General features: G+C 47.0%; 2 protein-coding genes and 1 long non-coding RNA gene across 3 annotated transcripts; 2 read left to right on the forward strand and 1 right to left on the reverse strand.

Moving 5' to 3' along the window:
• Positions 1-4375: 4375 nt before the first annotated feature.
• LOC135816880 (uncharacterized) lies at positions 4376-5029 on the forward strand. The gene has a single exon (XM_065329980.1). It carries the CDS (start codon positions 4376-4378, stop codon positions 5027-5029), a length of 654 nt encoding a protein of 217 aa, XP_065186052.1.
• Positions 5030-24953: 19924 nt separating this feature from the next.
• On the forward strand, positions 24954-27693 carry LOC135817959 (uncharacterized). The gene is made up of 3 exons (XR_010553601.1): positions 24954-25657; positions 25841-26389; positions 26761-27693. It is a non-coding gene; the product is annotated as an uncharacterized LOC135817959 (long non-coding RNA).
• LOC135817958 (uncharacterized) lies at positions 26027-31617 on the reverse strand. The gene is made up of 6 exons (XM_065331262.1): positions 31483-31617; positions 30928-31218; positions 29816-30780; positions 28074-28132; positions 27485-27541; positions 26027-26530 (listed from the first exon to the last, which is right to left on the reverse strand). Exons 1-4 carry the CDS (start codon positions 31598-31600, stop codon positions 28112-28114), a joined length of 1395 nt encoding a protein of 464 aa, XP_065187334.1. The 5' UTR covers positions 31601-31617; the 3' UTR covers positions 26027-26530; positions 27485-27541; positions 28074-28111.
• Between the last annotated feature and the right edge of the window lie 40472 nt (positions 31618-72089).

Here is a 72089-nt window from a genome sequence, read left to right on the forward strand (position 1 = left end):
TCCTTGGCCACTTCCAACTCACTGTCGACCTGGCCGCCAGATGTCTCCGGGATTCCACTACTCAACTTGCCGTTGTCGGATCCGCCTCGGATGTCAGCACCTCCGCTACCAACCTGCTGGACACTGATAGCCCTAGTGAGTATTCTGCCCTGCTGAATAAGTTTCCTGACCTTGTCCGACCGACCACTGGTGACTCGCCTGTCAAGCACAATGTGACACACCGCATAGTCACAGATGGCCACCCCGTCCACGCTAAGCCTCGCCGTCTGGCACCCGACCGCCTTGCTGTCGCTAAGTGTGAGTTCCAACACATGTTAGATTTAGGCATTATTCGTCCCTCCTCTAGTGCATGGTCATCCCCTCTGCATATGGTGCCAAAGAAATCCGGTGACTGGCGACCCTGTGGTGATTACCGAGCCTTGAATGACTGCACGATCCCCGACCGCTATCCCATCCCGCATATTCAAGACTTCACGTCCCACCTGCATGACAAGATCATATTCTCTAAGATTGACCTCGTCCGTGCATACCACCACATTCCTGTGCACCCTGACGACATCCCGAAAACTGCCATCACCACCCCCTTTGGACTGTTTGAGTTTGTCCGCATGCCCTTTGGCCTTCGCAACGCAGCCCAGACATTCCAAGGCTTCATTGACCAGGTAGTTTCAGACCTTCCCTTCTGCTTTGCATATCTGGATGACTTGCTCATTGCTAGCGCCTCACCCGCTGAACATATGGCCCACCTTCGCTGCATATTCTCCCGCCTTGCTTCACATGGCATCTTGATCAACGTCCGGAAGTCGCAGTTCGGCCAGGATGAGCTTGACTTCCTGGGACATCACGTGACTGCCTCAGGTATCCGACCTCTCGACGCTCGCATGACCGCCATTCGTGAATTCCCACAGCCAGCTAGTGTTCGTAAGCTCCGTGAGTTCATCGGCTTCGTCACATTCTATCACCGATTTCAGCCCCATCTTGCTGCTCAGCTCGCACCTCTGCACGCTATGCTTGAGAAACGCCACCGCACCAAAGGCGCGCTCGTCTGGTCCGACTCGGCCATCGCTGCTTTCAATGATGTCAAGGCTGCGTTCACTGATTCCATCACACTTCACCATCCTCGCCCGGATGCCGCCTACAGCTTGATGGTCGACACTTCAGACATTGCTGTTGGTGCCGTCCTCCAACAAGAGCTAGATGATGAGTGTTATCCTGTTGCCTTCTTTTCACGCAAGTTAAAGCCTGCTGAGACACGCTACAGCACCTTCTGTCGCGAGCTCCTCGCCATTTACCTAGCCATAAAGCATTTCCGACACTTCCTGGAAGGGCGTGTCTTCCATGTGTGCACCGATCACAAGCCTCTGACACATGCCATCCACAGCCGTTCACAGACCCACAGCCCGCGTCAACAGCGCCATTTGTCGTACATTGCTGAGTTCACGACAGATATTCGTCATGTCAAGGGTTCTCAGAATGCTGCCGCTGATGCACTGTCACGATGCCACCTACCCGATGAGCCCGTCTCTGCCATCACTGCCATTGACACAGCTTCCTTTGCCGTCGCTCAACAAGATGATCCAGACTTGCCCAGTCCTGGTAAGGATCCATCCACTTCGCTATGCTGGCAATCTATAGCTCTGCCCATGACTGATCACTCGCTCATCTGTGACACCTCTACTGCGTCTGCCCGCCCGTATGTACCTGCCAAGCTGCGCCGTGCTGTTTTCAATTCGCTTCACGGCCTCTCCCACCCTGGTACCCGCGCTACCAGGCACCTGATTACAGCTCGCTACGTCTGGCCCGCGATGAACAAGGATATTAGTGAGTGGTGTCGTACCTGCCACGCTTGTCAGCAGTCTAAAGTTCAGCGCCGCACCACATCTCCCGTGAGTGCATTCAAGCAACCTGATGCCCGTTTCTCCCATGTCCATGTCGACATCGTAGGCCCGCTTCCATCTTCTAGTGAGTCTCGCTACCTCTTGACGATGGTAGATCGCTTTACTCGCTGGCCCGAAACAGTACCTATACCAGTGTGTGCTCCAGCGCCGGGTGAGCCGGGTAATCCACCCGGTTGGGCGGCGCTTGGACCCGGTTGAAAATATAGTACCGGGTCACCTGTGACCCGGTTGGTACTTTACACTTTCGAACTTTGAAAGAACTGACCACATGGCTTGTATGAGTCAGATACTTCTTCTTCTTTCGAAATTTTCTAATTCCTGCCCTCTCTTTTCTAAATGCGGCTTATCCATTCGCCTTTTTATCATTGGACCTAGTTCCCGTTTATTGTCCGAATTAAAATAAACCAACCAACCAGTTAAAGCATGTGCCTCGGCTGGTGAGACAGCGCCAGGTACATGTGTACCCGGCTAAGACCCGGTTGAAATGGTTGCGCCAGGTACACGTGTAATAGGTGCCGAGTGGTAGGCGCGGTGAAATCAACAATAATTACTTTTATTCTACTTTCAGGTACACACCTGAGATATAATCGTTCGTGAAAGAAGAAGCGGCAAAATAACTGACTTTCTCTCCGGTGCTCACCTAGAGGCTGAATCCTTATTCTTCGAGTTAGCTTTCATTGCTATCCAATCTAATCTAATCTTCTCTTCATCAAAACAGAAATGCGCAGCCGCTTATATGCAGCAGACGCCGTACGCTTACATACGGAGATACACTAAATATACATAAGGCAAAGCTCCGTATTAGTTCCGTACTGCTTCCGTATTGGTCGGGCAGGGATACTACACCCTCCCTTCCTACAGATAATCACGCCCTCGTGATTTTCAAAAAATTAGTGAGGAGTTACGAACAACAGCGTCAACCGGAAGATGGCAAATTATATCGGAAATGATAACGTTTAGAGTAGACAGAAGAAATGAACTGATAACAAATCATAAAATAGAAGTAAAAGCACACCAGGTTCACACGATCTCACGGGGTCAAAAGGGAAAGAACTGTCCTCCAAATAGGACCTGAAACCACAGCACTCTTGCTGCACGCTGGCACAACCCGCCAGGAACATCGCAGTTCAAAAAACCGAACTGAATACACTATAACTATAAGGGGCGTTGTCACACACATTGTCCCACGTTAGCTGGGTAAACCGTGGCTCACCATGATCAGACGCCTACCAAACTAAACTGGATTCACACACTCGCATAAAGGAAGACTGAAGAGAAAAGGGAGACTGAAGGAAGACAGGAAAGAAAATGCCATACCTGGAATCAGCGTTAGTAACCACGGCGGCGGCTGGAGCTATGGCGAAGGGCGAGCCAGGTTTTATCTTCATCTTGGTTGAGCCGGTGACTCAGAGCGGCTAGCTCGGCGTCAGACAAATAACCTCCCTCCTCGTCTTGAATCGTGGTCTTCACGTTGTCGATTGCATCGCTTTGCGCGACGTAAAGAGTGATTGTCTAGCCAGGAAGAGTGTTGACGAAAATCTGCATCCCACCACGGAGGCGAAGTACCAAGTGAAGAGTGGGCTCCTGCTTCCGACTGCGTGCCGGCGAAAATCAAACGCTGCTGGTCTTGGGGACTACCCTCCTTGTCTTGGGCAGCAGACTGCCTGTTGTCGTCCTCATCAGCTTCGCCATCACCACCGGTAGTATACATGTAGGTTGCGGGTCGCTTGGAATCGCCATCGGAGTCTCCAGTGGACGCCATGCGGAGGGAAGGGTGATCCACGCTAGCATCCTGACTGTGCTGCAAGCTAATAAGCAGGGTCAAGCCCAGGAAAGCAAGAAACATGATTCTCATCATGATTCGTCGCAGGGAGCTGCAGCGGGTTGAGCCATGGGGGTCTGGGGTCGAATCACGTTGTTTTATTTAAAACTACACCGCTGCCACCAATGTTATAGGTAGCCGAGGAAGGCGCGGTGAAATCAACAAGAATTACTTTTATTCTACTTTCAGGTACACACCTGAGATATAATTGTTAGTGAGAGAAGAAGCGGCAAAATAACTGACTTTCTCTCCGGTGCACACCTGGAGGTTGAATAGCTCGTTATTATCAAAATCTCATCTTCGAGTTAGCTTTCATTGCTATCCAATCTAATCTAATCTTCTCTTCATCAAAACAGAAATGCGCAGCCGCTTATATGCAGCAGACGCCGTACGCTTACATACGGAGATACACTAAATATACATAAGGCAAAGCTCCGTATTAGTTCCGTACTGCTTCCGTATTGGTCGGGCAGGGATACTACACACGTGTACCCGGCTGTCCTACAATCCTAGAGCAGACACTGCTATACCCGACATTACAGCCGAAACCGTCGCTCGCCAGTTTGTTGCTACCTGGGTCGCCCGATTTGGTGTTCCCACTGTGCTCACAACCGGCCGAGGTGCCCAGTTTGAGTCATCCCTGTGGTCATCGCTCATGTCACTACTTGGCACATCTCGCATTCGTACAACGGCTTACCACCCTGCTGCCAACGGCATGGTAGAGACAACTGAAAGCTGCACTCCGAGCTTCCGACAATCCCCAACGCTGGACGGAACATCTGCCACTATACTAGTCCTGCTCGGCATTCGCTCCTCCCTGAAGGCTGACCTCAACTGCTCAGTTGCAGAAATGGTCTACGGTTGCCACCTCCGCCTGCCAAGTGATTTCCTCACTGACGAGCCTGAGCCATTTCCGGATCCGACGTCCTATGTCAGCCGCCTCAAACAAGCCATGTCCGAGCTCCGCCCTACACAACCCCGCAAGCCACCCACCCAGCATCCGTTCATCCCAGCTGACCTCTCGACATGCTCTCATGTCTACATTCGCACAGATGCAACACGAACGCCCCTCCAACGTCCTTACACTGGTCCACACCGAGTCCTGGAACGTCATGATAAGTACTTCCGCCTCGACCTCAACGGCCGCTCCGACACAGTATCCATCGACCGACTCAAACCAGCATTCCATGACAACCAGTCTGTCGACCATTGCCATCCAACCAAGCCGACGCCATCGCTCGCATTCGACGAGCCTCCGCCGCGCCAAACACGAGCTGGTCGTCAAGTCAGATTTCCCGCCTATTTCTGACACTCTCTCGCTTATCCCATTTGCTTGCTCACTTTATCGCGCTAGTTATCGCTCATTACTCATTCACTAGGAGGGGAGCTCTGTAGCGTCTCTGACGTTCTCGCATCATGATATCCTCATTTGTTTGCATGTACACGTCATATTTTCCTCATCATCACAAACACTGATTCACCATACTCTCGCACACATTGTAATACCTACTACACGTACTTCGCTACCATAATAATTACGTAATGTTTGGCTAGCATAGTTCCAATACACATTACGACATCTTTTGATGTTAAGCACTCCTCGCCTACAACGATATTGTAGAAAAGTATTTTTTACTCATCTCTTGTAAGCTCTGTTTGCATCCAAACACTTCTTCCAAACAGCACACGTCAGATATCTAACAAAACAACAAACTTCATTGCACAGTCTTCTATCACAATCTCTTTCCTATATAAACCTCCTTTCTCTTCACTTTCTTCATGACATTTAGTGTTCGCCAGTCTTGTAAAGATCTTGGAAACTAACACTCGTTGCACTGTATCTAGACTACTAAAAGAGTATATTGTAAAGCTGGACAAATCGACATTCGTCCAGCATTTAATTTAGTCCCAAAGCTCCTTGGACGAAAAAGACGAAATTAAATTCCAGACGAATATTTCTGCTTAGGGGTCGTCCGTAATTATCGAAAAATTAAAAAATCCGTCCTCGTGCAAAATTGTCTCTGACCCACCCACCCACCCCCCATTTTTTCCCATTAATTTTTTGATTTTTACCGATGCCCAGCTCGAAAATAAGAGCTCCTGACCCCATGTTCACTGATTCAGTGATTGCACCTACATGTACATGTATATGTAAATGACGTATGTATGTCAAGTACTAGTAGCTAAGTAAAGTGAGTAGGCCATGCAAGTCCTACAACCACAAAAAAAAGTCATGTACCGGTATATCATACTGGTGTTTGCGATCCTACACTACAGTGCAAACGAGTGTATGAGTCACTGACGAAAATAAATAATAAAAGGTACGAAAAATCAAAAAATTAAATTCCGCCAGCGCTCTTGACCACCCACCCCCTTTCTTCCTGAGGACGGATTTTTTAATTTTTCGAAAAATACGGACGACCCCTTATACAGTAGCTTCACGTTATTATCTTGCGTTTGAAAGCCCTATTTGAATATTGCCGGCAGCTTTATGTGGCCAGCTGTGTTTGATGGTACGGTATGGGAGACGGTGTCGTATTACCCTCGATCGTACCTGTCCCGTACCTATCCCCTACCGTAACGTGCCATCAAAGACGGCTGGCCACAATGCATATTATAGCAATAAAAACTGCTTTATGGCAGTTTTCTAAAAAAAGTTATTGTGTTCTAGTCCATGGACCTCGTCTAAAAAGTAAGAAATTAACGAAATGTGATAGCCGAAAATTAAAATTTCACACAAAACCTCACAATAATCACGACACTTGAAGATCTAATAGTACGGCTTTCAACACTTGTTTATTCCGACACTTGTACTTATACAAGTACATGTACTGCGCCAACATGCTTGCATATGAAAGAGGACCACGAGGGGAAAAGGTCGTCTCGCATCCTGTGTGTGATTATTGTGAGGTTTTGTGTGAAATTTTAATTTTCGGCTATCATATTTCGTTAATTTCTTACTTTTTAGACGAGGTCCATGGACTAGAACACAATAACTTTTTTTAGAAAACTGCCATAAAGCAGTTTTTATTGCTATAATTTCTTTTGTTTTTTTGGCTAAAGAATATAATTATGTAACCAATGGAATGCCCTAATGATGGCCTACATGTAGCGCCTCTGCATGTTATTATTATTATTTTATTTATTTTACTAGGGTGTTTCCCACAGACCTATGTTCTTCTTACGGGAGCCCCTATGTGTATTATATCAAATTCAATACTGTATCATACGCATTGATGTGCAAGCCTTTTCTTACAGAAAATGGAACTAGTCTTGCATACATGTATTCATGTTCTTCTGCAGGGGAATCATATGGGTCGTGGCGGTGAAACTTTTTTTAAACGCAAGTCATTCTGTGGATGTTGCAGAATTTCATGACTGTCATAAAATTGTCTTGTCTTTCAGAAAATTCAGATGTCCACACCCTAAATCACATTTACTTGAGAATTGTAACCAGGTGTGTGCCGCAGATGTTTTTGTTGATTCTGTGTTTATAATAATTATTGTAGTCATGGGTTGTCGTGATAAGGTCATCCGGCATCATATTGTAGTGAAATCGTAATCCTGTTGATGTCGATAAAACTTTTGGAAGCAGTTCAGTGACTTCAAAGTGTCCACGATTGTCTAAAACAAGACAGCAAAGTAGGAACAATAAACATGCATTAAAATGTAAACAAATACATCGCTGAGTCCAACACCTCGTTCCAACAACTACACTGATCCTGAGGATATAAGGGGCAAGGATATATGGTTTTAGGTACTGAGAGATAAACAAGGCACTCCATAATAGTAAAATGTTACACGACTTCGGGGGAGTATGAATGATATCCAGTCAAACCTCTTTAGGACGAACATCAAGGGACCGATGGCATTTGCTCTGTGAGTTTGTGTTAACCCTATTTTATAACGGGTGAATACAATTATTTCTCCAATAGAGACACGAATAGATTTCTTCAACAGCGAAAGATTCTAAGCCAGACCAAACCATTGACTCGTCTTTTATGAAACAAATGAGTCACTGAACCTTTCTTTAGCAACATGACGGCAACTGAAACAACAACAGAGGAAATACGATACATGTATAGCACATTCTTGCAGGTACTACAAACAGATTGCAGATCGTAATTCTTGCTCTACCAGCACACAACTTTATTTGGGGCAGTGCAATCTCGGCGCTACTCACAAATCAAACAGCCCAGACTCGAGTAAACAAATCCAATCGTACGAGATTTTCACGAGACGAGACTGCACCCATTGGCTTGTTTCGTATGAAGCAAACAAGTCACTGAATGCATGAACTTCTCCATAATGGAGATTTTCCCTGATATGCGAATTTATTTTGCATACTAGTACTCGGCCAATGCGTCTTTGAACCTTTCCCTCCAGATTGGGAACTGCCAACGCGTTACGATGCTATGCCACTGCAAAATTCAGATTCTACCCTATGATCGGAGCACGGAATGCCGGAAGCAATCATGACCAGTGCCTTACCGTCAAGAAGGTGAACTCGCGTTCTTCGCACACTGTTGGCAAGGGCAAAGAGATACGAATGGATCTATTAAATCCGAATAAAATCAGCACACGTTTCCGTAAATGAAAGGGTGAGCATAAGCAAATGAATCGAAGGAAGCTGGTCAACCCAGAGATCACCTGTCATTGAGTATTCCGTAAAAGGAGGCCTCGACAGCAGAAAAGCTAAATTTAGAAAAGAGATCCTGTCAGCTTTTCCATTATTAATTTTATTGTATTCCACCTAAAATCAGCACACTTTTCGTAAATCAAAGAGTCAACACAAGCAAATGAATCAAAGGGAACTGATCAACTCACCTGTCATTAAATATTCCGTGAAAAGAGGTCTCAGCAGAGCCGAAGCCAAATAAGCCAGGACACGAAATATCCGAAACAGCTCATGCAAGAAGCAGTTCCAAAGAAGGAAGTTCCTCGCGCATGCACATCCGAAAACGGACTGCACTGCATGCAACACAATGTCTGCCGTGCACGTGCACAGCACGCGGCTACCACGCGTTAGTAGATCTAATATTAATACCGAGCACCTTACGTAGAAACTTACGTAGCCTAAGTGAAGTACCGAGCACCTTACGTAGAAACTTACGTAGCATAGCGGTGTCGTTTTTCTTGCCATGTGAACATAGAAAAGCTGAAAGGATCGCTTTTCTAAATTCAAATCAGGGAGTAGTACAATACCATATGGTACTACTCCCTGATTCAAATAGGGCTTTCAAATGCAAGATCACAATGTGAAACAACTTGGAAGAATTAGTATGTATGCGAAGTGTATCGGGGGATGCATGCAGGGCGCGCGATAGTGCGGGTTCGAATCCCAGGTTAAAGGGGAACTACACCCAAAAATCAAAACTTCATGGTCCGTAGAGTTTTGGACGCTGAGTCGAATGGTGAAGGTCCCACTTCGATCCGACCAAGCGTTCTTGAGATATATATCAGTTTTCAATTGTCCTTTTCGGGTCCGTGCCGTGACGTCACAAACCCGTGACGTCATTGAGACTTGGTGATCCTTTGGCCAGATCCAGAAACACTGGGATTTCGCATCTTCTTTCTGTTTGTCCATGGAAGGAGAGGGTATTTGTGTCATCATGGCTTCTGGCTGTGTTGTTGGCTACTATAATCTTACTGGTAACCCCCCTGGGATGAACCTGCACCAATTTCTGAAGGATTGTGCTTGGCACAGGCCGAGCAGTGCACCATAGCAGCTATCAAGCGACATAATTATTTGCTTGACAATTTAGGGACTACAATGTAAATCCTTCGCGTGTGTTCCAGCCATTTGGCAGAGGAGGATTTTCAGGAGGAATATTATGCACTCATCCGATGCGGACGCTGGTGGATGAAACTGTGGTGCGTCCTTTTTCGCACGCCACACTGTGAAGTGTCAGTCGAAAAGCGGAGGTGAGTGCAATATTTCAAAAACACTAGCTACTGTATGTAGTCTTTCTTTTCCAAAGCATTTGTAGAATTGTTTTGGACTACATCACTACGAAATGTGAGGCTTTCCGAAACCGGCCTGATGAGGTGGACGGCAGTAGATCTCCTGTTTCCCTAGGCTATTCTGCGTGCGATCGATGAACCTGTCTGCGATTGCTGTTCTTGATTTTACAGGAAGAAGATCAAGAGCGGCTGTACCATCGGTCGCAGTGACTCACTGTTGAGCTACGACCACTGCCACCGCTCCAAGGTTGTAGGAAGGACTGTTTGCAGCGCCAGCGCCTCTAGCTGGCATGTTTTTTTCCTGTATGAACACACAGTATGTACTGCTGATAAGCTACATCACGCAATAACCCGCAGTTCAAGGAGAGAATATAGTCCACATACCAGCAACGGTGTACACCTATTCGGGAACTCGTTGGGTTTTCTCAGTATGGATGCAGATGAGAGCCAGACATTATTATTATTGTGTGTATGCGTGCAAGCGCGTGAGTGTGTGTGTGCGCGCGCACGCGCGTGAGTGTGCGCGCACGAGCGTGTGTGCGTGCAAGCGCCCGTGCGTGAGTGTGCGCGCACGTGAGTGTGTTTGCGCACGCACGTGAGAGACAGACATTATTATTATTGTGTGTGTGGGTGCACGCGTGAGTGTGTGTGTGTGTGTGTGCGCGCGCACGCGCGTGACACTGAGTGTGTGTGCGCGCGCATGCGCGTGAGTGTGTGTGTGTGCGCGCACTTGCGTGAGTGTGTGTGTGTGTGCTTTTGTGTAATGTAATATAACATTCCAAAGATATTCACGTCATCTATTCTGTGTTCTCCTTTATGTCATTCTCTCCCCCTTGCGGGAGGGACATGGAATGACAAGAAGTAGATGCATTGCCGTTAGTGATCCTAAGGGATGTGTGGGTATGCAACCAAGTGCATGAGTGCGCGCATGTGTGCGTGCACGAGCATGTGCACAGGCACTTGTATGCTTATGCACTCGTGTGCGCACGCGCTTGTGAAATTGCGTGTCTGCGTGCGTGAGCATGTGTGACTACTATACTATGTGCCCACCACGGTGAGCACATGTGCGTGCGTGTGTGTGGGGCGCAGGCGGATATGTGCACACATTTTAGAATGATAATCAAGGACAGAGCTGTTCCGGTAATGCAGTCATGAGACACCACAGTAGGGCAAAACGCACTCAATATGCTACTGTGCTGCTGCTGCTGCTGCTAGAGTGCACAGCGTAATTGTTGGTACACAGCTACGTGAAATACAAGAGAACGTCTCAACATTCTGTAAAGACTAAGTGATAATGCAAACGGTGAGAATGTATTTCGCCACAATACGAATTGAGGTGCAGTCCACTTATGTGAGATAAAGCACAAGTGAACCGATACACATTGCACGACTTGCACGGAGATAATGCTAGCCATGTTACGCAGCAAACTCCATGTACAGGAGTACGAGTGAGGAGACTATTGATCTGATCTGAGTACTGTGCGAATACAAAATTTCACACAATTTACGATATGAAGAGAACGATTCGATTTGTGAGCATTACGTAGGACTATACTGTGAAAACACTTACGGATTGTCAGGCTTGTCTGAGCTGCTTTGGCTGCCGCTTCATTTCGAAATAGCCCAGCCAACCGGTTGCCAGATGTTGCTGATGGAGAGCGACTTCTCCAATTGCAGTAATTTCTGCTTCATCCACATTTACAGCCCGAATGGAAGCCACCGCTTGCGCTGCCATATCCTTTCCTGAAAATTTCGGCTCATGCCCGAAGCCAAACATTTTCAGCTCAGGCTCTGAGCTTTCAAGCTCGTCTGATACGTCGGAATCGCTCATGGTGAGGACGTCTTTGTCAGAACTATTCCTTTCACATACCAAAATACCTGTACTTCTGAGCTTGGCCCAGGCAAGCGAGTCTCAATGACGTAGAAGGGCGTGTGGGAGGGGGTGTGTCGCGGCCGCATGACGTCATGGCGCGTCCCCCGAAAGTACAATTTAAACTGAAGATATCTCAGGAACGCTTGGTCGGATCGAAGTGGGACCTTCACCATTCGACTCAGCGTCCAAAACTCTACGGACCATGAAGTTTTGATTTTTGGGTGTAGTTCCCCTTTAACCGGTACGCGGTTATGTCTTAAAAAAAAGGATTTTTTTTAAAGAATTTATAACATCCCCATGCTTTTTTTTGTCTAGGTCATCAAGGCAAAAAAGCATAGCGTAGGGCCGGCCCCGAGCTTTCAAGCTCTCTTGTTATGAAGAGCCAAGCACAACTGCAGATCTACGTGTTGCAGCTGCTACACAGTCACTGGGCCGGCCTGAGTTGTAAAAGCGACGACTCCTGTACCAGGTGTACTGGCATGTAGCTCCCTGATTCAGACTATTTTGAGACTAATGTCTTTCACTTCAGGCGTGTAATAATAATGTCGTCCGTAGTACAGTGCAGCGGTTGTGGATCGTCCGCGACCACTCTAAAGTTTGTTTCATGTTTGCACGCACTGTGTGTGCGGTGCCTGCAGAACAGCTTGGGATTTGATGGCTGTATAAAGTGTCCGCGGTGTTTGTCCGCTACGCCATTGCGTGTTGGCCTGGATCCATTGCGATCGCTACCGAATGTCGTTCAAGCAAGGGATACGATGACTGGAGCGGCTGCAGACCCGGGTCCGGTCATTCAAACCTGTGACGAATGCTGGGATGGAAAGCCAGCTACAGTGGGTTGTGAAAACTGCAACGTCAAACTGTGTGAGCAGCACGCTGCTGTTCATCCTTTGTCGAAACTCGGCAAAGGACACACAGTGAAGTCGCTATCTGCATCCTCCACACAGTCAACAAGCAGTGGCAGCAGCAGTGGCACAGTGGTCCAGCATAGATGTGCTCTACACACGAATGAAGTGCTGAAACAGTTTTGCTTGGATTGCAATCAGCTATTGTGTACACAGTGCATACATACTGGAGCACACAGACATGATGAACACAAGGTGATGGATATTGCCAGTGCTGCACAAAACACTCGTGACACACTTTCCACTAAGCTGAACAGTTGTACATCCGAATGTGATGGTGTTGTCAGCAGTGCCATAGAGACCGTGGAGAAGAGCATTCGAATGGTACACAGTCAAACAGAGTGCGCTTCAGAGAAGGTTTCTGGTTTCTTCAAGTCACTGGTGGAGGCTGTGAAGAAACGGGAGGACTCTCTTCTAACGGAGCTAGATCAGCTGAGATTGAAAAAACTGGAACCTCTGGAGAAACAACTACATCAACTTCAGGAGTGTGTGGCAAAAGGAGAGAGTGCTGCCACAATCCTGCACTCTTTTGAGGATGATGCGGAGCTACTCCGTGTGTGGTCCTGGGTGGATGCGTCTGTCACAAAGGCCATGAAAACTGCTGAGGACGAGAAAGAGCCATGTAGCACCAGCGGTATTGTGTTCGGCACGACGGAGACCACATCCCTACTCAATGACATCAGCAAGACGGGAGAAGTGCTGGATGTTGCTGATGGTACACTGAAGTGCCCCGCCCAAGGCAGTGTCAATGAACATTTGAGCATCTCTATCGAGCTACCAGAAAGTGAATACTCAAGCACCGTGGAGCAAGAACAACTGGACGACATTGGACTGGAGATATCAATATCCAGTCCAGATGAGGACACAACCAACGTGTGCACTCAGCTTACACCTGCTTCTGAACGTATACAGGCTGAATATATTCCGTTGCAAACTGGCCGCTACAACATCTCAGCCAAGATTGGTTGTGTCCATCTGAAAGGTAGTCCACAGAAGCTGGTGGTGTCGGCAACTCCGAAGTTTGATGGAGATTGGTGTGGCAGTCAGTTGAATATCACCAATGATGGTCACTCACTGAATATGACCGGTGCCGGTGGTGGTTATAGATCGGCATGTACCACACCTATGGTCACTGATACTGGTAGCAGTACACTGAAGGTGATGATTGACAAGACCGCCATTGGTAGCATCTTCCTCTCAGCCTGTTCATCCAGTAATCCAAGCCTGGAACACTGCCAACAGGACAAGGCACAATGTTTTGGTTGGAAAGGCTTTGCTGTTAATAACTGCCACAACGGCAGAGCCCTTGGTCAACGCTGGCAAACTGGTGACATAATTCATCTAACAGTTGATCATGATCGTCACACTCTCACTGGTAGACACGAGAGAACGGGTGCCACAGAAACCATCCCGAACGTCACAGGTAACCTGTACTGGATTGTGTCACTCTGCCACGAGGGTGATGAAATCACTCTAGTGTAGGACATCAAGTGGTGAACACTTTGGATTGCCGAGGATATAATTTCGATCAGATAACGTCTTGACTTCTTAGATTTGTACTTCCCCAGTGACTTGATTTGTTATGTAATACATCAAAGAGTGCACTCCAGTACACTAACAGGTGCATGTATAGGGTAATACCCCCCCCCCCCCGTATAGGGTAGTACCCCCCCCCCCCACCCACTGTTCATGAATTATAACTATCCTGGGCGGTAATTTTCTGACCAGTTCTCATCAGTGTACTGCTGCTGCCTGGATATTTATCTATCTCTTTGAATTCAAGGTGACATGAGGCATGTGGTGTGGCAATTGTACATCTGATGTTACATGTACTACTATGATCTGACGTGCCTGGAACTTCTCACTGTTCATACCAAGTGCATGTCCACTAGGGGTGACAAGTTAGTCTGATTTGAATTCTTTTTACTTCGCACGTGTAGTATGGTTTGTAGAAAGTAGTTGGCTGGACACAAAACTAGTTTTGTTTGTTGTTCACTTTTTTGTTCCATGCTTGACCCTCGATTTTACTTTTTCAATCTTCGTGCATTTTCTGAATCATGTTAGCCCTTTTCTGCTCACTGTGTGAAGTATTCTGTGTGGCGGGAGACTTGCCTTGCTGTGGTATTACAATTTGATTTTGCCTTGCACCTCACTATGCCTACGTGATGATTGTGTTGACTTCAAAACATGATACCGTACAGTGTGTTTACTGCGGGTCAATTCATTGCACGTTGGTACATGAGTTGTGGGTCAATTCATTGCACGTTGGTACATGAGTTGTGGGTCAATTCATTGCACGTTGGTACATGAGTTGTGGGTCAATTCATTGCACGTTGGTACATGAGTTGTGGGTCAATTCATTGCACGTTGGTACATGAGTTGTGGGTCAATTCATTGCACGTTGGTACATGAGTTGTGGGTCAATTCATTGCACGTTGGTACATGAGTTGTGGGTCAATTCATTGCACGTTGGTACATGAGTTGTGGGTCAATTCATTGCACGTTGGTACATGAGTTGTGGGTCAATTCATTGCACGTTGGTACATGAGTTGTGGGTCAATTCATTGCACGTTGGTACATGAGTTGTGGGTCAATTCATTGCACGTTGGTACATGAGTTGTGGGTCAATTCATTGCACGTTGGTACATGAGTTGTGGGTCAATTCATTGCACGTTGGTACATGAGTTGTGGGTCAATTCATTGCACGTTGGTACATGAGTTGTGGGTCAATTCATTGCACGTTGGTACATGAGTTGTATGTTTTTGGCCATTTTGCTCTGTTTCCGGCTCGTTGCCATTGTACATACTGGTGAAGGGGAAACTCACTTACTACGTAACTTGATACTGCAAGATTTTTTGTTCGTGTGTGTGTGTGTGTTTGTGTGTGTGTGTGTGTGTGTGTGTGTGTGTGTGTGTGTGTGTGTGTGTGTGTGTAAGTGTGTGTGTGTGTGTGTGTGTGTGTGTGTGTGTGTGTGTGTGTGTGTGTGTGTGTGTGAGACCAGCTCCTTGAAAAAGGCAATGGAGCCTACGGCCAAGGGCTTGTTCACCTTGATCAATTTAAAGTGCTGAAACTGTTTTGCTTGGATAGCAATCAGCGTACACAGTGCATGCATACTGGAGCACACAGACATGATGAACACAAGGTGATGGATATTGCCAGTGCTGCACAAAACACTCGTGACACACTTTCCACTAAGCTGAGCAGTTGTACATCAGAATGTGATGGTGTTGTCAGCAGTGCCATAGAGACCGTGGAGAAGAACATTGGAATTGTACACAGTCAAACAGAGCATGCTTCAGAGAAGGTTTCTGGTTTCTTCAAGCCACTGATGGAGGCTGTAACGCAACGGGAGGAGGCTCCTCTAACCGATCTGGATAATCTGAGGTTGAAGAAACTGGAACCTCTGGAGAAGCAACTACACCGACTGCAGGAGTGTGTGTCAAAAGGAGAGAGTGCTGCCAATATCTTGCACTCCTTTGAGGACAATGTTGAGCTTCTCCGTGTGTGGTCCTGCGTGGATGCATCTATCGCGAAGATAATGAAAACTGCTGCGGACAAAGAAGAACCATGTGTCACCAGTGGCATTGTGTTTGGCAAGACGGACACCACATCCATACTTAATGACATCAGGAAGACGGGAGCAGTGCTGGATGTTGCTGATGGTACACTGAAGTACCCCGACCAAGCCAGCGTCAATGACCATTAAGAGCATCTCTATAGAGCTACCAGAAAGTGTTGTCTCCAGCACTGTGGAGCAAGAACAACTGGATAACATCAGATTTGAGATATTGATGTCTGGTCTGGATGAGAACACAACCAACGTGCTTACGCAGCTTCCACCTGCTTCTGGAGGGTTACAGACTGAACGTATTCCGTTGCAAACTGGCCGTTTCAGCGTTTCAGCCAAGATTGGTTGTTTCCATCTGAAGGGTAGCCCACACAAGCTGGAGGTGTCGCCGGCACCTTCGACGAAGTTCGATGGAAATCGCTGTGGCAGCAGGATGAATATCACCAATGATGGCCGCTCACTGACTGGTACTGGTCAACGTTCCTGGTCATCGGCATGTACCACACCTATGGTGACTGATACTGGTAGCAGTACACTGAAGGTGAGGATTGACAAGACTCGCGATGGTAACATCTTTCTATCTGGTTGGTCATCCGGTACTAGTAGTCCAGACCTGAACTATTTCCGGCAGGACCAGGCACAGTGTTTTGGTTGGTACGGCTATACTGCACATAACTACCACACCGGAATTACCCTTGGTCAACCGTGGCTAACTGGTGACATCATTCATCTAACTGTCAATCATGATCGTCACACTCTCACTGGTAGACACGAGAGAACGGGTGCCATGGAAACCATCCGGAGCGTCACAGGTAGCCTGTATTGGATTGTGACACTCCACAATAGTGGTGATGAAATCACTCTGGTCTAGGTCAGTACTTCAGATTGCCTTGGTTTTTTTATAGTCAGGTGGTGTGTTGACTTCTTAACAGTTAGATGTGTGTTTTACCAGTGATTTGATCTGTTATGTAATACATGAAAGAGTGCGGCTCTTCAGTACACTAACAGGTACATGTACTCACTATAGGGTAGTACTCCCCCCCCCCCCCCCTCCCCCCATCCCTCTCCCCCTGTTTACGCACCTCTCCGTCCTGGGTGCATATTTCCAGGCAAGTTTTAATGCATGTATTTGTGTCCGATTCTCTTTGAATTCAAGGTGACATGAGGCATGTGGTGTGGCAATTGTACATCTGATGTTACATGTACTGCTGTGATGTGACCTGAATGCAACTTCTCACTGTTCGTACCAAGCTAGCGCATGTCCAGTAGGGGCGACAAGTAAGTCTGATTTGAATTCTTTTTACTTCGCACGTGTAGTATGGTTTGTAGAAAGTAGTTGGGTGGGCAAAAACTAGTTTTGTTTGTTGTTGATTTATTGTTCCATGCGTTGCGCTCGTTTTTACTTCTACATGCTTCATACATGTTTGATTCATGATAGCTGTGTTCTCCTCTTGGTTGGGTGTATTTGTGTGAGACTTGCCTTGCTGTGGAATTCTCTTTTCATTACAACTTGACTTTTCCTTCAAGATGACTATGCCTCGGCGATAATTGAGTAGATGTTAAAGCATGATACCATACAGTTTGTCCATTGGTTGAATATTCCCGAACATGTAGTCAGTTCGTTGCATGTTGGTACATGAGTTTTATGCTTTTGGTCACTGTTTTCTGGTTACAGTTCCGTTGCATTGTACATACCGGTAATCGTGAAACTCACACACTGCTTACTTTGATTCTGTAAGATGTTCGTGTTTGTACGTGTATGTATGTGTGCATGTGCGTGGATGTGTGCACGAACATGTGTGTGTGTCTGTGTGTGTGCGTGTGTGTGTCGGTGTGCATGTGTGTGTGTCGGTGTGCATATGTGTGTGTGTGTGTGTGTGTGTGTCGGTGTGCATGTGTGTCTGTGCGAGAAAAGGCCACTTGAAAGTGCTGTGTGGTGTAGACCAGGCTGAATAGTGGTGATCAATTCTTCAGCCTTGCAAGCAGTTGAATAGTGCAATCCCAGCACAAGTTGCTATGGCTTCTGCTGTAGCCTGTAGCATCGCCCCGGCGATGAGCGTCAAAGGTCAGAATGTGTGCGTGTGCGTGCGTGTGTGTTTGTGTGTGTGTCCCATATGTTGCAGTGGTATGTGCAGTCGATCATGGTCGATTCTCAATCTAGAGGTTGTGGGTTCGATTCCCGACGATTATGGCTGCATACGTCTTTCTTCTAATTTCTATTCCCAAGAAATGCTTCATAGCATGCATATAGCGCATACCGGTATGCGCCCTTGACCCACACGGAACATCTCATGACTCTTGTCGCCTTTCAAGCTCTGAAGCAGTGAAGGCACAGGGAGCGCCCTTCTATTGGGCTCTCGCCATGATGCCTCCACTTCAAGCGGGCAATACTTCCCCTCGTGAAAGGACATTTCCCGCAGAATCACCATCGCTAGTCTTCCAGCAATTATCCCCCGGTTCGCTTACGCTTCAACTACAGTCCATTCAAAAAAAGATGATATCCTAGCTTTTGGCCATAAACGGGTCAAATTTTGAGTTTTCGTCTCCTTTTGTTGGCAATCCCACATGGAATGCTCTTTCAATTGTGTTTTTGAAGTCTATTTCTCCAAAAGGCAAGCCATAACAAGAATAGGATTTCGGCCAGGTTTTGCCCCCAAAGCACTGAATTGGGTAAAAAGTTAAAACCATGAAAATCCAGGCCGTTCACTCGACTTGCATAACTAAACAGTACATTTGCGGTTCGAACCCCAGTTGAGGTGCCTTTTTGGACCCTTTTTCAAGTTTCGAATCGCGCGGCACTGCACAGTGTACCACAAAATCGCCAAACACGGGAGCTCTCCAGAGCGTGCGCTCAACCTTTTCTGAATGGACTGTAGATCAAGATCAGCTCCGAGTCAATTCTAGACGCCCCGGCATGGTCGATCTTCACCATGTTCACGCAAGCCTAAAATGAGGCTCAACGAAAATGGACACCAGCGTTAGCGCCACAAAAAACTGTTTATAGTGCAAGCAAATAATTACTTCACTCACCTTACCACAAACAACAACAACCAATTTTTTTGTTCACTTTTTTCCGGACTGACCTGATGTACATGTACATGACTGTATACAGAGCCTCAGACTGGTTGCCATGAATTTTTGTATTGTTATGGAAACAGAAAGCAATACTGGTTAGCTAGCTATCCACTGCCACGAGTTCTGACTCGCGGCCCGCTCAACGCCTCAACGGCACAAGACAGTCCGAGTCAAGTCAAGGTTTTGACAAGTCAAGTGATAATATTATAGCAATAAAAACTGCTTTATGGCAGTTTTCTAAAAAAAGTTATTGTGTTCTAGTCCATGGACCCCGTCTAAAAAGAAAGAAATTAACGAAATGTGATAGCTGAAAATTAAAATTTCACACAAAACCTCACAATTATAGCAATAAAAACTGCTTTATGGCAGTTTTCTAAAAAAAGTTATTGTGTTCTAGTCCATGGACCCCGTCTAAAAAGTAAGAAATTAACGAAATGTGATAGCAGAAAATTAAAATTTCACACAAAACCTCACAATATTCACACACAGAATGAAAAGCTACATGTAGAAGACCTTTTCCCCTCGTGATCCTCTTTCCTATGCATGCATGACATGCATGTTGCCAATTGTTGGTGCAGTACAAGTTTAGGGTTGAAAGCAGCATTTCAAGTGCTGTGATTATTGTGAGGTTTTGTGTGAAATTTTAATTTTCGGCTATCACATTTCGTTAATTTCTTACTTTTTAGACGGGGTCCATGGACTAGAACACAATAACTTTTTTTAGAAAACTGCCATAAAGCAGTTTTTATTGCTATAATTGTGAGGTTTTGTGTGAAATTTTAATTTTCAGCTACTGTAAATATACAAATTTTCGGCAGCTATTTAATTTCGGCTATATTCGGCACCGACCCAAAATGCCTAAATTAAAACGCCGATGAAATTTTTCACAGCATCTGTCGCACTATACTATGCCCTCTACCCCACGCCGAAAATAAATCGCCGCCGAAATGTCAAAAATCGTGAAGTGCCGAAATTTTGCAGCGCCGAAATTTTGTATATTTACAGTATCACATTTCGTTAATTTCTTTCTTTTTAGACGGGGTCCATGGACTAGAACACAATAACTTTTTTTAGAAAACTGCCATAAAGCAGTTTTTATTGCTATAATTTCTTTTGTTTTTTCTGTCACCAATCAATGGAATCAAGAGTCCATAAACAAGAGTATGCAACTGTGATCTCTTTTCTATGGGCCAGATGCGCGGCGCGCTGCCTTCATTACATCATTCAGCTGCAGTCCGCGCACTGCGGAAAATCAAACACTACGCTTTCCCTCTGGTTTGAAATGAATTTTCGTACGGAACTGGAGTTCACGCGCCAAAATTTAGAGATCGCGTAGGTACTGGAATGAATCGAGCAAAAACGGATGGGCTCGCACGAGAAATTGTGGGTTTGAGTGCATGCTTTCAGAGCGTGATGGAGGCAAGTCACGTAATGAAGGCAGCGCGCCGCGCACTGGCCCATAACCACAGTTGCATACTCTTGTTTATGCACTCTTGATGGAATGCCCTATATCATGTTAATTATAGCAATAAAAACTGCTTTATGACAGTTTTCTAAAAAAAGTTATTGTGTTCTAGTCCATGGACCCCGTCTAAAAAGTAAGAAATTAACGAAATGTGATAGCTGAAAATTAAAATTTCACACAAAACCTCACAATAATCACAACACTTGAAATGCTGCTTTCAACACTAAACTTGTACTGCACCAACAATTGGCAACATGGCATGCATGCATAGGAAAGAGGATCACGAGAGGAAAAGGTCTTCTACATATGGCTTTTCATTCTGTGTGTGATTATTGTGAGGTTTTGTGTGAAATTTTAATTTTCAGCTATCACATTTCGTTAATTTCTTACTTTTTAGACGGGGTCCATGGACTAGAACACAATAACTTTTTTTAGAAAACTGTCATAAAGCAGTTTTTATTGCTATAATTTCTTTTGTTTTTTCTGTCACCAACCAATGGAATGCCCTATACTATATCAATATGTAAATGATGGCGTTCACATCATGTCAATACCGGTATTATACGCATTGATGTGCAAGCCTTTTCTTGCAGAAAATGGCACAAGCATGTTCTTCTGCGGGGAAACATGTGAGCAGTGGTGGACCGTGGTGATACTTTTTTTTTATACGGAGGTCATTCTGTGCGTGTTGCTGTAGCAGAATTTCATTTCATAAAATTGTCTTGCCTTTCAGATATTTCAGATTTCCCCACCCTCTATCAGATTTATTTGAGAAATGTAACCAGGTGCGTGTCGCAGATGTTTTTGTTGATTCTGTGTTTATAATGGTATATAATCATGGGTTATCGTGATAAGGTCATCCTGCATCATATTGCACTGAAATCGTAACCCTGTTGATGTCGATACAACTTTTGGAAGTAGTTCAATGACTTCAAACTGTTAGTCCACGATTTTCTAAAACAACACAGCAAAGGAGGAACAATAAACATGTATTAAAATTAGTGGTGAAACGAATATTCGAATATTCGAACATTCGTTCGGTTTGTCACATTCGAATATTCGTTACGTCACATTCGAGTATTCGTTACGTCACTTCGAATGCAGTGCATGTACGTACATGCACGCCGAACACGGTACAGTGCAGTGCGTACAGCCTGCCTGTGACTTTGTACTGCATGTTTGCACATGTATGTCCATACTGGACTGCCAATGTTGTACATAACAGGTATGAACTTCAAAGTACCCTTACGTGGCAGTACATTTTACGTGGCACTACCGTTTGTCATACCTAATAATAAATTAGTATTGACAATATTCATCAAATGACTGAGAGGAGGGCATGTGATGTCATCTGTGTTACCAAAAGAATATTCGTTCATTCGTTCGTTAAGCTGAAGAATATTCGACTAGTAGGTTTTGACATTCGTTTTAAAATGTAAACAAATACATTGCCGAGTCCGACACCTCGTTCCAACAACTACACTGATCCTGAGGATAAAAGGGGCTAGGCTATGGTTGGAGGTACTGAGAGATAAACAAGGCACTCCGTAATAATAAAATCTTACACATCTTTTGGTGAGTATGAATGATATCCAGTCGAACCTCTTTAGGACGAACACCAAGGGACCGATGGTATTTATTCTGTGAGTTTGTCCTATTTTATAACCAGTGAATACAATTATTTCTCCATACCAATAGATTTCTTCTACAGCGAAAGATTCTAAGCCACACCAACTCATTGACTCGGCTCGTATGAAACAAATGCGTACAAACTTTCGTTCCACGTCATGAAGTGCGAAACTTCGCACGAACTTTCGCAACTTTGGACGCGAAACTTGCAGGGAACTCGAAATGAACAGTCGTACACACTTTCGTGAGATCGGGTCATGGCGTACGTGCATGCACTTGGCCCGCGCAAACTACGAAAATGTACAGAACGCAAAGTTCGTGCAAAAATTCGTACACACTTTCGCAAGGACTGTCGCGAAACTTCGTTCGAATTTTCGTTTTGCAGAACCTCTCTACTGAACGTTTCTTTAGCAACATGACGGCAACTGAAACAGCAACAGAGAAAGTACGATACATGTACAGCACATTCTTGCAGGTACTACAAACAGATTGCAGATCGTAATTCTTGCTTTGGCGGCACGAAACTTCATTTGGGGCAGTGCAATCTCGGCGGAACTCACAAATAATAAATCAAACGGCCCAGACTCGAGTAAACAAATCCAATCATACAAGTACGAGATCTTCACGAGACGAGACTGCACCCTTTGACTTGTTTCGTATGAAGCAAACAAGTTTACTGAACCTCTCCACAATGGAGATTTTCCCTGATCTGCGAATTTATTTTGCAAACTCGGTCAATGTGTCCTTGAACCTTTCCCTCCAGATTGGGAACTGCCAACGATAGTATGCCACTGACCAGTGCCTTACTGGTAACGTACCAATGTACAATGAATATGAGTATTTCGACAACACATCTAACATATGCCTTACCGTCAAGAAGGTGAACTTGCGTTCTTCGCACACTGTAGACAAGGGCAAAGAGATAAAAATGGATCTAAATCCGAATAAAATCAGCACACGTTTCCGTAAATGAAAGGGTGAGCATAAGCAAATCATTTAATGAATCGAAGGAAACCGGTCAACTCAGAGATCACCTGTAATCGAGAATTCCGTAAAAGGAGGCCTCGGCAGCGGAAAAGCTAAATTAAATTTAGAAAAGAGATCCTGTCAGCTTTCCCATTATTTATTGCATTCCGCCCAAAATGAGCACACTTTTCGTAAATGAAAGAGTCAACACACGCAAAAGAATCAAAGGGAACTGGTCAACTCACCTGTCATTGAGTAATATTCCGCGAAAGGAGGTCTCAGCAGCGCCGAAACGAAATAAGCCAGGCCAGGAGACCAAATATCCGAAACAGCTCATACAAGAAGCAGTTCCAAAGGAGGAAGTTCCTCGCGCATGCACATCCGAACACGGACTGCACTGCAACACCGTGCACAGCACGCGGCTACCACCCGTTGGTAGATCTAATACCGAGCACCTTACGTAGAGACTTACGTAGCCTAAGTGAAATACCGAGCACCTTACGTAGAAACTTACGTAGCATAGCGGTGTCGTTTTTCTTGCCATGTGAACCAGGGAGTCGTCAAATACCCCCTTTGTATTTGACGACTCCCTGATGTGAACACAATAATAGAAAAGCTGACAGGATCGCTTTTCTAAATGATGGCTTTCACATCACATGATATCAAGAGGTTTATGTACTCTTGATCATATCAATACCGTATTATACCAAGAGTACATAATGGGGGTTATGTACTCTTGATTATACGCATTGATGTACAAGCCTTTTCTTGCAGAAAATGGCACTAGCATAATGCATGTTCTTCTGCGGGGAAACATGTGAGTAGTCAGGTTGTGATACTTTTTTTATACGGAGGTCATTCTGTGCATGTTGCTGTTGCAGAATTTCATGACTCTGCTATAAATTTGTCTTGCCTTTCAGATATTTCAGATTTCCCCACCCTCGATCAGATTCATTTAAGAAATGTAGCCATGCGCCAGGTGCGTGTCGCAGATGTTTTTGTTGATTCTGTGTTTATAATGGTTTATAATCATGGGTTATCGTGATAAGGTCATCCAGCATCATATTGCACTGAAATCGTATTCCTGTTGATGTCGATACAACTCTTGGAAGTAGTTCAATGACTTCAAACCGTTAGTCCACGATTTTCTAAAACACAGCAAAGGAGGAACAATAAACATGTATTAAAATGTAAACAAATACATTGCTGAGTCCGACACCTCGTTCTAACAACTACACTGATCCTGAGGATAAAAGGGTCAAGGCTATGGTTGGAGGTACTGATACTGAGAGATAAACAAGGCACTCCATGATAATAAAATCTTACACATCTTTTGGGGAGTATGAATGATATCCAGTCTAACCTCTTTAGGACGAACACCAAGGGACCGATGGTATTTATTCTGTGAGTTTGTCTTAACCTATTTTATAACCAGTGAATACAATTATTTCTCCAATAGACATACGAATAGATTTCTTCTACAGCGAAAGATTCTAAGCCACACCGACTCATTGACTCGTCTTGTATGAAACAAAAGAGTCACTAGAGAGGTTCTGCAAAACGAAAATGCGTACAAACTTTCGCTCTACATCATGAAGTGCGAAACTTCGCAACTTTGGACGCGAAACTTGCAGGGAACGCGAAATGAACTGTTGTAGGAAATTTCGTGAGATCGGGTCATGGCGTACGTGCACTTGGCCCGCGCAAACTACGAAAATGTGCAGAACGCAAAGTTCGTGCAAAAATTCGTACACACTTTTGCAAGGACTGTCGCGAAACTTCGTTCGAATCAGGGAGTCGTAAAATACCGGGAGGCGACACGCCACACATTTCACCATCCGAGGATTGCCGCACTCGACCCGCGAAATTTGAAGCGTGATTGAAACGTCGTCGTCATCTTCTTTTTCTCAATTGTTTTTGCTATATGCTTCGAGGCTATTCTGGATCTCCAGAGCGAAAGCTGGTTGTTTCTGATACGTACCACGCATTACCTTAGGTTGAGCCGTGGCTTTTAATTTTTTTTGGAAGTTCACTGCTCTGGAGACGACGGAATGTCAAGGTAAGTTATTCACGAAATGTACTCAAATTTGAATTGAGTCAATGCGAATGACACCCTGTTTTCGGACTAGTTCTCCACTAAACACACCATGCCCATGGCCCCTTCATGTTGTCCAAGTTCCATTCTAGGTTTGTGTGAAGTTTCGAGATGAAGTTCGACGATGTACTCACCTTTCCATGGAAGGGAAAAAAAAGTAGCATATCAAACAGAATCCATGCAGTATTTGATGCCACTATCCTCATTCTTCTGCATTCAAAGTGTTTCACATCTATATGGCCCATGAACTGCAAACAATATTTGTCATTTCTTAACTGTTCATAGCTGTTCATAACTGTTCTGAACACATTGCCTTCAGGAAACGTAAGGCCGAGTCGCCTCACCGACTGAGCAAAGTTCTCTGCGACGAAAGTCACACTATCGGCGAATGCACTCAAGGTGAATACCCGTCAATATCCTGTATACTGCTTGTACCGCTTATCACAGTAGCATACACACAAGCACACATACATACACACACACACACACACACACACACACATGCTCGTGCACACACAAGCGCAAAATTCACATATCACTGGTTCAGTTGTTTTTATCTGTGTCGTATTTTGTCTTATACAGAGCTTCCGAGCCACGCCGAGTCACCTGACCAACTGAAGAAGGTTCTGTGCGACGAAAGTCACACTATCGGCGAATGCACTCAAGGTGAATACCCTGTGGACTGCTTATACCACTTATCACAGAAGCACACACACACACACACACACACACACACACACACACACACACAAGCGCAAAATTCACATATCACTGGTTCAGTTGTTTTTATCTGTGTCGTATTTTGTCTTATACAGAGCTTCCGAGCCACGCCGAGTCACCTGACCAACTGAAGAAGGTTCTGTGCGACGAAAGTCACACTATCGGCGAATGCACTCAAGGTGAATACCCTGTGGACTGCTTATACCACTTATCACAGAAGCACACACACACACACACACACACACACACACACACACACACACACACACACACATACACATATCACTGGTTCAGTTGTTTTTATCTGTCTTCTTTTGTCTTATACAGAGCTTCCGACCCAGACCAAGTCACATGACCGACTGAGCAAAGTTCTGTGCAACGAAAGTCACACTATCGGCGAATGCACTCAAGGTGAATACCCGTCAATATCCTGTATACTGCTTGTACCGCTTATCACAGTATCATACACACACAGTATGCGCACGTGCACTGCAGAGCATGTAGTTGAGTTATTAATACTCAGTCAGAACATCAAGAGAATCCATGAAATGCCTGCAGAAAAACAAACAAACAAGGGAAAGCAATTTATTGGAACGCTATGAGAACCACCCCACACCCCATGTTATTGCACATAGCCAGTCGTATCTGCCCGTAGTAATGGTCAGACTTGTGCAAAGGCTACAGGGTTTGATGCACCCTGTGCAAATTCGAACAGGTGAATGCCATAACAAAAATAATCGTATCACCAATGTTCACTTTGTGTTGTATTTTGTCTTATACAGAGCTTACAACCCACGAGGAGAGAGCGGAGAAATGCTCGGCCCCTGGCAATGACTCGAACGCAACAACTGGGGCACCACTGTCTTGGCGTGGTTCAGTACCACCCTCAGTCCGCGAAATCCTGGTCTACGCGGTCCTGGTCTACAGTGATAGTCAGGAACCGTATAGAGCTCGGCTTCCGTCCAGCAAGCTCTACTCCTCTGCTGTGATGGTCGCCAACCAGTTCCTCCAGTCGAGGGAACAAATTAGTGCCATTCAGCTATCGAATTATTTCAACCGAATCAAGAAGCCTGGGAACTACGGAAAATATCTTGGACGCCTGCGGACAACACGCTTCCGCACCATCATATCGTCCGTCGTGGAATCGTGCAACACGCAGTTTCGGAAGGCAGACAGCAAGTCTCTAGATGGCGGCGAGGTGTTGGAGGTGAGGAAAGTCGTTGAGGGTGCTATCAGCCAGTGGGCCTCACCACCCACACCCCCCACACCCTCCACATCACCTACACCTGCTGCCATGGACTTCAATGGCATTGCGGCGCGCATCAACAGCATGGCACGCTGGAAGGCAATTGAAGACGATGACCTAAAGGCACACTATTTTAGCCCAAGGCCTGGCTGTCCCCAGCTAACTGTACTGGTGAAGAGAGACTTCACATTCCAAGTGTTGATGCAAAGTAAGATCGTTGACATGACCAGCATATGTAAGCCTCCGGAAAAGCTTCTCACCTGTGAAGATATAGAGACCGTCGTGTTAGCCATCGAGAGAGCCGATAATTGCCAGGGCTGCAGATACGACAAATACAAAGATTGGATTGAAAACCGGCTCGATGGTGGAACGTTCAAGAATTCGTCTGGTGCGGTAGTTGGAAAACTCGAAACATGTGAACCAACACCATGCATACGAACAGTAGCATGTCCTATACTCGTACCTGCTGGTACTAGTTCTGTTTGCGCTGCTTGTAAAGCTTTGGATGGTACCCTGAGAAGAGGCTTGTCCAGATTTAAAACCCGAGGCACTGAAACAAGCCCACATACCGCCTTCATCCATCTACCCCAAGCCAAGCTTGTTGACATGCTACGTGAGAGGCGGGACAAGACTAGCCTCGTGACCAGACGATTGGAGCGCCTTGTTGCCTCCAGAGAGAGAATGGAGATTACAAAGCACAATGAGGAGTATGCATCCATATTTCGCCAACTAGAACCAGCCATGAATGCAGTGCGTGAGCGTGTTGAGAACCCAACTTGCAAGTGGGCAACTTGCAGAGAAACCTTTTCAACTATAGATGACCTGCAAGTTCATATCCATTTTACTCACCTGAATATCGAGGAGACCTCAACACAACGCCAGCCCCTCTACAAATGCCGCTGGGAATCCTGCAAACACACCGAATTCAAAAACAGGCAGGAATTCAAGTCTCACATCACAAGGCACACTGGACGACAGGAGGATTCGTTCTTTGCCATTCTTCTAGCTGACCAGGCAAAAGCATTATCAACATCACCCGAGCAGATGCGTTGGCATCCAGCTGTACTACGGTGGTGCCTTCAGCAACATTCCCGGTCGCAAAGAACTTATGAAGTACTGAGGAACAGCGGGTTTCTGCGTCTGCCAAGTGGGCGAACACTATTGCGTTATTGCAATTACACACAGCCAGAAACAGGCTGGAAGCCAGCAAAGATGGCAGAAATGCGTCAACTATATGAGAAATTTATCGAAAGTAAACGTGGCAAGGGTGATCGAAGTTTCATCGGCGGCCTCTACTTCGACGAAATAAAAATCAAGGAGGGACTCGTCTGGGACTGTGGCACTAATGATCTAATCGGCTTTGTGGACAGCGAGGAACCAGTTGTTGACAGCAATGATAAACTGGTCGCAACACATATTATGCAGTTCCACTTCAAGTCCCTTTTCTCTAATTTTAATTTCCCCTGTGCATACTTCAATACGAACTCACCCACCTCCAGTTCCATAAACGACATGTTCTGGACTGGCGTGGAGCAGCTCCACAGTTATGGATTCCGGGTACAAGTGTGTTGCTGCGACGGTGCGGCCAGCAATAGAAAGTTCATGATGGACAACCAGGCACTTAATAGTGAAAACCCTGGCTCCACCCTCAACCCGTACGGAAACTGGCCACTCTTTTTCCTGTCAGACCCGACCCACCTCATTAAAAAGATGAGGAACAATTTCTCAAAGAGCGGATACGAGTCATGGTGCACACGCCTCCTAACCATTAACAACAAGCCTATACTGTGGAGCCACATTAAGCAGGTACTCAAGCGGGATCAGGCGAGAATGGTCCAATGCACACCCTTGAGGGAGCAACATGTTCAACTGACGTCCTTTTCTAGGATGAGTAGCCGGCTGGCGTACGACGTATTTAACAAAAGAGTGGAAGAGGACATGCAGGACAACCAGCAACAAGACACAATCTCTACCAGGGAGTTCATGCGTAATGTTAGGGCACTGGGTGAGGTGTTTTCGTCCCATGAGAAGGTTTCGAACCCACGGGACAGTATTCCCCGCGCACTGTCGGCGACAATGCAGTGGTTTGACCAATGGCATACACAAACGGAAAAGGTGCCAAAAGCATTCATCTCACACCAGGTCTACACGGATATGAAAATAACGGCTGGTGGATTTGCAGGACTGGTACAGTTCATAACATGTGACCCCAGAGTGAAACACCTTAACTTGTACATACTTCCCCATCGATTGACACAAGACTTTGTTGAAAACTACTTCAGCCTACAGCGTAGCACAGGCGGTGCAAACCAGAATATGACAGCCAGGGCATACGGCTATCAAGCTAATGCTATTGCTCAAACCCATGTCATACCCAGCAACCTCGGGCGAGCTGCTCTTGATCTGCCCTTGACTATGAGGAATACCAGCAACGCCCCAAGTGCGAGCAAATAGTGCACCAACCATCGTTTCATATCAAATCGCAGGCGGCCATGGTGTAAGTTGCAGTGCATGTAGTGTGAGGACACGAGTTGTGCAAACTGCGTCAAAGCTGTACTGTAATACAAATGACACAAGTGTAGGTAACTCACCCCAGGATGATGCAGAAGCTTCGTCACTTGAGTGATCTTCTCGGCTTTGTTAAATCGGGATCCTGATGTCCCTCCGAGATACTTCATGAGGGTTGACAACTGCAGAACTGTGAGGTTTTCCAATAATGATTCTGGCTTTGATTCTGTTCGGAGGATTGTAGCAGCAGCTTCCACATCGTTCATCCGCAGTTTCTGCCGCACGATGCCTTCAGCTGGTGGGGCCTGAGGAGACGCTTCTTTTTTCTTTTCATGCTGCCTCAAACCTGTGCGCAATGCAATCGACTGGTTAGCCGGCGATAGTCCATACTGCTTCAAAAGCTGCTTCTGCTTGCTCTTCATGAAGTACCGGATAACAAGTTTCAGGAAGTCATAACTGCGATTCTTATCTTGGACTATATCATTAAACAGTTGGCGGATGAGGAGATTTGCTTCCAGGTGCTCTTGCATTGCACTCACGGCGTGTTGCTTGTGTGTGTTGAGCATGCTGGGGAACTGGGAATGGGTTATTAAATTAAGCTGGTGAAACAAGGAGCATGCAGCAGGCACAAGTACAAACGTATGCTTCTGCTCTTCATGCTGTGTTGCAGCTATGGGTGCTGCATAGCCATGGTCACTGAGCGGTTGGTCATTTCTGGGCAACGCTTGATGCTCAGATGTTTGGAGAATGGCTCCAAAATTCTCCAAACAAGGCTGAAGGCTTGTCACGGCATCCTTGCCAAATAAAGGTATAAGCTGCAGCAAGTTGTCGTTGCGACACCTTGCTCCTTCCAGCTCACGCCGCACGGCCACCAAGCACCAACCACCATGGTACTTTTCAGCAAGGTGAGACAAATTGTCAATCACCGGTTCGGGGATGGCTTCAGCAGCTTTGGATGGTGCTATTGACGCTTTCCTGATAGCAGCGGCAGCCGTGGCATGCAGGTAGCTTATCAGATTCGCTAGCACTGCAGATGTAACTTCCAAATCTGAAGAAGAGAAAAGAAAAAGACAACATATAAGGACTGGTGGTTGCAGAGACTGTACTAGTATTCAAAAGCCAGCGTTTGCATACCTAGTCTGCATACCTAGTCAGAAGCCAATTTTTTTCCAACATGCATGCAAAACGCACTGACCTTCACAATTGATTTTCACTTCGGGAATAGCTGTTGCGATGACGGACAGCATTTGTTGCCATGCTTGAGAAATATCAGCACCCTTGCATGCCTTCAGCTGGCACACTTCCTGGCGTAGCAGATTTGCAGTACCTGATGCCTTCTGTAACCGTGTCGTAATAACATGCAGGAATGACTCCGTCGCCTCAGTAACACTCGCCTGTCTGATTGTCAGCAGTTTGCAAATTCCATGGATCACTGCACCTTCCATAGGCCTGTACACCATGATGGCACTACCACTCTTACATCGATCTGCACATAGACAAAGTATGGTTTGAGGATGGAGGTTTACATCATCTACGGTGATGATACATACTAGGTACACACGTAAATTTTCAGGACTTCAATAAATATCCTGTCACAGTGAACAGACAATGCATCGTGGGCAGACTAGGATGAAAAGGATGGTGTCGACCACCTAATTTATCGGGTCAGTTCGGGCACTTAGGTATGCTACAGATTATACATTCGTGTCCACAAGGAAGAGACAAAAACATGTAAACGAAAGAATCTCACCTGTAGCCCACAGCTGAACATCCCCACAACTCAGGTCACCAAGTGAATACGTGGCGTCATCTTCATCTTCCACGGTGGACTCATCACTTTGGCAGTCATCTCTGTCAAGCTCCATCATCCTTTACTTCGAAGGCCAAGGCAGAAAGTATTATTACTTAGAAAAACAAAACGAACTGCTGACACTGGATTCGTTGTGTGCAGGATAATTTTATTGAGTTTTCAAATTTTTTGGACCAAACAGCGAACGCGTCCTTTTGCATGACCTGCGCCGCTTTGACCTCATGGGAAGTCCCTCGCCATGCAGCGCGTGAGGTCTCAGCACTCGTGCCCGAGCTGAGGCAATCATCCGACGCGGTTGTGCATCTCGTGTCGCCTCCCGGTATTTTACGACTCCCTGGTTCGAATTTTCGTTTTGCAGAACTTAGCAACATGACGGCAACTGAAATAGCAACAGAGAAAGTACGATACATGTACTGCACATTCTTGCAGGTACTACAGGTACTACCAAGAGTACGGGGGGTTATGTACTCTTGGTACTACAAACAGATTGCAGATCGTAATTCTTGCTTTGGCGGCACGAAACTTTATTTGGGGCAGTGCAATCTCGGCAGTACTAGTACTCACTCAAACAGCCCAGACTCGAGTAAACAAAAGCAATCATACAAGTACGAGATTTTCACGAGACGACACTGCACCCATTGGCTTGTTTCGTATGAAGCAAACAAGTTACTGAACCTCTCCACAATGGAGATTTTCCCTGATATGCGAATTTATTTGGCAAACTCGGTCAATGAGTCCTTGAACCTTTCCCTCCAGATTGGGAACTGCCAACGATAGTATGCCACTGACCAGTGCCTTACTTGTAACGTACTAATGTGCAATGAATATGAGTATTTTGACAACACATCTAACATAAGCCTTACCGTCGAGAAGGGGAACTCGCGTTCTTCGCACACTGTAGGCAAGGGCAAAGAGATAAAAATGGATCTAAATCCGAATAAAATCAGCACACGTTTCCGTAAATGAAAGGGTGAGCATAAGCAAATGAATCGAAGGAAACTGGTCAACTCAGAGATCACCTGTCATTGAGTATGCCGTAAAAGGAGGCCTCGGCAGCGGAAAAGCTAAATTTAGAAAGGAGATCCTGTCAGCTTTTCCATTATTTATTGCATTCCGCCCAAAATCAGCACACTTTTCGTAAATGAAAGAGTCAACACAAGCAAATGAATCAAAGGGAACTGGTCAACTCACCTGTCATTGAGTAATATTCCGCGAAAGGAGGTCTCAGCAGCACCGAAACGAAATAAGCCAGGCCAGGAGACGAAATATCCGAAGCAGCTCATGCAAGAAGCAGTTCCAAAGAAGGAAGTTCCTCGTGCACAGGTGCATGCACATCCGAAAAGGCAACAACAAAAAGTCTGCAATGCACACGCATGCGGCCATCCAGCCGCGCGATGGTAGGAGCCATGGAGTAGCTCCGGCCTCCCTGCAGGACCAGGTACCGAGCATCTTACGTAGAAACTTACGTAGCCACGTAGACAACGTGTCTGAATAGCGGTGTCGTTAGGTAGCGCCATGTGAACACAATAATAGAAAAGCTGACAGGATCGCTTTTCTAAATAAGCCTTACCGTCAAGAAGGTGAACTCGCGTTCTTCGCACACTGTAGACAAGGGCAAAGAGATAAAAATGGATCTAAATCCGAATAAAATCAGCACACGTTTCCGTAAATGAAAGGGTGAGCATAAGCAAATGAATCGAAGGAAACCGGTCAACTCAGAGATCACCTGTCATCGAGTATTCCGTAAAAGGAGGCCTCGGCAGCGGAAAAGCTAAATTTAGAAAAGAGATCCTGTCAGCTTTTCCATTATTTATTGCATTCCGCCCAAAATCAGCACACTTTTCATAAATGAAAGAGTCAACACAAGCAAATGAATCAAAGGGAACTGGTCAACTCACCTGTCATTGAGTAATATTCCGCGAAAGGAGGTCTCAGCAGCGCCGAAACGAAATAAGCCAGGCCAGGAGACGAAATATCCGAAACAGCTCATACAAGAAGCAGTTTGGCAAAGGAGAAAGTTCCTCGCGCATGCACATCCAAACACGAACTGCACTGCAACACAATAGAGAGAGAAGCGATCCTGTCAGCTTTTCTATTATTGTGTTCACATGGCAGAAAAAACGACATCGCTATGCTACGTAAGTTTCTACGTAAGGTGCTCGGTATTTCACTTAGGCTACGTAAGTCTCTACGTAAGGTGCTCGGTATTAGATCTACCAACGGGTGGTAGCCGTGTGCTGTGCACGTGCACGGCAGACATTGTGCATGCAGTCCGCGGATCCGTGTTCGGATGTGCATGCGCGAGGAACTAATTTACTTCCTTCTTTGGATCTGCTTCTTGCATGAGCTGTTTCGGATATTTCGTCTCATGGCCTGGCTTATTTCGTTTCGGCGCTGCTGAGACCTCCTTTCGCGGAATATTACTCAATGACAGGTGAGTTGACCAGTTGCCTTTGATTCATTTGCTTGTGTTGACAAGTGTGCTGATTTTGGGGCGGAATGCAATAAATAATGGAAAAGTTGACAGGATCTCTTTTCTAAATTTTGCTTTTCTGCTGCCGAGCTGCGAGGCCTCCTTTTACGGAATACTCGATGACAGGTGATCTCTAAGTTGACCGGTTTCCTTCAATTCATTTGCTTATGTTCACCCTTTCATTTACGGAAACGTGTGCTGATTTTATTCGGATTTAGATCCATTTTTATCTCTTTGCCCTTGTCTACAGTGTGCGAAGAACGCGAGTTCACCTTCTTGACGGTAAGGCTTATGTTAGATGTGTTGTCGAAATACAACTGTACTCATATTCATTGTACATTGGTACGTTACAAGTAAGGCACTGGTCAGTGGCATACTATCGTTGGCAGTTCCCAATCTGGAGGGAAAGGTTCAAGTACCAATTGACCGAGTTTGCAAAATAAATTCGCATATCAGGGGAAATCTCCATTGTGGAGAGGTTCAGTAACTTGTTTGTTTCATACGAAACAATCCAATGGGTGCAGTCTCGTGAAAATCTCGTACTTGTATGATTGGATTTGTTTACTCGAGTCTGGGCTGTTTGATTTGTGAGTACCGCCGAGATTGCACTGCCCCAAATAAAGTTTCGTGCCGCCAAAGCAAGAATTACGATCTGCAATCTGTTTGTAGTACCTGTTGTGTAAGAATGTGGAGTACATGTATCGTACTTTCTCTGTTGCTGTTTCAGTTGCCGTCATGTTGCTAAAGAAAGTTTCAGTAGAGAGGTTCTACAAAACTAAAATTCGAACGAAGTTTCGCGACAGTCCTTGCGAAAGTGTGTGCGAATTTTTGCACGAACTTTGCGTTCTGCACATTTTCGTAGTTTGCGCGGGCCAAGTGCACGTACGCCATGACCCGATCTCACGAAATTTCCTACGACAGTTCATTTCGCGTTCCCTGCAAGTTTCGCGTCCAAAGGTGCGAAGTTTCGCACTTCATGATGTAGAGCGAAAGTTAGTAGACCCGGGTGCTCGAATGAGACACAGGGTACCAAAACAGAAAAACCCTGAAATTGTACCTAAACTTGTTCCGATTTCGTTTAGTTTTTACAAATACCATTAACATACGGCCCGCTAACGGTATGCCAAATTTCAGAGCTGCCCTGTAAACGCTTTTTGAAATACTCGCGACCCACTTTTTGCTGGGTCCTTGATTCGAGGATATGGGTCTCCTGTACGGTGCTGCCAAAGACCTGCTGAATCTGCGGCTCCACTGACCATCTTGCTCTCAAAAATGAAGTAGTAAGTTACTACTCCCTGCCCTCAACTGCCACACCAAGCGTAGACGATGGTAGACCCGTGTGCTTGAATCGGAGACGATCTGACGAGTTCGCTGTTTCTGATTCGAGCACCCAATTTTCCAATAAAAAATCCGAAGGAAATACGACAATTTTACTGCGTACTGTAGCTTGTGTTGTAGCGCACCCAGGTTCTGAATTCCTGCTGGGTGGGTCAAGCCAGACTCTCTTCCCTGTTCCATCGCCTCTCCAAAAGTATATTCTGACATTGTTGAGATTTACAGATGAGAAATTTCACACCTGTCAAATCGTTTCTGATTCGAGCACCCGGGTCTACGCATTTTCGTTTTGCAGAATCTCTCTAGTGACTCAATTGTTTCATACGAGACGAGTCAATGAGTCGGTGTGGCTTAGAATCTTTCGCTGTAGAAGAAATCTATTCGTATGTCTATTGGAGAAATAATTGTATTCACTGGGTAGACAAACTCACAGAATAAAATTAATACCATCGGTCCCTTGGTGTTCGTCCTAAAGAGGTTAGACTGGATATCATTCATACTCACCAAAAGATGTGTAAGATTATAATTATTATTGTGGAATGCCTTGTTTATCTCTCAGTACCTCCAACCATAGCCTTGCCCCTTTTATCCTCGTGATCAGTGTAGTTGTTGGAACGAGGTTTTGGACTCAGCAATGTATTCGTTTACATTTTAATTCATGTTTATTGTTCCTTCTTTGCTGTGTTGTTTTAGAAAATCGTGGACTAACAGTTTGAAGTCATTGAACTACTTCCAAAAGTTGTATCGGCATAAACAGGATTACCATTTCAGTGCAATATGATGCAGGATGACCTTATCACGATAAGCCATGATTATAAACCATTATAAACACAGAATCAACAAAAACATCTGCGACACGCACCTGGCTACATTTCTCAAATATATCTGATCGAGGGTGGGGAAATCTGAAATATCTGAAAGGCAAGACAATTTTATGACAGAGTCATGAAATTCTGCAACAGCAAGTTGCAACATGCACAGAATGACCTCCGTATAAAAAAAGTATCACCACCACCAGACCACGACAAACATTATTATTATTATTATTTAAATTTTGATTAGGGCAATCCCCACAGGCCTAAGGCCTTGTTACAGGGTACCCTATGTGATCACGTACAGATTTGCGGAATAGTGAAAGCGAGGAGCAAGAGCGAATGTCAGCTGTTTCCCCGCCGAAGAACATGCATTATGGTAGTGCCATTTTCTGCAAGAAAAGGCTTGCACATCATGCGTATAATACGGTATTGATGTGAAGGCCATCATTTACATATTGCTATAGGGCATTCCATTGATTGGTGACAGAAAAAAACAAAAGAAATTATAGCAATAAAAAGTGCTTTATGGCAGTTTTCTAAAAAAAGTTATTGTGTTCTAGTCCATGGACCCCGTCTAAAAAGTAAGAAATTAACGAAATGTGATAGCCGAAAATTAAAATTTCACACAAAACCTCACAATAATCACACACAGAATGAAAAGCTACATGTACCGTAGAAGACCTTTTCTCCTCGTGATCCTCTTTCCTATGCATGCATGTTGCCAATTGTTGGTGCAGTACAAGTTTAGTGTTGAAAGCAGCATTTCAAGTGTCGTGATTATTGTGAGGTTTTGTGTGAAATTTTAATTTTCGGCTATCACATTTCGTTAATTTCTTACTTTTTAGACGGGGTCCATGGACTAGAACACAATAACTTTTTTTAGAAAACTGCCATAAAGCAGTTTTTATTGCTATAATAATATCTGCAGTGCACGTGCACAGCACGCGGCTACCACCCGTTGGTAGATCTAATACCGAGCACCTTACGTAGAGACTTACGTAGCCTAAGTGAAATACCGAGCACCTTACGTAGAAACTTACGTAGCATAGCGGTGTCGTTTTTCTTGCCATGTGAACACAATCAGGGAGTCGTAAAATACCCGGTATTTACGACTCCCTGAACACAATAATAGGGAGGTTCCGGAGTACGATTTTTCGTGCCAAAATCCGTGGAGGCTCTACGGATTTTTTATACGTCGTTTTCGAGCAGTGAAAAGTTCCGGGGTACGGAACTTATGGGTGCGTTTGGTTGGTACGATCTAGAACAGGATCGAACAGCTGGTGCACATGGAGCAGCCTCATGCCAACCAAACGCTACTCCAGAAACAGAGCACATTTTTGTGGAAAAATGTGCCAAACTTGGTGCATTCTTCCAAATGTGTATGGATCACCATGGTCACTTTGTACGGTACGACGAGTCCAACCCAAAAGCGTATGCACGTGATCATTTGGGAACAAAATCGATGTTCCCGCCAGGTTTCACTGTGAAAAAGTGAAACTGCTCGGTCTGCTCCGGCCTCGAGGCCGGAGCAAGCAGAACATGTTCTGGCCGACCCAGAACAGGTGCAGTCCCAACCAAACGCGCTGTTCTGGTGAATCCTGTTCTAGTTCGTACCAACCAAACGCGCCCTATGTGTTTGCCGTCATTGCCTAGGTTACGATCGCAAACACGTCACATTCCCGCGCTATGCCTTTTTATTTTGAAAATTTGTACTGAAATCAAAACTTCCCGCGAAAAATCGATGTTTCTCGTACCAAATTTGTACGCGAAAAATCTTTCTGCACCCGATGACGCAAAATCTCCATACGAAGCATGGTTCGTATGAAAGCCAGTCTACACGGATTCTCGTGCCGAAAAATCGTATGGAGCACGCCTGGAAAAAATCCGTAGCGCCCATACGGATTTTGGCACGGAAAATCGTACCCCGGAACCTCTCTATTAGAAAAGCTGACAGGATCGCTTTTCTAAATTAATAACTAATTATTCACACTTGCCACGTGATCGTTGCCACGGTTTGAGCCAATCAGAGCGCTCACAGGCAGGGCATGAACCTCTGATCATGCCCTGCCATTCAGGCCCTTGGGCTTGAAAGTTGAATGGCACCGTAGGAGAACATGAATGATCACGTGATGGGTATACTCGCACGTGGAAAGACTTACCTGATCGAGGTGGAACAACTCAAGAGAGAAAGAAAAAGCCTGATATCCGGTCGATGTCTGATACATGCTGTGGCATTCAGGCCCTTGACCAATCAGCACGTCCCGAGATCGTGTGGAGGTGAAAACTTTTCAAATTTGAGTGCGGATGAAGATTTTCTCGCTCTGCGGTTTTCTTAGCTTATGTCCCAAGTATGTCTAGCAGTACCTCCAGGAGTTGCTGTATCAACCTTAGTAAGGATCTTGCGTCAGAGGACCATGCCTTCTTCGTCAAGCTGCTTCTCGGAGCAGGGGTTCGGAGCACGGACATCCGAGTTATTGATATTCAGGGCAGGAGAGGTACGTGTAAAGTAACTCTTGCCTCGACAGCTGCCCGTGACACGTTGCTCTCCCGCCGACTGTCGGCCCAAGGGAAGACCTTGGAATTGTTGCCAGGGGATGGCACTGCTGAAACGGTGCATGTGTTTGGAGTTCCGGAGGACATGGCGCTGTCGGCCATTGCGTCTTCACTGAGTCGTTTTGGGACCCTCTTGGGGCCCGCGAAAAACGAGAAAAAGACGGTTGAGGGCTGCACCTTCAGTACAGGTATCGTATACTATACACCATGGTACCCACAATCGCTGTCCCCAGCTCCATCACCGTAGGCCGGTACAAACTGCGAGTTTGGCACAAAGGGCAGACCCCCACGTGCTGGAAATGTAGCACCCCCGGCCACGTGGCGAGGGATTGCAGGGCGATCTCGCAGCAAGGCACCAAGCCCAGTCCGGGAGCTGCAACGTCAACAAGCGAGCTTGGACCACCCCAAGAACCACTTGGGCAGGGGCAGGAAAACCAAGAAGTGGCAGCGCTACCAACACCAGCAAAACAGCAACAAGAAGGCAGTGTGAACAAGGAGGCACAGGATCATGTCCCTGATGCACCACAACCTTGGACGTACGCCAGTGCGTTGGGAGTTCACACTCCCTGCACGAGTGCTCGAACCGAGGCGACTGCCCCCACATCTTCATCCACACCCGCGTTCCCGATGAGTAGAGGCAAAGCTGGTCACCCATCACCCCATGACCAAGGCTTCAAGCTGGCTCGTGGGAAACACACGTTCCCAGCGCGTGTTATTACTCCTGCTACAAAGCAGGGAGTCCAGGTGACTGAGAGTGAGGAGAGCAAAGCCATTCGTCAACTCGTCACAAGGCTTCGGATGAGTATGCCACAGCGAAAGCTCGGGAGCAGGCGAAGGGACAGCTTGTAAGTTGTTAGAGGTTGCGCGCCTTGCATTGTTTGTCTCATTGGCTTAACTTTATTCCGCATTTGTCTGTATCTATCTGCATCAACATTTTAGCCCCTACTATGACTCTCCCTCTCAATCCTCATGCACCACCTTTTATACCCCATGCATCTACGCCGACTCAGTCTGGCATAAAAATAGCCACGCTCAATGCATGTAGCTTAAGATACAAACTGCCAGAGATTGCCAGCCTCATCCGCACGCGTCAGTACGACATCTTGGGTCTATCAGAGACATGGCTAGATTCCGAGATTACAGACGGAGAGCTCAGTATTGACGGGTACAATCTGATTCGAAAAGACCGCACTCAACGCTTGGGTGGCGGAGTCTGCTTCTACTACCGTCAAGATCTCCCAGTTCAATCCCGCCCAGATCTGCATTCTGAATCTACAGAGACAGTCTGGGTAGAAATAAACGGAAAACCAGGTCGGCACCTGGTTGGTTGCGTGTACCGGCCACCGGGGGAGCCAGTGTCTTACTGGGCAGATTTGGAAGCAGATATTGTACGAGCAGCTGTGCAGTCTTCTTCCGTGACCCTAGTTGGAGACTTTAATGTAAATATGGACCCAGCCCATCCGGCACCCCAGCACAAACACCTCACCGACCTCTGTGCTGCGTTTGGCCTCCAGAACATCGTCATGCAGCCGACCCGTGAAACTCCACAGTGCCCTGAAGGCACGATGATCGATCTCATATTGACCAACCCGGCGCTAGTGTCCCTAGCAACGGTTGTGTCCACTGATATTAGTGACCACAGCGCTGTGGAAGCCTTTATTCAGCTTGCCGTTGACGTTCCACCCGCGTCATCCACGACGTCGCGGCTGACCAGGAATATACGTGGCGTTGATATTAACTCTTTTCGGCAAGATATCCTTGAGGCTTCTCTACATGATTTCTCGGATCACAATGATGTAAATCACATGTGGAAAGAGTGGCACACTAAGTTCCTGTACGTTTTGGACAAGCATGCCCCGCTGCACAACTCTAAGCCTTCCCGGAGGGCGATACCTCCCTGGTCTGACAGAGAGCTGCACCAGCTCGAACAGCGTAAACGGCGGCTGCACAGCCGTTGGCGGAAGGATAGGACAAACGGCACACTGTATGCAGAGTTTAAACAAGCACGTAGCACTGCTTGGAACGCGTATCGGCGCAAGCGAAACGAGTACTTCTCCCGTCAGTGCGAAGAAAATGTGGCCAACCCTAGGAAGTCTTGGGCCATTCTAAATGCAGTCACTGGGCGTTCACGTCGCCGCCAAGATCCTAGTTGTAGCATCAGCGAGGTGGCCGACACGTTCCACTCCATTGTCACCGATCCCAACCGTCCTGAACAACTCTGTACCCCGCACGGTCCCGCTGGACCCGTCTCCTTGACCGAACTTGATCCTGTGACTCCTGCTGACGTCCGACGTCTCCTTGAGAAGTTGGATGCGCGGAAAGCCACAGGTAGTGACGGCATACCGGGCTCTCTGCTACAGCAGTGTGCTGACTTGCTTTCATATTCTCTTGCTGTGCTGTTCTGCACCTCGCTGAGGACTGGAACCATTCCACCCGCATTTAAATTGGCGTCTGTCGTGCCACTGTACAAGGCCGGTGACCCATCAGTCCCCACCAACTATAGACCTGTATCCCTTCTCCCAATAGTGTCCAAGTTGCTGGAGAGGGTAGTGCAACACCAGTTAGTTCGTCATTTGGACTTGACCCAGGCATTACCCGAAACACAATTTGCCTTCCGCAAGAAATGTTCCACGGAAGACGCCCTCTGTGTGCTGACTGATAATCTGCAGAAGGCGAGAGAAAGTGGCAAGACCACAGGGCTGTGCCTATTAGACATGTCGAAGGCTTTTGATAAAGTGCACCACGACAAGTTAATTCAAGACCTCCTTGCGGTTGGAATTTCTGGAAAAGCCCTTAGTTGGTTCGTCGACTACTTGTCCGGCCGCAAGCAGCAGATCCTCATCTCGCCTTCAACCAGCCCTGCTCTGGCTTGCACCTGCGGAGTACCCCAAGGCTCTGTTCTCGGCCCTGTCCTCTTCAGTATATACACACGCGATGTCCCTTTGGTTTCCTCGCCTGTGCCAAGTGTACAATTTGCAGATGACATAGCCCTGTACGACTCCCAGGCCTCAGCGGCGGAAGCGTCCAGAACCCTCACCACAGCGGCAACTGCTCTGGCCGGTTGGCTGAAGTCCCGAGGCCTCATCTTGAACGCCACCAAGAGCCAGGTTCTGACTATCTCTCCCCAGCAGCATGTGCAGGAAGTAACAGTCAAAAGCGGCGACTGTCTCCTCCCCTCAGCGTCTTCTGCGCGCTACCTCGGCGTTCACCTTGACAATCGCCTAGATTGGGACACCCATGTAAACTATGTGGTCACCAAGGTTGCCAAGAAAATTGGCACCTTGTGGCGGGCACGCCGAAGCCTATCAAGACGCTCTCGTCAGGTGCATGTGAAGGCGGTCATAATGCCCGACCTGCTTTATGCCAATTATGGCTCCTGCTGTTTCTCAGCCGCAATGCGAGAGGGTCAACTGAAACGACTGCAAACCACGCAAAACAGAGCCATCCGCTGTATCGATGGCAACCCGCCCCGGACAGCCATGCAGCCGCTGCTCACTGCTCACTCCCTGTACCGTGTCAGCGAGCTCTACAGGCAGAAAATATTGATCACCATCTGGCGGTGCATCCACGCCCGCACCAGCCCTGTGCTCGCCCAGCTTCTGACCCCGGCACAAGGCACCCCTACCCGCCATCAGCAGTCAAATGGCCTACTAAGCCAGGCAAACCGTAGCCGCCGCGGTCAGCGGAGATTTTCTGTTGCTGGTGCTCTGCTGTGGAACGCTCTCCCTGGTGAGGTCCGCACCCGGCTACCTGAGTTTAAGCATGCATGTGTACCATACGTCTGTAGGGAGTAGTTCGAGTTGCTGCTGATCGGTCTGCTCTCCCTCCCCGTGCAGTTCAGTGACCCGCACGTAGTATCACAGATACATCGTATTCTCTCTCTCCCCCCGTTTACCCGCAGTTATTAGTATCCTATTCTCTTACTATGTGCTTCCATAGCTTTTACTATGTTCTTCCATAGCCACTTCTAGGCTAAGCCTTCGCCGTCATTTTATTGGGTCCTCATCCCGTTTGAATGTGCGAAGTGAAATAAAAACCAACCAACCAACCAAACTGAACACGCCGGCATGAAGGTATAAAAGGAAGAAACCTCTAGGGGTGTTGGTCGGGGACGTGGAGGATTCAGCTTGTGAGTTTCAGGTTGGTACGCTCGAGGGCTTTGTTGATTCAGGCCCGAGAGCGGCCCAAGCCAAGGCCGAAGGCCGCGGGCCGCTCGAGGGCCTGAATCAACAAAGCCCGAGAGCGTACCAACCTGAAACTGCACCTTGCTTGAGATGAAACTTCACCTTGCTTGAGATGAAACTTCACCTTGCTTGAGTTGAAACTTCACCTTGCTTGACATGAAACTTCAGAACGAAACTTCAGCCGGAGCGCACGGAGGTGGAACTTCAGCTTGTGAGTTTCTGCCTATGTTGTGCAACGAGTGCCATGAAGCCTAAGAGAACTTGGGCGGGCAGGCACTCGGTGTTTCTAGTTGATGTATTTCAAGTTCGATTTATGCAGATTAGTGCAGTACAGTGGCTTTGTTTGCGCTGCTAGCATGCTGCGGGTGCGTTGTAGGTGCACTTGCACATGCACGTTCTGCTGAGGAGCGCGTTCTGCTGAGGAGCGCGTTCTGCTGAGGAGCGCGTTCTGGCTTTCACTTGTGCTGTCGTGCGTGGGTGGCAGTGTGAAACACAATCAGACATGGATGTCAGGGCAGGTATCGTTGATTCCGGCCCTCGAGCGGCCCGCGGCCTTCGGCCTTGGGCCGCTCTGGCGCTCTCGGGCCTGAATCAACGATACTGCCCTGACATCCATGTCTGATTCTATACTTATGAAGAGCCAAGCACAACTGCAGATCTACGTGTTGCAGCTGCTACACAGTCACTGGGCCAAGGGCCGGAGTTGTAAAAGCCACGACTCCTGTACCAGGTGTACGGGCTGTAGCTCCCTGATTCAGACTATTCGGAGATTGATGTCTTTCACTTCAGGCGTGTAATAATAATGTCGTCCGTAGTACAGTGCAGCGGTTGTGGATCGTCCGCGACCACTCTAAAGTTTGTTTCGTGTTTGCACGCACTGTGTGTGCCGTGCCTGCAGAACAGCTTGGGATTTGATGGCTGCATAAAGTGTCCACAATGTTTGGTCGGCACGCAATTGCATTTCGGCCTGGATCCATTGCGATCGCTACCGAATGTCGTTCAAGCAAGCGATACGATGACTGGAGCGGCTGCAGACCCGGGTCCGGTCATTCAAACCTGTGACGAATGCTGGGATGGAAAGCCAGCTACAGTGGGTTGTGAAAACTGCAACGTCAAACTCTGTGACCAGCATGCTGCTGTTCATCCTTTGTCGAAACTCGGCAAAGGACACACAGTGAAGTCGCTGTCTGCATCCTCCACACAGTCAACAAGCAGTGGCAGCAGCAGTGGCAGAGTGGTCCAGCATAGATGTGCTCTACACACGAATGAAGTGCTGAAACAGTTTTGCTTGGATTGCAATCAGCTATTGTGTACACAGTGCATACATACTGGAGCACGCAGACATGATGAACACAAGGTGATGGATATTGCCAGTGCTGCACAAAACACTCGTGACACACTTTCCACTAAGCTGAACAGTTGTACATCAGAATGGGATGGTGTTGTCAGCAGTGCCATAGAGACCGTTGAGAAGAACATTCGAATGGTACACAGTCAAACAGAGTGTGCTTCAGAGAAGGTTTCTGATTTCTTCAAGCCATTGATGGAGGCTGTGAAGAAACGTGAGGACTCTCTTCTAACGGAACTAGATCAGCTGAGATTGAAGAAACTGGAACCTCTGGAGAAGCAACTACATCAACTGCAGGAGTGTGTGGCAAAAGGAGAGAGTGCTGCCACAATCCTGCACTCTTTTGAGGATGATGTGGAGCTACTCCGTGTGTGGTCCTGGGTGGATGCGTCTATCACAAAGGCCATGAAAACTGCTGAGGACGAGAAAGAGCCATGTAGCACCAGCGGTATTGTGTTCGGCACCACGGAGACCACATCACTACTCAATGACATCAGCAAGACGGGAGCAGTGCTGGATGTTGCTGATGGTACATTGAAGTGCCCCGCCCAAGGCAGTGTCAATGAACATTTGAGCATCTCTATCGAGCTACCAGAAAGTGATTACTCAAGCACCGTGGAGCAAGAACAACTGGACGACATTGGACTGGAGGTATCAATATCCAGTCCGGATGACGACACAACCAACGTGTGCATTCAGCTTACACCTGCTTCTGAACGTGTACAGGCTGAACATATTCCGTTGCAAACTGGCCGCTACAAAATCTCTGCCAAGATTGGTTGTGTCCATCTGAAAGGTAGTCCACAGAAGCTGGTGGTGTCGTCGACTCCGAAGTTTGATGGAAATCGATGTGGCAGCTGGATGAATATCACCGATGATGGTCACTCACTGAGTAAGACCGGTGATGGTTGGTCATCAGCATGTACAACACCTATAGTCACTGATGCAGGTAGCAGTACACTGAAGGTGAGGATTACCAAGACCACCAATGCTATTATCTTCCTCTCTGCCTGTTCATCCAGTGATCCAAACCTGGAAGGTTGGCAACAGGACAACGCACAGTGTTTTGGTTGGAAAGGCTCTGCTGTTAATATCTGCCACAACGGCAGAGCCCTTGGTCAACGCTGGCAAACTGGTGACATCATTCAACTCACAGTTGATCATGATCGTCACACTCTCACTGGTAGACACGAGAGAACGGGTGCCACAGAAACCATCCCGAACGTCACAGGTAACCTGTACTGGATTGTCGCACTCTACCACAGAGGTGATGAAATCACTCTGGTGTAGGACATCAAGTGGTGAACACTTTGGATTGCCGAGGATATAATTTTGATCCGGTAGCGTCTTGACTTCTTAGATTTGTGTTTTCCCTGTAATTTGATCTGTTATGTAATACATCAAAGAGTGCACTCCAGTACACTAATAAGTAATAGGTACCAGTATAGGGTAGTACCCCCCCCCCCCCCCCGTATAGGGTAATCCCCCCCGTCCACCCATTGTACATATTTATTTATTTATTTATGACAGCATCTCATAGCACAGTGAGAACACCGGCCAATGCAAAGAGACAGGGTGTTAGCCAACCACGGCAAGGAAGGGAGTGCATACTTGTATTTGCATAGGGTAATACCCCCCCCCCCCAACCCCCTCCACCCACTGATCATTAATTATAACTAACCTGGGCGGTAATTGTCTGACCAGTTTTTATCAGTGTACTGCTGCTGCCTGGATATTTATCAATCTCTTTGAAGTCAAGGTGACATGAGGCATGTGGTGTGGCAATTGTACATCAAATGTTACATGTACTACTGTGATCAGACCCGCCTGGAACTTCCCATTGTTCATACCAAGTGCATGTCCAGTAGGGGTGGCAAGTTAGTCTGATTTGAATTCTTTTTACTTTGCGTGTAGTATGGTTTGTAGAAAGTAGTTGGCTGGACACGAAACTAGTTTTGTTTGTTGTTGATTTTTTTACTGCACCCTCGATTTTAGTTTATCAGTCTTTGTACATTTTTAGATTCATGTTAGCCGTGTTCTCCTCATCGTGTGAAGTTTTCTGTTTGGCGGGAGACTTGCCTTGCTGTGGTATTACAATTTGATTTTGCCTTGCAGCTCACTATGCCTGCGTGATGATTGTGTTGACTTCAAAACATGATACCGTACAGTGTGTTTACTGCGGGTCAATTCATTGCACGTTGGTACATGAGTTGTGGGTCAATTCATTGCACGTTGGTACATGAGTTGTGGGTCAATTCATTGCACGTTGGTACATGAGTTGTGGGTCAATTCATTGCACGTTGGTACATGAGTTGTGGGTCAATTCATTGCACGTTGGTACATGAGTTGTGGGTCAATTCATTGCACGTTGGTACATGAGTTGTGGGTCAATTCATTGCACGTTGGTACATGAGTTGTGGGTCAATTCATTGCACGTTGGTACATGAGTTGTGGGTCAATTCATTGCACGTTGGTACATGAGTTGCGGGTCAATTCATTGCACGTTGGTACATGAGTTGTGGGTCAATTCATTGCACGTTGGTACATGAGTTGTATGTTTTTGGCCATTTTGCTCTGTTTCCGGCTGGTTGCCATTGTACATACTGGTGAAGGTGAAACTCACTTACTACGTAACTGTCTTGATATTGCAAGATTTTTTGCCGGCTCGTGTGTGTGTGTGTTTGTGTGTGTATGTGTGTGTGTGTGTGTGTGTGTGTGTGTGTGTGTGTGTGTGTGTGTGTGTGTGTGTGTGTGTGTGTGTGTGTGTGAGATCAGCCGCTTGAAAAAGGCAATTGAGCCTATGGCCAAGGGCTTGTTCACCTTGATCAATTTAAAAATCCTATGACTCTGTACCCTGTGAGGATGCCTGTGGCAGATGCTGCCCAGTGCTGCTGTGCCACATCCCATGCTTGCAGTTATCTGGTCGTTTCACCACGAGATTTCTGCCATATTGTGTGTAAGCGGCATGGAAGCTGACCCTTTCAGTGTCACCAAATTAATGGCCAAAGGCAATGCTGCGCCATGGCTTGAGTCTTGTTCAATGCATTCATGTCTGCAGTCGTCACCAAGTGGCAACAGGGAGTCAGGGGGCATACCTGGTGTTGGCTTTGAGTTCACCTATCACTACTACGAGGGCCATCTCAATCGTATGTCACGCAGAACGGATCCATCTACCACTGCTCTGGAGGCGCAGTTTGCGGACGACTCCGCTTTGTTTTCTGCGTCACGTGCTGGTGTGGCTCGGAAGCCACCCTGGAGCTATTCGACAGCAGCTGGATTTGGCTTCACAGTGGGTGCAACTAGAATTAAAGGTCTTTTTTTGTGGGAGAAGGTATTACCACATGACTTGCTGACTGAGTGCCAATGCGGCTGGCCGGTGTCGAAATAATTGAATGTGTGTCCAAATCACAATGACTATGTATCTGGGTTGCCTGATACATTGTGGTTGCAGATCGTCGCAGAATGTCAGTTCCGGTATTGCCAGTGTCTCTCGTGCTTGTGGTGCTTTGCAGCGAGCGGTTGGAATCAGTGCATCTAAAATGGGCTTGTAGCTTCTTGCGCGGCGGGGCGACTCGGAGGCAGTCGCAGCCGCGCTGGGATACCATCGTCTTGAGTGGCTGGGTCATGTTGGCCGCATGGACGACATCCGGCTGCCGAAGCAGGTACTGTTTGGCTCCCAGCCCTCTCGGCGCTCTGCACATGACCCACGCCGGCGGTGGAAGCACTGCTATGTGTCGTCATGTCAGCGATCTTCGCACTCGTGATCTTGAGCGGACTTGACTGACATCAAGAGTACGAGTACAGGTAACACTGGTTATGTACTCTTGATGACATGTACATGTAAGTATAGCCTACAGGATATTGCACGGTTCCGAGGGGACTATTTTTCAAATCCCCAAGGCGCGCAGCGCCGCGGGGATTATGAAAAATAATCCTCGCGGACACTGTGCAATATCCTGTATAGACCACACTTAAAGTCTTTTCGGGTGATCGGCAGCGCAGCATGAACCAGTACATGTGCACTGCGAACGGAACACTGAAGTAAGTACAGTCATCATGGTCATGTAGTTCTGACATAGTCATTCGCTCGTCGCCTCTCCGGGTTTACAATTATTATGTAGGTCCACTTCTTGGTTTGACTGAGGCGAGTGCGGAATGTCACACACTTTCTTTGGTTTGTCTCCCAAGACGAAGCCTCATGAACTCCGCTGCTTGTTGGTAGCTGACAAGACCGTGAGAAAAGGCGGTGCTGATTGCGATCAAGTCAAGACGACGAAATAGTAGATATTGTAATCATTTGAAAATAATTTGAGGTGCTTTGTTCGTCTGACACCAACAAAATATGCTGCGTGGAGGCGATTTATTCCCGGTACAAATCAAAGACTACAAAGAAGAATTGTCAGACACTGACGTCCGTCCTATGGCTTAGTCTAATGTTGTAAGAGTACCCGAAATAAAATGGATTGTTTCTGATCGTGTGGAACCGTGAAATTTGACAAGACCAGTAAAGCGTGAATGTACAGCCACATGTACTATAATTATAGCAATAAAAACTGCTTTATGGCAGTTTGGAGAATGAAGTTGAAGACATCACTGCAGCTGTACTTATGGTTGATAAACATGGTGGTAAAGACACACCTGGCAACATGGCGGTAAACACACGCCTGCCCACACACGCTCTCTAGGCTGCAAAGTTCTGGCACAGAGCTCTCCTTCTCACCACCACCACCATCAGTTCGCGCCTGGCGCCTGGTCGATGCATGGCTGGCGGTATCCGGCATAGCAGGCTGGTACATCAAGTAGCGCATGGCACATAGATGATGACACAGCAACGACATAGCTCGATTGCGACGTACGTTTCGTCCCCGCTGGACTCATCAGGCAATCTTCTTCTTGGATGTCTTCATATGGAGCTTGACTCGGGAGAATGAAGTTGAAGACATCACTGCAGCTGTACTTATGGTTGATAAACATGGTGGTAAAGACACACCTGGCAACATGGCGGTAAACACACGCCTGCCCACACACGCTCTCTAGGCTGCAAAGTTCTGGCACAGAGCTCTCCTTCTCACCACCACCACCATCAGTTCGCGCCTGGCGCCTGGTCGATGCATGGCTGGCGGTATCCGGCATAGCAGGCTGGTACATCAAGTAGCGCATGGCACATAGATGATGACACAGCAACGACATAGCTCGATTGCGACGTACGTTTCGTCCCCGCTGGACTCATCAGGCAATCTTCTTCTTGGATGTCTTCATATGGAGCTTGACTCGGGAGAATGAAGTTGAAGACATCACTGCAGCTGTACTTATGGTTGATAAACATGGTGGTAAAGACACACCTGGCAACATGGCGGTAAACACACGCCTGCCCACACACGCTCTCTAGGCTGCAAAGTTCTGGCACAGAGCTCTCCTTCTCACCACCACCACCATCAGTTCGCGCCTGGCGCCTGGTCGATGCATGGCTGGCGGTATCCGGCATAGCAGGCTGGTACATCAAGTAGCGCATGGCACATAGATGATGACACAGCAACGACATAGCTCGATTGCGACGTACGTTTCGTCCCCGCTGGACTCATCAGGCAATCTTCTTCTTGGATGTCTTCATATGGAGCTTGACTCGGGAGAATGAAGTTGAAGACATCACTGCAGCTGTACTTATGGTTGATAAACATGGTGGTAAAGACACACCTGGCAACATGGCGGTAAACACACGCCTGCCCACACACGCTCTCTAGGCTGCAAAGTTCTGGCACAGAGCTCTCCTTCTCACCACCACCACCATCAGTTCGCGCCTGGCGCCTGGTCGATGCATGGCTGGCGGTATCCGGCATAGCAGGCTGGTACATCAAGTAGCGCATGGCACATAGATGATGACACAGCAACGACATAGCTCGATTGCGACGTACGTTTCGTCCCCGCTGGACTCATCAGGCAATCTTCTTCTTGGATGTCTTCATATGGAGCTTGACTCGGGAGAATGAAGTTGAAGACATCACTGCAGCTGTACTTATGGTTATGGCAGTTTTCTAAAAAAAGTTATTTTGTTCTAGTCCATGGACCCCGTCTAAAAAGTAAGAAATTAACGAAATGTGATAGCTGAAAATTAAAATTTCACACAAAACCTCACAATAATCACAACACTTGAAATGCTGCTTTCAACACTTAAGGTGGCAGACTACCCAAAAATTCGCTGAAAAATCGAATTTGTAAATTCATATTGAGTGCTACGTCAGTTGAAAGAGCATGAATAGCTGCAAATTCTCTGAAAATTGTGTCCCGATCTGACCGGCCGTTCAAGAGTTGTGGCCGAAAATGTGCCCTTGCAAGGAAAGATTTTTTTGTTGCACGCTGTCATTTGTTGGCAGCACTGTATCTGAATGAGAGCAGACCGTGCGCAACTTGTCGTATCATGGAAACACGTGAAAGTGTGCAGAATTTTGCTCCAAGTCCAAAAAATCAGGGTTTTGAGCCACGTATTGGGCTGCACGGCGCCAGCACCCTCGTGACGTTGCAGATATGTGGCTTGATTATTGTAGTTGACGTTGGACCAACCGTTAAGGAGTTAGTATTTCGGCCAGGTTTCTGGCCTTTTCCCATGGTTTATAATTTGCCCTGGAAGCCAGTATCGATTTGTTATCAAAACCCACGATTTATCCCTTCCTTTTTGGCCTAGTGGTTATGAATGCTGTCTGCTGACCATGAAGTTGTGAGTTCAAATTCCAACAAATCTTCAAGGCAAACATTCTTTCTTCAATTTTTTCATTGTTTTGGTACCAGACAAAGAAGGTGGCTGCGCCAAGCGACTTGTTGTTGGAGCTCGCGTTTCCTGCCGAACTGACTGACACTTGAATGACTGGCTCACGCCATGTGAAGTTGTGAACACACACAACACTGAAACCGTGTGAGTGAACACGGAAGTCATTGCGCTGTAGCTACATGTACATGTACGTGTTGTTGAATAAACCGGCACATCGCGATCATGAGGCGATCGATTTCTGTTTGAGAATTATTTTAGTATTTGAAGATCGCCAATTTATTTGAATTTAGGAGTCAACGCCGTCTTCTATCTGCTTTCTCAAAATGTCGTCGAAGTCACACGGATAACTTTGCCACTTCAAGGCCTTGGGAATGAGTCTGTGTCGATGCCGTTTTCGTCACATCGTGAGAGAAAATTGCATCCGCGGCAGCTCAAAGAATCTATTTGGTCACAAAACGGACGCATCCCGCTCGTCAAAATTTACCACACTTTCGACATGTCCTCTCTGACTCCACATCGATGCGAGGAAGATCGTCAGTGATCGTGAGTTGTCATTTTTCATGCTTTCGCGCGGAGTATTTCTTCGAGTTCACAGTGAGTTTTTCCAGGCAGCGCTCGAGCGCTCATACGGTAAGACGGCAAACTCCCCGGGCGATCACCAGGATTGCTAATCTTTTTGAACCTGACTATAGTGACTTTGGCAAGTTTGAGTCGTGTCAAGAAGTCAGGTAGGATTCAGTACTAGGCAGTAGTGAAACGTGAGTGGCAGTCTTTGCCGGTTTCTGAGGGTATCCTGGATTTGGTGTGCAGCGCTGTGGAAATGGCTTGCTGTGGAGGTCCCAGCACTGGATGTTGTATCAAAGGTACGACCTCGTAGCACGTGCTAAACCTAAAAAAATTCAAAAATTGACTTGGGTCTGTGGGAGTGTGTGAGAGAACGCCCACTCGTTCCGTTGTGACAGATTCCAGGGCCTCGTTGAGGGGCCCTACCCCATCACCCATGGCTGCTTCTGGACTTGTTCTAGGTTTGAGTCCCGCGCACGAACAGAATGAGCACGAAAATGTGAAAAAATTGTAAATGCATTTGTTTGGCTCCTGGGTGGCTCGCACACCGTGGCACTATGCCGGCAATTTGAGTTTTTCCGGCCTGGAAAGCCTGTCAGTGAGGCGCAAGAACTTGTAAATCATGTCCTGAGGGCCAGCATAGTGGCAGGAGTGTGTGGTCAAAATTTCACTCAAATCCATTGAGAAACACCAAAGTTACAATCAATTGAATGCCATATGAAATTTATGGGTAGGCTGCCCCCTTCATTTGTACTGCACCAACAATTGGCAACATGCATGCATAGGAAAGAGGATCACGAGGGGAAAAGGTCTTCTTCATGTAGCTTTTCATTCTGTGTGTGATTATTGTGAGGTTTTGTGTGAAATTTTAATTTTCAGCTATCACATTTCGTTAATTTCTTACTTTTTAGACGGGGTCCATGGACTAGAACACAATAACTTTTTTTAGAAAACTGCCATAAAGCAGTTTTATTGCTATAATTTCTTTTGTTTTTTCTGTCACCAATCAATGGAATGCCCCAATATGTAAATGATGGCCTTCACATCATATCAATACCGTATTATACGCATTGATGTGCAAGCCTTTTCTTGCAGAAAATGGCACTAGCATGTTCTTCTGCGGGGAAACATGTGAGTAGTGGTGGACCGTGGTGATACTTTTTTTTATACGGAGGTCATTCTGTGCATGTTGCTGTAGCAGAATTTCATGACTCATAAAATTGTCTTGCCTTTCAGATTTCCCCACCCTCGATCAGATTTATTTGAGAGATGTAACCAGGTGCGTGTCGCAGATGTTTTTGTTGATTCTGTGTTTATAATGGTTTATAATCATGGGTTATCGTGATAAGGTCATCCTGCATCATATTGCACTGAAATCGTAACCTTGTTGATGTCGATACAACTTTTGGAAGTAGTTCAATGACTTCAAACTGTTAGTCCATGATTTTCTAAAACAACACAGCAAAGGAGGAACAATAAACATGTATTAAAATGTAAACAAATACATTGCTGAGTCTGACACCTCGTTCCAACAACTACACTGATCCCGAGGATAAAAGGGGCAAGGCTATGGTTGGAGGTACTGAGAGATAAACAAGGCACTCCATAATAATAAAATCTTACACATCTTTTGGTGAGTATGAATGATATCCAGTCGAACCTCTTTAGGACGAACACCAAGGGACCGATGGTTTTTTATCTGTGAGTTTGTCTTAACCTATTTTATAACCAGTGAATACAATTATTTCTCCAATAGACATACGAATACATTTCTTCTACAGCGAAAGATTCTAAGCCACACCAACTCATTGACTCGTCTCGTATGAAACAAATGAGTCACTAGAGAGGTTCTGCAAAACGAAAATGCGTACAAACTTTCGTTCCACGTCATGAAGTGCGAAACTTCGCACGAACTTTCGCAACTTTGGACGCGAAACTTGCAGGGAACGCGAAATGAACAGTCGTACACACTTTCGTGAGATCGGGTAATGGCGTATGTGCACTTGGCCCACGCAAACTACGAAAACGTGCAGAACGCAAAGTTCGTGCAAAAATTCGTACGCACTTTCGCAAGGACTGTCGCGAAACTTCGTTCGAATTTTCGTTTTGCAGAACTTCTCTACTGAACGTTTCTTTAGCAACATGACGGCAACTGAAACAGCAACAGAGAAAGTACGATACATGTACAGCACATTCTTGCAGGTACTACAAACAGATTGCAGATCGTAATTCTTGCTTTGGCGGCACGAAACTTCATTTGGGGCAGTGCAATCTCGGCGGAACTCACAAATAATAAATCAAACAGCCCAGACTCGAGTAAACAAATCCAATCATACAAGTACGAGATCTTCACGAGACGAGACTGCACCCTTTGTGACTTGTTTCGTATGAAGCAAACAAGTTTACTGAACCTCTCCACAATGCAGATTTTCCCTGATATGCGAATTTATTTTGCAAACTCGGTCAATGGGTCCTTGAACCTTTCCCTCCATATTTGGAACTGCCAACGATAGTATGCCACTGACCAGTGCCTTACTTGTAACGTACCAATGTACATTGAATATGAGTATTTCGACAACACATCTAACATAAGCCTTGCCGTCAAGAAGATGAACTCGCGTTCTTCGCACACTGTAGACAAGGGCAAAGAGATAAAAATGGATCGAAATCCTAATAAAATCAGCACACGTTTCCGTAAATGATAGGGTGAGCATAAGCAAATTATCCATATAAAAACCGCTCTGTGAGCGGTTCTGAAAAACCTTTACTGGTACTGCCCCGTCGTAAAAGTAAGAAATTAGAACTAGCCCATTGTCCCCCCAAATGCGAACTGATCCACCTAAATCGCGAATGACGGGACCCGAACGCACCAGTAGCACGAGGTTCCTACCTGTGGATGCAGATGGGGACGTTGGACAACTTGGTCCGGACTATAGGCCATGTACTGTACTAGCGGTAGGTGGTGTTACCCTATGATAATTGCTGTCCTGTGCCCTCCCGACCTCGTGCTACTGGTGCTCATTATGTCTTTATTCCCGTAGCTATGCAGAAGACGTTACTTCAGTAACGTCTGGCGCTAGCCAGGGTCCACACAGCTTTAATTTGGTGTTTGTTTGTGTGTTTGTTTGTTTGTGTCACGCCTGGTGCTATCCCGTATCTGTCCCGTACTGTACCGTACCAGCAAAGACAGCTGGCCACAATATTTTTGTGTGTTTGTGCCATCGACATGCCTGGCGCTATCCCGTACCTGTCCCGTACCATCAAGAGTACGGTACCATCAAGAGAATAAGACATTAGTATATATGCGAAGTGTATCGGGGGAATGCATTCAGTGCAGTAACATTTTGCGTGGATTTGTGTGCGAGGCCGAGATCCCATTAGCAGGCCGGCTGGGCCGCCTGTCGACCTGCCCGGGAATCGCATGTAGGCGGATAGCATAATACCTATAACGTATAATTATACAGTCATGTAGATGTATAGCAGGGAGTCATATTATGTAAACGACTCCCTGCTGTAAGGGGAGATTTTCTGGAAAGAAATATTAAGTAGGGAGACGAGTAAATGCAATCAGAATGGATGTTGGTTGCCGCCAGTATAATAATAATAAGAAGATAAACGCCCGTGATCGGCAGATTCAGCGCCGGTCCCAGGAAACCTCATCAGGACAGACATCCCGTCGACTGCAGAACGCCCGTGATCGGCAAAGTCAGCGCCGGTCCCATAGCTATGCAGAAGACGTTACTTCAGTATCTCATTGAAACGTTTTGGCAATACAATGATGAAGCTAATCAAAGGAAAAAGCATTTCCATCAGTTCTAACAACATGCACGATGAGCTAGGCAACAAAGCATAGCGCAGGGCCCTGAGCTTCCAAGCTCTCTCGTTTGGTGTTTGTTTGTGTGTTTGTTTGTGTCACGCCTGGCGCTATCCGTATCTGACGGCAAAAAAGCATAGGATGTTATAAATTTTTCAATTCTCCTTTTTTTTTCAGGCATATCCTGGGATTCGAACCCGCACTATCGCCCTACATGCATTCCCCCATACACTTCGCATTCATACCCATTCTTCCAAGTTCCTTTACGTTATAATCATGCGTTTGAAAGCCCTATTTGAATATTGCGAGCAGCTGTATGTGGCCAGCTGTGTTTGATGGTACGGTACGGTATGGGGGACGGTGTCGTATTACCCTCGATCGTACCTGTCCCGTACCTATCCCCTACCGTACCGTGCCATCAAAGCCGGCTGGCTACAATGCATATTCAAATAGGGCTTTCAAATGCAAGATCACAATGTGAAACAACTTGGAAGAATTAGTATGTATGCGAAGTGTATCTGGGGATGCATGCAGGGCGCGTGACAGTGCGGGTTCGAATCCCAGATTATGTCTTTAAAAAAAGGAATTTTTTAAAGAATTTATAACATCCCTATGCTTTTTTTTTGTCTGGGTCATCAAGGCAAAAAAAAGCATAGCGTAGGGCCCTGAGCTTCCAAGCTCTCTCGTTTGTTTATGTGTTGCATCATGCTGATGTCTTGCTGCACGCATCGCGTGCACCGTTTTGCAGCAATGTCATCACATGTTTACCCCACAAGTTACACACATGCACAGTAGAAGCCCAATGAAAGCAATGGAAAAGTACGATGTGGTTGCTGAAGCATCTTCACACTTCACATTCAGACTTCAATGTGGGCGTCACGGGATGAGATACCTGCAAGATACAAGTGATGAAGGAAGAAAGCAGAAGGTCGTGAGGTAGGCTATGAGTAGCCCTTTCCCAAAGATGCCATAGTTTTTCGCAACTTATGCTTTTCGCAACCGTGCCAAAACAAGTGCTAGTTGCTGAAATCGCATCCATATTTTCAGAAAAAGCTCAAAAGTTGCCAATATCGTAACTCAAAATTGGAGAGTTCTTGTGCAAAACCTACAAAACAGGGAGCAGAAATAGCAGAAATGCAGCGATGCTGCGACAGCAAACTCGTACACCCCTTCCTGCTGTGAACCACCACTTTACACATTGCCAGTAGCCTGTTGCATGTATCCTACATGTACATCATTACAGTGCACGGAAAAGGGAATGCACATAATTATCATAACTACCGTTGATCTACTGTTTCTCAGAAATGAGCCTGAAGGCAGGCGAGAAATAAGCGAGCACGAGTATGTATTTGTCCAACAATGCAACATGTAGTCGGTGACTTGACCTTTTGACCCCATGCCATGGGCCAATTGCGCCAAGGTTGCGGAGAAGTTGCGAAATAGTTCCGGAAAATGAAGAAAGTTGCGATTTCTTCCTAAACAACGAAAAGTTCCGAAAAAAGCGGCCAGCATCTTTGGGAAAGGGCTAGCTATGAGACACCACAAACGGGTCACCTATATGTATGTTCAGGGCTAGTGCACTCACACGCAGAATTGTCATACAGTTGAACATCGATTATCCGACCACCTCTGGGCAGACAACTGTCAGGCGGTGTTCAGATAAGGCAAATGTTCCGGATAAGAAAAAACTGTCACTCACACACTTTCAGTGGTTATTACTGACCGCACGACCTTTTTACTTTTTACTTTTCAAAATTCTCGTATTTTTGAATGGCTCACTACATGCACAGTGCGTACTCTACGGCACGTGCGCCCAAAAAACTGTTACGGATAATCGAATGTTCGGATAGTCGATGTGCGGATAATCGATGTTCAACTGTAATCGAGCATTTCCCAAACTGAGAAGTGCAATGAAATCCACTTGCATGCACAGGAGCAATTTTTGCAATATTATGATGCGCAATTCGACACGATCTGCGATGCTGGTGACAGTCACCGCGGTATGTTTTGTCAACGTCGCCCGTGCACTCTTCTGTCAAGTCCAAAGTGCTCACATACTTGGCAATGTCTTTGCAGTGATAAACTTTTATCCTAGTTATGTCACATGTAACTTTAATGAAGTACCAGCAGGCCGTGTTGATCCGCACATCGTCCACTCTCTCATGTACTTGGCCTGCTTTGTCTGTGTATCCATTTCATGTGCGATCCACAAAATCGACTAGACAGTGGATGCAATACGCTCTCTATCTGAAGACGTTCTTCTGGCGACATCTCGCCATGTACTTGGCCTGCTTTGTCTGTGTATCCATTTTCATGTGCGATCAACAAAATCTCAATGCACTACAGAGACTAGACAGTGGGTGCAATACGCTCTCTATCTGAAGACGTGAACCATTAATTTTTTTGGAAAAGTTAAAAGTACACCTGAAACGTAATGAAGTACAGGAATAGAGAGAGTGACTTCAATACGCTCTCGACCTGATATAGTGATAACGTGTTAGAAGGTAACAGGTCTACAGTCCCACCGTACCCTTCCGACACGACTGTAGACCATTAATTTATTTTGAGAAATTATACGTACACCTTATACGTAATGAAGTACAGGAATAGAGAGAGTGACTACAATACGCTCTCGACCTGATAACGTGAGTACAAGACACTCTCCACCTGATAATGTGTTAGTAGAAGGTAACTGGCAACATATCAATGGGTTGCCTTACCGTGGTCTAGAGAAGACGTCTTCGCAGCAATATTTTCCCTCCTGCGCATTCAGTCGCCGACGCGACAGCGTTTACTGGGCCGTTCCAGGTTGCGGAAGACATTCGATTCATCGGGCCAATTCAGCAACAGGGCCGTGGACACACAGGGGGCAGAGGAGAGACATTGTTAGGGGACAAGACATATGCAGTGGCAAGTGGCGAGTGCCGCATGGATGTCAAGTTGTCATGCACAATTCAGCTATTACTTACGGTCCAGCTAGTCCTGCCATTGCTCGCTCGTCCTGGTTCCTCCTCGTTCGTCTTCCTGCACGTCTGCACTTCTCCTTCCCCACCGTTGGCTTTGCGGTATGGGGGTGCCGGAAGGAATTCCCACCATGTATCCATGTACATGAAGTCCTACCATGTCTCCATGTACATGTCCACGGCCACGTCAGCAGTTTGTATAGTACCTGAAGGAGTTCCCACGATGTCTCCAAAGGCCTAGAGCGGACGTCTTTGCAGCAATTCTTTTCGCCCTGCGCATTCAGTCCGCCGACGATGTCTCCAAAGGCCTAGCTAGAGGGGACGTCTTTGCAGCAATTCTTTTCACCCTGCACATTCACTCCGCCGACACGACAGCGTTTACGGGGCCGTTCCAGGTGCAAAAGGTCCACGTCAGCAGTTCTCAACTATTTCGCGTACGGGATAGTCGCCGCGACAGCGTTTAAGGGGTCGTTCCAGGTGCAAAAGGCATCCATCAATAATGGCACTTTGCAGTACGGGGTACGGAAAGGGGCCTCCTCGTTCGACTTCATCGACTTCTGCAGTTCTCCTTCCCGTCAGGGGTACCGAAAGGGGCCTCCTCGCAGTTGTCCTTGCCGTCAGGTCCACTATTCGCGTACGGGATAGTCGTCTTTATCGTACGCGACATCGGCGTTTACCGAGTGTCATTGGCACAAATTGCAAAGCAGACCGTTGACGTGGTCACGTGTCAAAAAAGTATCAACAACGTGTCGACTACGTGCCGACCACGTGTATAGCGGTACACTCAGCGGTACACTAATTCTCGTGCCATTCTCGTGTCACAAAACTGGAACATTAGTCCGTCAGCCAAAACTCAAAATCACAAGTGCAGTTGCACTCTCGGATGGACAAATCGCCGCTTACAGTGTTGGTCAAGGACATCACAAAGGATACGTTTTCGCTTGTTGGACGTTCCAGAACCGATCCAGAGACCTTCGCGAGGGCTTCTTTTCTCGACCAAATTCCACCGTGAGAACGAATATTTTTACGCGAGTGGTGAGGTGTGCGTCGTATGAGCAAGCGCAAAACACGAGTTCGCGTGGAGTGAGGAAAAATAATTTATTTTTTAGAAGATGACGACGTTGACGACAATATCGACTTGGGATATTGTGATCATTTTATTGAAGTTTATTCCTTTCGTGTACATTGATGTTGTTTTGACAACAATGGAAGAAGAGGAAGACGTTTCTAGTGGCAGCGAGGTGCTGGATGAGGCAGCTGACGGCAACGAAGTGGCAAATGACAGCCCAGCGGAGTAATATTGCTGGAATTTTGTGTCTGTGTCACAGCGCCCAATTTAGTAAAAACGAGAAGCCTGCAGTGAGTAATATCGAGACTACAAGTTGGTGTCGCATCGTCAGCGCTACTCGAGAGAAGGACGACCATATCTGGGCTTTTCTCTGCCAGCACAAGAGCTCAGGGAGGAGTAAATGGTGTGGCTGGTATCATGGAAAGTGCTACACCAATTGCACCCATGTGATAGCAATTGCAAACCTGGAGAAGACCAGTGCCTCTGATTTTGCTTTGTCTATACTCGCTGACAGTGATGTGCATGTAGTAGTGAACCCAGACCCACATCCTAAGGCCAGTAAGGGGCCACCTACCAGGAGCTTTTAGTGGTTGATACGAACAACGAATGCCATACCGGTAATTATGAAAGCAGAGCACGGTGTAAACACAACACGGAGAACTGGTCCACCCAGAGTTTCCAGAAGGGAATGTTTTGTTGCAGGCAGCACTGGAGAGGGCAAGACGACAAGTAGCGAGGGCGAAACCAGCGCTGCTGGAGGTCCAAGCCAGAGCACCTGGCTGCTTTGCGGGCAACATACTACTGTATACCATTAGCTGTGTTTGTGTGTGTGCGCACGTGTTTGTGTGCACATTTCTGGGTGTGCGTGTGGTTGTGTGTGTGCGCGCGCGTGCATGTGTACGCGTGTTTGTGTGTGTGTGTGCGTGCATGTGTGTGTGTGCGCGTGCATGCGCGTGCATGTGTGTGTGTGGGCGCGCGCGCGCGTGCATGTGTGTGTGCGAGCGCGTGCATGTGCGTGCTAGGCGTTTTCCTTTGTTGGTGACACCACCCCAGGCTACTACTGGTGTTGAGGCACGGTGTTGCCACAGCCACTGCGGCCAGTGCGATCCGTGTTTCAGGTCGTTGGTGGGTTTTAGATTCCGCAATTGTTGACAAGGTGTGCGCCGTGTGTGTGTGTGTGTGTGTGTGTGTGTGTGTGTGTGTGTGTGTGTGTGTGTGTGTGTGTGTGTGTGTGTGTGTGTGTGTGTGTGTGTGTGTGTGTGTGTGTGTGTGTGTGTGTGTGTGTGTGTGTGTGTGAAACCCGACAGCATTGGTGGGATGTTGTCCGAAGAGACATCCATCACTTACATCTTGAAGGACATTGGTTCGACACTGCACGGCAGCGAGGAGAGTGGCACACAGCATTCAGAATTGCTTCACCACCACAGCCGGCCTCCCGTGATCGGATTCAGTGTAGTATTTGTAACATTTCCTTTTCGAAGAGCGGCCTGCCATGCCACAAGTGTACTCAAGAGCGTCGCAAACCTGTAGCAGACCAGTCTGGCAGCAGCCAATGCACCGTATGTCTTTGCTGGTTTCGCAGTCATGGCAGACTGACAAAGTCGGATTCGGCAGCTGGTTCATGTTTGTGTGTGCGCACGCACGCGCACGTGCCTGGGAGACTGCATTGTCGCATTCGGCAGCTGGTTCATGTGTGTGTGTGCGCGCACACACGCGTGCGCATAAGCGTGTTTGTGTGCGCGTGCCTGGGAGACTGCATAGTCGGATTCGGCAGCTGGTTCATGTGTGTGCGCACGCGCGCGCATGTTTGTGTGGATTCGGCAGCTGGTTCATGTGTGTGTGTGTGTGTGTGTGTGTGTGCGAGCGTGCATGCCTGGGAGACTGTATAGTTGGATTCGGCAGCTGGTTCGTGTGTGTGCGCGTGCCTGGGAGACTGCATAGTCGGATTCTTCAGCTGCTTCATGTGTGTGTGTGTGTGTGTGTGTGTGGGTGTGGGTGCGCGCGCATGCATGTATGTATGTGACATCATTTTATATCGGTAGTTATCTGTGGATTACTATGTTCTGCGGTGGACTGCGACAGCACACATTATGTGCCAAGATGTGCACCTGGTGATTTGCGACTGTGTTATGTTGAGTTGAAAATGAGCAATGACAGAGAGCTTTTGGTGCTGTATGAGTGTGTTAGGAAATCAATAGCCAATTCCAACCTCTTCCATTGGCCGTCAGGTTGGATAGGATCAGTGCGTGCATTTACAACAGTGGTGACGTACTTCCTATTGTACTACTGTAATGTCACATTAGCTTCAGTGTTCATATCATTATAATACTGGAGTATTCTACGTATTCACTACTATTCAGTAATCGAGTGGTTATTACTTTTGAAATATACTTCACTCACCAATTCATTGCTCGCTATTATCTACAAGTTCCAGTCCAGTATGATGAAGTCAAGAGGCGATTTATCCAGCCAAGTAGAGGAACTTGGGATACGAAATCCAAGAGAAATCATGAGGGTTTTCTCAGTTCGGCCATTCACGAATGTAATTGTTATTCTTCAACGCAAACTGAGTAATATTTGACCTTGAACAGGATGAAAAGAAGTTCATGCTCGGGGCAGTCGTCATTTGCTCCAGAAGGTTACTCACTACAGTCTACTACGCCTATTGGCCTAGGAAGTGGTGAACAAATATGTCGAGAGATATTTAGGACATTCTTGGAAGTCAGTTCTGAACGATTGCATTGTAACTACAAACAGTAGTGACTTTGCTGCATGCAGTTTGCATGCATGATCCCGATTCATAATTCTCAGCGGCAAAAAAATTCGAATCTAGTTTTGTGCACTGGTTTCCGCGTTATGTGCACTCGTGGTATCTGCTCATGGCTTCAAAAAAATGAGAATCCGTGAACAAGCGCAAAAAAATCAAGCGAAGAAGGCGAAAATGGCCGCTGCTGTCACAGTGAGCAAAGTTGGATGTTTGGCGTCTTCTGTGACCTCCCTGGATCAGTTTCAAACTGTCCAACAAGTGGAAATCGCTTCAGGATACCATCGTGAAGCGGTGTGCTGAAGGACGATTTGTCCCTCTCTGGGTGCAACGGTCGATGCTAAAACGGCCGATTCTGAGATTTGGCTCACGGACTACATCGAGTACCAGTATGGAAAGGCTTCAGACAGGAAGCCTTTCCAATGAATCAAAGGAAACCGGTCAACTCAGAGATCACCTGTCATCGAGTATTCCGTAAAAGGAGGCCTCGGCAGCGGAAAAGCTAAATAGAAAAGAGATCCTGTCAGCTTTTCCATTATTTATTGCATTCCGCCCAAAATGAGCACACTTTTCATAAATGAAAGAGTCAACACAAGCAAAAGAATCAAAGGGAACTGGTCAACTCACCTGTCATCAAGTTGAGTAATATTCCGCGAAAGGAGGTCTCAGCAGCGCCGAAACGAAATAAGCCAGGCCAGGAACCCGCCTTCAGCAGCAGGACGGACTCAGTCTTCCAGTTGCAAGAACAAACGCTGGCAAGTCGAGGTACGCCTTCAACGCTACAGGTAAATGGAACAGATTACCTGGAGACGTCCGCTCCAGCACAACTCTGGAGACCTTCAAAGCTGCAGCAGTACCCTACGCAATTGCTCGTTGACTACATGGAACAGTAGCAAATGCCATGTTTGACAATGGATCCGATTTCCAGCTGACTATCATTTCCAGTGCATACACACTTTTTTCTATCCTACTTTTTTTCTCTCTCTCTGTCTCTTTTTTTTCTTCCCTCTTAAGATCTTCGCTACCTTGTCATTGGGAAGAAATTCCCGTTTGGATTTTGCGAAGTAAAACAAAGTTTTAAAAAAAGAAAAAAAAGGGAGACGAAATATCCGAAACAGCTCATACAAGAAGCAGTTCCAAAGGAGGAAGTTCCTCGCGCATGCACATCCGAACACGGACTGCATGCACTGCATACACAATGTCTGCCGTGCACGTGCACAGCACGCGGCTACCACCCGTTGGTAGATCTAATACCGAGCAAGCACCTTACGTAGAGACTTACGTAGCCTAAGCGAAATACCGAGCACCTTACGTAGAAACTTACGTAGCATAGCGATGTCGTTTTTCTTGCCATGTGAACACAATAATAGAAAAGCTGACAGGATCGCTTTTCTAAACATGTATTATTATTATTATTTTATTTATTTTACTAGGGTGTTTCCCACAGACCTATGGTCTTCTTACGGGAGCCCCTAGAAAGGTTAAGCATGAACGAACAAATGGGCGATAATCTGTACAAGAGCGAACAGTGGAAGGCAGCATATTCCACCGATCAGAACCTATGTAGCCAAGACGAGAAAAAACAGCTTTAGTGTGGGCGGAAGGCAAGGCCAGAGAAAAAGAGATTTGGGATCTAGTGACGGCAGTAGTATGTGCACTGGAGGAGCGGGTATGGAAAATTTCTTTTAGGAGGGAGCTACATGTGCCGCTATGGACAGAGCGAAATACAAGAATAAAAAGCTTCAAATTGACTCGGACAGAAATGTGAGAGAGATTGTATAGGCTAAGAATATGAGAGGCACTGGTAAAGTTATCGAAACCAAAAACTATTCTTAGACACCTGTTAAATAGCCGGACATACTTATCGAAATAGTAAGAACTGAGGGTGTGGACGTATGCGCTACTTGCATACTCCAATGACGACTGAATAACACTAAGGTAAAAGCTACGCCGTGCGTGGAATGGCAAGAGATGTCTTTACATGCGGTAGGCGCCGAGTTTCCTGTTGACAGACCCAATCAAACCGTCAATTTGTGGCCCAAAAGTCAGGTGCTCGTCAATGACAATGCCAAGATAGCGTGCGGACTGCGCTCGAAGAACATGGACGCCGTCAATGACGACACTGGCGGAACCAGGCACTGCTGTTGTCTTTCTGTGAAGGAGGAGGAACTTCGTCTTTGCTGGGTTCAGCGTCATGCGCTTCTCTTCCAGGTAGACAGACAGCTTGGCCAGACCTCCGTTCAAAGCTCCGATGACTTCCTCAGCAGAGTCACCAGCTGCATACATATTAACATCATCCGCAAACTGCAGAACTGTGGAACTGTTGACGCATGAGGGAAGACCACGGACATAGAGGCTGAATAGGATAGGTCCCAAAACAGACCCCTGCGGAACACCCTGCGTACATGGCACGCGTGGCAGGCCCTCTGGTGCAATGAGCTGCTGCGTTCGATCACTCAGGTAGCTTTTAAACCAGAGTGATCATGTACATGTACATGTACATGTAGAACCAATGACATTGAGTTAGTAGTAGGCTAACTGCTGCAACGGTTTGTCTTTCAGGTCTGTGAAAGAAGGAAATTTCCGAATACTGTACTAGAAAAACCAATTTTGCATTGAACGGCGATGCACATTACAATGCGTCTGTGATTTCGTGCAATGTTTCTATGACAACTCGTGTGCTGGACGAGCATTTTTGTTGTGATTGGTTCAATTTCTTTTACTCTTCATAGGCTATCGGATTATTTTCCTTATCTGGTCTCTTTATGACCAGTATCACCAGTATCTACATGTATATGCGAGTGTGGTCTGTCTCTATGGTTACCGGTGTTCGGCACATCCGGTTCATGTAGTATGTTGTAAATTAAGATGCTCTTGACTCTTGTTTGTTGCTGATAGAAAGATTGCCACTTCCCTAGTTTTGTTTCACCAATATGCTTTTCTTTTGACAACTATAGCCACTTCCCCTTTTTAGACCTTATCTGGAAGGCCCATTCTTGCATATTCAAACAGCAGCCAAGAGAGCTAGCTCTCTTGGTTATGCTGGTAGAAGGACTGGGTCCAACCCACCGTCCGAGGCTGAGGTTTTTCTGTGGATCTGAGATCCCCTCGTTTGAGTGGATTATGAGCCATAATCCCCTCAAACGAGGGGAGATATCCGTAGATAGGCCTGGGCGGATAATGCTAGCATAATAAGTACCATTTATATAGTGTGCGATTTGCAACGAGCATTATGATTATGCTAGTGTAACGTGCGTGATCTAAGGCTAGGAGGCTACTACCCACAGTCAGTCAACCAACGTATCTGAACTTACTCCGGCACGGCCTGGAGGTTATCTTATATCAAAGTGAAAGTGAACTTGCTCTCTCTCAACCACGACTCTCTCGTATGAGATGCAAACTAGAGAACTTATACAGAATCTAACAAGGCTGTTGGCAAGGGGGCCAGCTAGGAAGCTTCAGCTGGGGTCTATTGCGGGAAACAAGCAGCAGGCAGCAAAACAGCTAAAGAATGTATGCGATAGTGTAGCAAGCAACCTGGAAATGCCATTGATTACTCGCAGCGCGCATCAGTGCTACAAAGGAAGCATTGGAGCATGAAACTGATATCACAGTGAAGATAAGTCCATACAACTGCACAAGGACCTCTTGCAAATGAAACATAGCGGCACAAGTATTGTATTTGGAAACAATGAAGACTACTAATAATTAGTGTTGGTCTAGCTACTCTCCAGTGTGTAGTGGCGCCATGCAAGGATCATGGAAGAACAATCGTAAATGTAGGAAGTACTGTATGCTTCTAAACAATAAGAGTCATGCAAAATACATGTACTACTAGTCATGTGTACTGTAAAGCAGGGATACTACACCCTCCCTTCCTACACTAAATCACGCCCTCGTGATTTGACAACTCAGAAAATGAATACAATAATGCAATGGTAAGTCATAGGTCAGAAGTAATCTGGAGGCCGAATGTTGTTCCTGTTGCGGAGCTGGTATTGGTGAACTGGGGCTGGAACGGCTGGCGGAGGAGGCGGTTGGGGCGGCTGCTGGATACTCTGCTGGACGTGAGCATCATAGGTAGGTGGAGTGGCAGGCGGGGGTTGGTGAATTTGGAAGAACGGTTTCAATCTGTCAATGTGGACTACTTGGCAGACTCGGTCAGAATTCCGGCGGACTCGTACTGTTACATCATCGATCAGGCGCTGGACAGTGTAGGGACCTGTCCAGTAGTGATGAAGCTTCGCAGCGTGGTCAGGAGGGACAACTGGGGAGAACAGGAGTACTTGTTGGTCGACTTCAAATTTCGGGGGTGGTCTACTGGTCCCATCATACCCTTTCCGCTGTCGTCGGTGGCTGACAAGGCCACATCGGCGTGCACGCTCGTATGCTGACAAGACGGATACACGGTGGGTCTGCACAAACACTGGATAGGAGTTATTTGGAGCGGGTCGGGGGCAGTCGTAGATGATATCAAGAGGTAACGTTGCTTCTTGACCAAACAGCAATCGGTAAGGAGTAAAGCCAGTGGAACTGTGGAGACTAGTGCGATACGCCAGCGCAGCATGCTGGAGATGAAGATCCCAGTCCCTGTGATTGGTGGTTGTAGATGCTATCATTGCTTGGAGTGTTCGGTTAAAGCGCTCTACCATGCCATCGCTCTGCGGGTGATACGGGGTGGTCCTAGTCTTTGTGATGCTGTACAGGGCGCAGAGCTGGGTAAAGATGCGTGACTCAAACTGGGGCCCTTGGTCGGAGTGAATAGTGCATGGCGCTCCATAGCGGCAAATCCACCCGTCAAACAGGAAGCGGGCGACAGTCGTGGCTAGCATATTGGGCATGGCGTATACTTCGACCCATTTCGTGAAGTAATCAGCAATGACTAATACATAACGGTTGTTGCGGTCGGTGATTGGAAGAGGACCCATAATATCTAGTGCAATTCGCTGGAAGGGGAGTGACGACAGTTGAGTTTGCAGAGGAGCTTTTGGCTTTGGATTAGGTTGCTTTCGGGTTTGACAAACGGTACATGACTTGATCCAGAGTTCAATGTCAGTGGACATACCAGGCCAGTAGAATCTAGAGCGTGCCTTATCTAGGGTACGGGTAACACCAAGGTGATCAGCGCCAGGGGCATTGTGAAGCTCAGTGAGGATCGACTTACGCATGTCTTGTGGGACAACTAGTTGATGTGAGTCAGGTGTAGCTGGGTCCTGGCTGGGGCGGGTACGGTAGAGAACACCATCTCGGATAGTGAGCCGTTGACGTTGCTCATAGAGTCGGAGGGTCGGCTGGCTAGCGAGCATGAGAGGCTGTGCACCGCGAGCAGGCAGGTTCTTGGCGGTGATCCATGCGTGAACAGGCGAGATGTCAGCATCGTTTAGCTGCGCTTGCTGAATGGATTCAGGTGTGTGTGACGGCAACCAGACAACTGCTGCCGGACGAGGAGAATCTTGGACGACAGCACCTGAGGACAGTAAGACACCGCATGCACTCTCAGCAGCAGGCGGAGCAGCACAAGAATCACGAGCAAGCACAGCAGCAGACAAGGATGGCTCACATGTACCAACATTCACTCTGGAGAGACCATCAGCGTTAGCGTGTTGGGTACCAGGGCGGTGTTTGATCTCGTAGTGGAATGAAGATAGTTTTTCAATCCAGCGGGCGACAATGCCTTCCGGGGTTTTGAATGAGGATAGCCATACGAGAGGTTTGTGATCAGTGCGGAGAATAAATTTCTGGCCGAGCAGGTAATGCTTGAAATGGCCAGCAAATTCAACAATCGCAAGAAGCTCACGCTTTGTGGTAGTGTAGTTCCGCTGGCTAGAAGACAGAGTCTTGCTTCCATATGCAACTGGGTGCTCCTGACCATCGCCGGTGCTGACCTGGGATAGAACCGCACCGATGGCAGTATCACTTGCATCTGTATCGAGAATGAACGGTTGAGTTGGATCTGGGTAGGCGAGTATTGGCGCAGAGATCAGCTGTTGGCGGAGATGATGAAATGCACGTTCAGCATCTGATGGCCAGGAGAAAGAGCTGTGTTTGCGGGTAAGAGCATAGAGTGGGGCAGCAATGACGGAGAAGTCGCGTATAAATCTACGATAGTAGGCAACAAAGCCGAGAAATTGGCGGACTTCAGTAATTGTAGTAGGTGGTTGTCATTGGGCCACAGCATCTATCTTGGAAACATCAGGATGAACGCCATCATGCGTGAACACATGGCCGAGGTAGCGAACAGATGATTGAGCAATAGAGCACTTACTGGGTTTGACCTTGAGATGGGCAGAACGGAGGCAATCAAGGACGGCCCGGAGATGGACTAGGTGTTCCTTCAGTGTTCTAGAGAAGATGATAATGTCATCCAGGTACACCAAGCAGCATTTTTGAAGATGATCACGCAGTACATTATTTATCAAACGTTGGAATGTTGCCGGAGCATTGCAGAGACCAAACGGCATGCATTTCCACTGGTACAAGCCGAACGGGGTGGTGAAGGCCGACTTTTCTTGGGCGTCCCCATTCAGCTGTACTTGCCAATACCCTGAAGCTAAGTCGAGCGTGGTAAAGTATCGAGCACCCTTCATGGTATTAATTGCATCATCTACCCTGGGCATAGGAAAGGCATCCTTGGTGGTAGCACTATTGAGACGGCGGTAATCAACACACAGGCGGATTGACCCGTCTGGTTTACGGACGACAACAATGGGGGCCGACCAAGGACTATGGGATGGCTCAATGACTTCATGCTCTAGCAAGCCCTGTATGTGTTGATGAACTTCCTCACTCTGATGGATAGGGAGTCTACGGGGTGCCATTCGGATGGGTGGGCAATCGCCAGTGTGCACACTGTGTGTAATAACATCAGTCTTACCCGTATCGAATGGACCAGTCGAGACGCAGTCCTGGAAGTCAACCAGAAGGTCCGTGATAGATGATCTCTCCGACGAAGGTAAGTGGTCCAATTTGAAGGGATGATTCGGTTGCGATTGCTCAGGCTCAGGAGGACTGTTGCCGGATGTAGCGCACGGGAGCGGCGTGGGCGGTGTGTGGTCGACAACAGTGCAAGGCAGCAGCTTTCCAAGGCGTGAACCAGAGGGAAGCGTGATAGGATCCTGAGAATAATTGAACACTCTGCACGGAACAGGAGCAGGCTCAGTAGGAGCAGAAATAGCCACATCAGTACACAACATATCGTACCTCTCAGCCAGGGATGCGTTGGATTCCATGAAGTATGTGTCACCAGGCGGGATAGTCGACTGTGTGCGACCAGGGAGAATGGCGTGAGACAAAGCGGGGATCGTAACAGACTTGGCTAGAGAAACATGGCAAACAGGAATGGTCTGCGGTGTAGGTCTACGATCAGCAGCAGGTGCAGTTGGGGTGGACTCAAGTGGGTCAGGAAAGTGGACAGTGGACTGAACAGGGTCAATAATGCATCGGTGATGTCGAAAGAAATCAATACCCAAGAGAACATCATGCTGAATGCGGGCAACTAGAACGGAGTACTGAACAGTGGCGTGTTCAAACTGAAGGCGAACAGTGGTCTTACCCAAAACAGTGACCGGTGTACCATCCACTGACACGATCGTTTGAAGCGGGGCATCGCTCAACACGGGGGGGGGGGGGCGATCAGGAAAGCTGCTCCAGAATCGTTCGCTCATCAATGTAACTGACGAGCCAGTGTCAACTAAAGCATGAACAGAAACATTCTCAACAGAAACAGGAATACGGAAGGGATCGTGCACGGACTTAGAAACAGCAGGAACAACGGTAGCACGGAGTGGCGAAAGCATAAGTTGTAGCGTATTCACGACCGTATGCACCCAGTCAGACACATGTGTACCAATGCGAATGTCCGTGAAGCGGACGAGACTAACAACGGCAACACTCAAGAACAAAACATAGCTGAAGACGAGGAGAACGGGCATCAGAAGATAAAGACAAGTGACGAAGACAAACAAAAGCCCAACTAACCGACAAGTAGGATCGACCTGCGGATGAGCCAATGTCCAGAGGAACGCAGCGGCCGGGCTCAGGCTCGATGCGTCCGCTGGTTTCCCGGCTGGGATCGGCGCGGCAGACGGCAGAACCGTGCGATGTGACCCGGCCCGTCGCAGTTGTAGCACGTGACCGGAGGTCCTCGTGGGCGTTGGTCCTGCGGAGCGGGGCCGGAGTGACGGCCTGGCGGACTGTGGCGCTGTTCCAACGTCTCCAGGCGGCTGGTAATGGTCTGGAGCGCGGTTGTGATGGCGTCCAGCTGCGTCGGCGATGAATTCACTCCACACACAGGAAGCGGAGTACGCGGAGACTCTGGCGTTTCGGCATGGAGGATTGCTTGTTGATGCAATGCGGCCTGCAGTGCAGCGTCCAATGTGTCCGGGGCCAGCTCCCTAACACGGATGCGGACAGCGCGGCTATCTAGGCCGGCCACAAACTGGTCCTTTGCCAGGATGTCACGATCCTGGCCCGGCATCTGAGGATAGGCCAGGACGGCCGCGTGTCGAACTGCCTCACAATAGGAAGACAGGCTCGCCTGGCTTCCCTGTCGCAGAACCTTGAATTCTGCGCGGTGGAGACTGGCGCGTTGCGGTGGTGCAAAGCGGGCAGCCAATGCCTGTGATAGTGGCGCAAATGCGCCCTGGCGTGTGGCCACTGGCAGCGACTGGTAAAACAGCTGGGCATCACCAGTCAGGGCCAGGCCCATATACTGCACTTGTTGGGCTGGCGTCCACAAATTGAACGCAGCCACCTGCTGAAAGTGAGCGAGCCAGGTGGGCCAATTGTCAGATAGTTTTCCGGCAAACTTCTCGGGAATCACCAACGGCTGTTGACGGACGGCTGGGGCAGGAGCAACTGGTTGGGCCATGGTGAGGTCGAATCACGTTAAAAAGTTATAACACACCGCTGCCACCAATGTAACGTGCGTGATCTAAGGCTAGGAGGCTACTACCCACAGTCAGTCGACCAACGTATCTGAACTTACTCCGGCACGGCCTGGAGGTTATCTTATATCAAAGTGAAAGTGAACTTGCTCTCTCTCAACCACGACTCTCTCGTATGAGATGCAAACTAGAGAACTTATACAGAATCTAACAAGGCTGTTGGCAAGGGGGCCAGCTAGGAAGCTTCAGCTGGGGTCTATTGCGGGAAACAAGCAGCAGGCAGCAAAACAGCTAAAGAATGTATGCGATAGTGTAGCAAGCAACCTGGAAATGCCATTGATTACTCGCAGCGCGCATCAGTGCTACAAAGGAAGCATTGGAGCATGAAACTGATATCACAGTGAAGATAAGTCCATACAACTGCACAAGGACCTCTTGCAAATGAAACATAGCGGCACAAGTATTGTATTTGGAAACAATGAAGACTACCAATAATTAGTGTTGGTCTAGCTACTCTCCAGTGTGTAGTGGCGCCATGCAAGGATCATGGAAGAACAATCGTAAATGTAGGAAGTACTGTATGCTTCTAAACAATAAGAGTCATGCAAAATACATGTACTACTAGTCATGTGTACTGTAAAGCAGGGATACTACACTAGCATTATAATACTACATTTCCACCAAAAGTGGCATTATACTCAAATGGCCCAACTACTTACTTGTGCGAAAACCAGGCTAAGGGTGAAAATCATTTTTTTGAGAAAAATGATGTTTTGTAAAAAGGTTGTGTCGCGTGGACGCTCGAGTTAGTGCAGTGAAATGGAACCAAAGAGAATCTCACTTGTTTGAAGAAGTAGCAGTCATGGCAGGAAGGGTTTCAGCAGTCAGGGAAGTCAAAGGGCTTCCGGTAAAATATTCCCTGCTACTCCTCTAGGCTCTAGTCTAGTCACAACGAAGAGTTTTTGAGCTGATCGAACGGATTCCATCTCCTACACTCAGGGATGGCGAAATTTCTGC

This window comes from Sycon ciliatum, chromosome 5 (assembly GCF_964019385.1).
Source record: "Sycon ciliatum chromosome 5, ocSycCili1.1, whole genome shotgun sequence".
Classification (NCBI taxonomy): Eukaryota; Metazoa; Porifera; class Calcarea; order Leucosolenida; family Sycettidae; genus Sycon; species Sycon ciliatum.

Excerpts from the sequence above, each read along its gene's own strand:
- LOC135817958 (XM_065331262.1), bottom strand. The coding sequence starts at position 31,600 with ATGATGGAGCTTGACAGAGATGACTGCCAAAGTGATGAGTCCACCGTG. Across the intron at positions 31,219-31,482 it reads TGTTCAGCTGTGGGCTACAG|ATCGATGTAAGAGTGGTAGT; the intron begins GTGAGATTCTTT and ends GTCTATGTGCAG. Across the intron at positions 30,781-30,927 it reads AGTGAAAATCAATTGTGAAG|ATTTGGAAGTTACATCTGCA; the intron begins GTCAGTGCGTTT and ends TCTCTTCTTCAG.
- LOC135816880 (XM_065329980.1), top strand. The coding sequence starts at position 4,376 with ATGTCACTACTTGGCACATCTCGCATTCGTACAACGGCTTACCACCCT.